This window comes from Budorcas taxicolor, chromosome 12 (assembly GCF_023091745.1).
Source record: "Budorcas taxicolor isolate Tak-1 chromosome 12, Takin1.1, whole genome shotgun sequence".
In the NCBI taxonomy this organism is placed as follows: domain Eukaryota; kingdom Metazoa; phylum Chordata; class Mammalia; order Artiodactyla; family Bovidae; genus Budorcas; species Budorcas taxicolor.
In genome coordinates this window covers 83837062-83909150 of record NC_068921.1, presented here as the reverse complement: position 1 = coordinate 83909150, position 72089 = coordinate 83837062, and the positions used below count along the sequence as shown (strand labels likewise).

At 44.0% G+C, this 72089-nt stretch overlaps 1 protein-coding gene across 1 annotated transcript; it reads right to left on the bottom strand.

The window, feature by feature from the left end:
- Window positions 1–32120: 32120 nt before the first annotated feature.
- Window positions 32121–61540, bottom strand: TNFSF13B (TNF superfamily member 13b). Its single transcript, XM_052650322.1, has 6 exons — window positions 61223–61540; window positions 61041–61131; window positions 43718–43774; window positions 35645–35757; window positions 35408–35558; window positions 32121–32233 (listed from the first exon to the last, which is right to left on the bottom strand). The coding sequence occupies exons 1-6, from the start codon at window positions 61538–61540 to the stop codon at window positions 32121–32123; spliced, it is 843 nt and encodes a 280-aa protein (XP_052506282.1).
- Window positions 61541–72089: the final 10549 nt, after the last annotated feature.

Here is a 72089-nt window from a genome sequence, read left to right as displayed (position 1 = left end):
CCTGACCCAGGGATCAAACCTGTGTCTTTTGAGTCTCCTGCATTGGCAGGCGGATTCTTAGCACGGAGCCACCCGAGAAACCCCCGTACTACACTTGACCTTCGCCAGAAGGTATAAAGGTCACTCAGTGGTGCTACTAGCTAGAGGTGGAGAGGAGGCAGAGTCAGGTGCTAGTAATGTTCCAGGTCAGCGCTGGCCAGAATAAACAGACTGAGCTACGTGTGACTGAAAATACTTGGTAGCCACATTTCCAAAAAGTGAAAAGAAGCTGAGAACTACTTGTGTTTTATTTCATACAAAGGGAAAATGGTATAAAAATTACTTGTTTACTTCATATCTTAAAAATTAATATTAAAAAATTACTTGTTTACTTTTGTATCAAGCCTTTGCAATCAGTCTTTTTTACATGTGGAGCCCTCAATTCAAACACTAATTTTTCAACAGAAATTCTTGATCTGTACTTAGCTTCTGTAAATTTTACAGAGAGAAAAGTAGATTCTCACACTCACGCTGCTCCAAATATACTTAAAGATTGTCCAACTGTCGAATCAGTAACCGGTTTTCATAAGTACGTCATGGAATAGGGAACGGCAACCTGCTCCAGTATTCCTGCCTGGAAAATTCCACGGCCATGGACAGAGGAGCCCGGTGGGCTACAGTCCGTGGGGCCACAGAGAGTCGGGCACAACTGAGCAACTGAGCATGCATGCATGCAGGTAAGTGCGTCATGAGTACCTTTGGCTACGGCACTGGACCGGGCAGCTGGACAGGTGACCTAGGTGACGGGTACAGCGTGCGTTCAGTGTAAAAATTCACCATGTACTTAGATTATTCGTGCCTTTTCCTGTACATGTGTTATTATTCAAATTGTAAAAGAATTTACCGCTTTGGAAATAAGCCTAAGAGTGAGAAGCATGGGATCAGGAGTTAATTTCTGTTTTTGTTTTTTAAGTAAATCAAGTTTTATTTATTCTTGTCTTTATTTTTAACATTTCTGATCCATTTTATTTATTTGGGTTGAAGTATAATTGCTTTACAATATTGTGTTAGTTTCTGCTGTGAAAGTGTTAGTCATGTCTAACTTTTTGCAACCCCAAGGACCGTAGCCCACCAGGGACACCACCTCTGCCCATGAAATTCTCCAAAGAAGAAGCTGGGGCTTCCCTGGTGGCTCAGATGGTAAAGAATCTGCCTGCAATGCAGGAGACCCAGGTTCAGTCCCTGAGTCAGGAAGATGCCCTGGAGAAGGGCATGGCAACCCACTCCAGTCTTCTTACCTGGAGAATTCCATGGACAGAGGAGCCTGGTGGGCTACAGTCCATGGGGTCACAAAGAGTCCAGACATGACTGAACGTATCTGCACGTTACAGCTCATAAACCTGCATTGTCTGTCTTGTGGGACTTGCATACACCATCAATCTCAGGCACTCAGCATCTGCTCCCATGATTACCCTGCTGGTCACTCTCCCCAGAAGCAATATTCAAAGATTACTGATAGGCCCTCCCCCACCAGATTCATACCCTAAAACTGACCTCTCTCTGTGATCACACTCATGCTGTATATGTGCTTCTCATGAATGGTGTTGCTATAACTGATGAACCCTGACGGGGGGCAAATCAAAGTCCACTTTGAAATTGCTTTTCCTCATGGTTCAGATTGACTGTGAAATAGTCTTGTTAAAACCCCTGTCTTGTAAAATGGGGCTGCTAAGCGTTAATTGTTCCATTGATGAATAGGTAGCTGCTGACTGATCCCACAAAGATAAATTGGTCTCTTTCAAGTACACTTTTTAAAACCTTGTGCAATTGCGTGGACTCTCAAGGATTGAATGAATAAACAATTTTTCCCCAGGAAAGAAAATTTCAAAATTTCTAATGCCATAAAGACAGCCTGCAGGTCATCCAAGAATAATCTACTTATCTTAGTAAAAGCACAATGGTAATAAGTTTACCGTCACGTGATTCTAAATTCTAGACTTAAGTCATAACTATCTTCATTCCTTAAATTTGTGATTATCTTTTAAAAACATCTTTTGTGTGTGGTGATGTTAACTAGACTTATTTTTTATCATCATTTCATTATATATAAATATAGAATCATTATGTTCTACACCTGAAACTAATACAATCCTTTATGTCAAAATTATAGCTCAATTAAAAATGTTTAAATAAAATAAAAATCAAAACTTGAAGTGCACATACAAATTGAATAAACAGCTATTTCTATCGTGGATTGGAAACATTTCATTATTCAGATGACTTGTATTTTGTACTGGCTCTTGGGGGAAAAAACTGCAATGTGTTTGTCTGCAAAATGTCAGGCTGGAGGGGAGGGAGGGTGAGATGTACGGAAAGAGTAACATGGAAACTTACATTACCAACTGTAAAACAGATAGCCAACGGGAAGTCGCTGTATGGCTCAGGAAACTCAAACAGGGGCTCTGTATCAACCTAGAGGGGTGGGATGGGGCGGGAGATGGGAGGGAGGTTCAAGAGGGAGGGGATATATGTGTACCTATGTCTGACTCATGTTGAGGTTTGAAAGAAAACAACACAATTCTGTAAAGCAATTATCCTTCAAGAAATAAATAAATAAATAAATAACAGAGGGACGACAAAACTTCATTTTACCTGAAAAAAACAAAAGTGTCAGGCTGCAAGTTCTTTGAATGTCATCTGGTTAGGTCTCAAGTTTCTAGTTGGTCCCTTTTTTCCTTTAGATCTGTGCCAGTCTCCGAGAAGCAGAGCTACAGCCTTGGGTAGTAGTGATGAGCCCCGACCGTGGTCATCTGGGCTCAGCAGTCAGTCATCCCTGACTGCGGGGGCATCACGGGAGGAGAAAGAAGCTCCAGGGCGTGAGGGGTGCTCTCACTTCCCCCAACCCTGGGGTCCTCAGGACTGCACAGGACTCCCCTGGGCTGCTTCCAGGAAGTATCTGTGCATGAACACCTGGGTCCCATGTTCTGATTGACTCCGTCAGCAGAGAGACTGGGCTCCCGAGATGTTAAAGTTCCCCTCCCTGCAGGTGACGGGGACCCTGGCTTATCTCCACGCCCCACTACTCAAAGATCAGAGTTCTGTCCCCTCACACTTGCTCTATCTAAGACAAACCACATCACCTTCTTTTTAGTGGGAAACCTAGTTGTACAGGTTTGGGGCTGTGCAGCTGATTGGCACGAAGCAGAAACTGGAGGTCCAGTCTCAGGACTCAAGGTCACCTTGTCCCACCAAGTCACACTTGTTCCCGAATGTGAGGGATGCCAGCGAGGGAGGTGTCTACCCAGCCTTAATCATAGGCCAACCTTCTATGGATTGGAGACGGAAATGGCAAGCCACTCCAGTATTCTTGCGGAGAGAATCCTGTGGACAGGGGAGCCTGGTGGGCTGCTGTCCATGGGGTCGCACAGAGTCAGACACGACCGAAGCGACTTAGCAGCAGCAGTTCTTTAGATCAAGGATGAGCTTCATTTTTCACTGTAGCACGCACTCATCTTCGTGATTCCCGGTCTTAGTTTTTTTCACTTCTGTCATCACTAACACTAATTCTATCAAAGCTAGGGCCCACGCAAAAGACGCAAAGGAAGGATCATTTGGTGAAAATCCTTGCCATCACGTTAGTCTACATCACCCCTCTGCCTTGGCTGAACACATTAACATTTCAGCAAAATAGCATTAGCAAGAATTAATTCAGGGCAAATATATAAACACAGTGCAAACAGCGCTATTATTCTGAATGGGTTGCTGCTGTTAAAAGGCCTCTAAGTATATACATCAGAGTTATAGAAACAGGTGCCTAATCCTGTGCAACAGGGGGTGTCATTGTCATTTAGAGGCAAAAATAGTAGTGCTTCCAGTCTGTTGTGATTCTGAAATCAGAGACTCTTCACTTTCTAGGGCTGTCCCTCTGGTATGTAGGTGACGTTTCTGACCAACCACTGGGAGGATATGCCATTTGAGGTGTGAGTGGATGTGTGGGCTGTGTGCATGCTAAGTGGCTTCAGTTGTGGCTGCCTCTTTGTGACCCTGTGGACTGTAGTCCGCCAGGCTCCTCTGTCCATGGGATTCCCCAGGCAAGAATACCGGAGTGGGTTGCTGCGCCCTCCTCCAGGGGATCTTCCCAACCCAGGGATCGAGCCCGAGTCTCTTACGTCTCCCGTGTTGGCAGGCAGGTTCTTTACCACTAGAGTCACCCGGGAAACCCGGATTTGTGGGTTACTGCGTGTAAATTTCCTTCACTTCTTTGGCCCTTAGCTTGCACTTCTTGTAATTAAACTCTTAAACTGTAAGTTGCATATTGTCACCCTATAGGGACTAATGGGTTATTTGGGCAAGCGCATTACCCTGTATGAGGACATATCCCCAAACCTGTAAAATGTGGAAACTGACACACATCACAAAGATCGTCACAAGGATTGACTGAGATGATGGATGTCACTTGGACCACAACAGACGCTCGACAAATAGTATCATTTGAAAGCATTCAGGAGACCCTGGATCAGTTCAGCAAGGCTGAGTTAAGATGTGTTGACACGTGGATTTCACTTTCTTGTAAAAAAAAAAATGAAATCTCTCAGTCTACGTCAGCTTTTTGCCCTGTCTTGGAGAGTCTGTATATACTGCTAGGAGCTCATGCAGCCGTGCTGCGTGCCCTTGGCTTTCCACTGTCAAATCTTCTGGCAGCCCTCTATTCAGACACATCTTTCATACACACATTATGGTGTCATTCGGCGAGGGTTTTTTAAAGTATTCCATGCTGCTTGAAAGGTCTGATTCTGTGGCTTTCATTTCTGTTTTTCTTAAGGAACAGGAAAACCTTTGCCATGATAGAAATTAACAGCTACTACTCCGGATGGCATCCATCAAAAGTTCACCCCAGAGCAGCTGTAGATTTTGGAATCTGACACCCAGCTGTCCCAGATACTATTTTTAGCATTACGCTCTCTAAATACAGGAGGTGGTGTCAAAATACATTCAAAGGATAATATTATTATGGAGATTCTTGCAATGGAATTGGATTTCCTCTCTTCCCTTTTCTAAAATATATGTCCTCTGCAAATAAGTAAACCCTATCACAGTTGACAAGTCTCTCCTCATGGGAGGGTCAATCAGGAATCACCAAGATACACTTCTGAAAATTGAAATTGTGAATATGCCATCAAAAGTCTTCTCATTTCTATTATACTTGAGTCCTATAACAATAGTTTAAAATTAGGGTTATTATTATGGTCCTAAAATTTTTTAATGATGATAACATTATATACATTTTAAATAAGGATAAAATTATATAAATTTTAAATGATCATAAAATTATAAAAGGAGAAGAGGGCAGCAGAGGATGAGATGGTTGGATAACATCACTGATTCAGTGGACATGAACTTGGGCAAACTCTAGGAGATGGTAAGGAACAGGGAGGCCTTTTGTGCTGCAGTCCATTGGGTTGCAAAGAGTTGGACAAGACTGAGCGACTGAACAGCAACAAATAAATTATTATCTCTAAACAAGAAAGTACTCGCTGAATGCTTCCTTCTTGTTGCTGTTGCTTAGTCATTGTCAAGCCCAGTGCTTACTAGGTGTCTAAAGTCACCGTGAATTGTGCAAAAAAGATCCTTTCTTTGTAAAAACAACACAAGACACTTTACTGCCTAGTTGGCAAACTCGTTGTACATAAGTAAAATAAAATGCTGAATTGTGGGGAAAATATTTAATACATGAATATATTTGCATTTGTGATATAATATTTGCATCTGCAGAATTACTAACGACTGAACAGTTCTGAAGACTCAGATCCACTGTTATGTAATGGTCAGAGCGAAGGTCAACTGTCAGCCAAGCCAGTGACCTTCTGTGAGGCCTAAACAGAAGCTGCTCCCAAAGGAGGCCTGGAATTCCTCTGACATTCCAGCCACCAGCACAGGCCTGCCCTGAACATCCCAGGCCTGCCCTCAACTCCAGTCTCTGTCTTTCTGTCTGTTCTGAGGCTTTAAAAACAATCGTACTAATTGTCTAGTTGTCATCATCAGGTTTCATAGCTTTAAACACTGCCTATGCGTTGATATGTCCCAAACGGTTATCGACAGTTCAGACTTTCCCCAAATTCCAGAAACCATTTGTCCCTGCATCTGCTGGTCCCCTCACTGAGAATTCCACTAGTTTTAAAAACTTACATCTGAGGACTTCCCTGGTGATCCGGTGGCTAAGACTCCACGCTCCCAAGGCAGGGGTCCCAGGTTCAACCCTTGGTCAGGGAACTAAATCCCCCATGCCACTACTAAAAAGCCACAACTAAGACCCAGGGCAGCCAAGTAAATAAAATACAAATATTTAAAAATAAAATTACATCTACAGAGCAGAAGCAGACTCACAGAAAAGACAGAACAAGCTAGTGGTTATCACTGTGGGAAGAAGGGGAGGGACGAGATGGGGCATGGGAGTAAGAGGTTAAAAACTACTAGACATAAAATGATAACCAACAAGGACTGACTGTGCCGCACCGTGAACTCTGCTCAATATTCTGTAACAAGCTAAATGGGAAAAAAATCTGAGAAAGAACGGATACCTGTATATGTATAACTGAATCACTTTGCTATACACCTGAGGCTAACACAATGTTGTTACTCAACTACGTGTGTGCTAACTCGCTTCAGTCATGTTCAACTCTGCGACCCCATGGACTGTAGCCCACCAGGCTCCCCTGTCCATGGGACTCTCCAGGCAAGAACACTGGGGTGGGTAGCCAAGTCCCCCTCCAGGGGGTCATCCTGACCCAGGGATCAAACTCATACCTCGTTTGTCTCCTGCATTGACAGGTGGGTTCTTTACCCACCTGGGAAGCCTAATCAACCATACTTCTCCAACATAAGGTAAAGATTAAAAAGGAAGCAGAGATAAGCCACAAGTGTATATCGTACAGCACAGCAAAATATAGCCACTGTTTTATAAAAACATTAAGAGGAGTATAATCTATAAAAATATTGAATCACTATGTTGTACACCTGAAACTAATATAAAATTGGAAATCAACTATGCTTCAGTTACTAAAGAAAGAAAGAAAGCAAAAAGAAAAAACAGCTGTATCTAAAAACAAGTTTCTCCATTCCCACCCGTGTGAAGACGTCCCCGTCTCAGGCCGTGGGGACTCTGTGCTATGAACCTTCCCTTTGTCAGCTGTGCAGTCAGTCCTTGTTGGTTATCATTTTATGTCTAGTAGGTTTTAACCTCTTAATCCATGCCCCATCTTGTCCCTCCCCTTGTTCCCTCAGTGGTAACCACTAGTTTGTTCTCTCTTTTCTGTGAGTCTGTTTCTGCTCTGTAGATATAATGTTTTTAAAGAGTGTATTTATGTATTTGGCTGCCCTGGGTCTTAGTTGGGACATGTAGGTTCTTTACTGGTGGCATGAGGGATCTGTGCGCTGAACCTTCCCTCTGGAGTCTGCTCCTTCCAGGAACAAGTCACGTTGTCTTTTCTCAATGTCCTCATGACCGATCCCCTGGTCAAGGGCATCATGAACCCAGGGTTTAATTACAGAACCTAACTTGCCCCTGATTCTGCCACGGCTCCTTTCAGTACATTTTCCATGCGTGCCAGTATAAGCCTATGAAAGCAGAGGCCACACGTGGTCACTCCCCTGACACGGTGCGAGAGACAGTCCCACCCCAGAGTAGACGCAGAGCTCTCACCGTCCTGTATGATGCCCCGACCTCGCCTCCTGCCAATCTGCCCCCTGCCTCCCCCCACCCTGTTCCCGGCCTCCCAGGCACCCGGTTCCCCAACATGCCGGGCACCTGCACCCAGGACTTCGATGCGCTGCTCCTTTCTGCTCCTCTTCTGTCAGCTGTGGCCAGCCCCCTGCCTTTTATTCAGGGTTCCTTCAGAAGTCACCCTCTCCATGAGGCGTTCTGTGTCTACACTCCCCAATGCGCCCCTGTCTTTTCCTGCTCCTTCCCTGGACTCTGACACTCCGTAGCCACCCCTGCCCCCTCAAGCTTGCTTTGAGAGTTTTCTCCTAAGTTCTAATTATTGTTGCCTACACTGTCTGTTTCCTCTTTTGAGTTTGCTTATATTGTCTGCCTGCTGCCCTGAAATATACCTCCCTGCACAGAGGTTTTCCTCTTGTTCCTCACACTTCTCCCAAAACTAAAACAGAGACCGACCTGAAAACGGCCGTCAGCTAAAATCTGTTTCACAATCATCAACAGGGCTTTAAGATGACTCTTCAAGGGCTGTGGTCTAGATAGCATGCAGAGGATTGTGGTTTTATACACGCAACACCAAGACAGCCCATCAAGAGAGGGAATGTGTTAGTCGCTCAGTTGTGTCCATCTTCTTGCAACCCTGTGGACTGTAGCCTTGGCAGTCTCCTCTGTCCATGGGACTCTCCAGGCAAGAATACTGGAGTGGGTTGCCATTTCCTTCTCCTGGGGATCTTCCCGACCCAGAGGTTGAACGCGGGTCTCCTGCATTGCAGGCAGATTCTTTACCGTCTAATCCACCAGGGCATTGAGAGAGTACATTCAGTTAGACAAATGAACAAAGAAATAGGTTGACTCATTTGATTCTACCCATACGATCAGTTAAGGGTGTTCTTACCGCAATAAAAACAAAAGCTTACCCATGCAGAGTATTTCATGGTCCATCTCCTGCAACTTTAGAATCACCTTTTCATCAATGAGCATTTCTTAAAAATTACTTTGTTTGCCAAAGAAGCCAGAACACCACCTTCCATGAGATAGAGACAGAACATACACACACATGGAGACAGCGCTGTGATTTCTGAGATAAATCTGAAATAAAGAGGAGGATGGCGCTCCTCACAGCCCGAGACTTAGGCTCTAACTGCTCCTCAAACGGCTGAGGAAAGTGTCTGGGGACGTTCGTATGAGCAAGGTACTCTGTTGCTCAGGAGATGAGTAAAATCTAATAAAGGGTGTTGATTGCCCACCCTGGGGCTCCTCCCAGCCTCTCAGGATGAGGATTCCCTTCTGATGATTGCTTCCTGTAGCAGAAGAACAAAAATTTAATAGGAACATGTGGGAGTCAAACAGCACCGCAGGAATCACCCCCTAGTTTCTGATCACTCACTAGATGAAAACCGAACAAGTGCAGAAGTTCCATTCTGCAGAATTGGAGAAGAGCATTCCCAAAGAGTGACTGAGCTTCCCTTGAGAAGAGCATCCATGTCTTGAACACTGCGTGTCTGACATCTGTCTCACGTGTACTCAGAAGTGATTGTTGGTGGAAAGAGACATGTGAAGCTCTTAGAATAAACTATTGCATCGCAGCTTCCCACTGAATGTTTTCAGTAAAGCCAATGCGCCCCCAAGGTGAATCCATTAGAACGAAGGAATCGAGCAGAGCTCACCAGTGTCTCTGTCAGCCCTGCTTAACCATTTTCCATCCAGGAGCTACACTGTTAGTTACCTTGTCAATATTACATCGACGAAGAGAAAGGTTGCATTCATCTTCCTGTCTTTCTTTCTGTTCGGGCCTCAAGTCAGGGACGCTTCAATTGTGAAGACCTAATCACAGGGCATTTTAACTCCCCTATTTCCTGAATGTCAAGCAAAGTTAAAAAGATGTCAGATCCTTCCAGCAATGTGTCTTCTTTGACACGAGGTAGTTTTGAATAAGTGTGCACGTCACCTAGGATGTAAGTGCCTTGCTCAGTGGAGAGAGCTCGTGCGGTCACCACGGAGGTTCAAGGCATCCGCGGCTCCTTTCACTTTGAATACAGTGGCTCTCAGGGGGTTATCTAAGAGAAAGGTGAACTTGACAAAGACTTTGAATTCTGTTTTCAACCAATTGCCAAAGCACAATGATATGCTTTCTTCTGTGGCGGTCACAGAATTTCAGAGTCTTTGAAATGTAGCCAAATAAATGCACCTTGGGATCTTTAAATAAAGAGTCACATTCCCAAAGGGCCAGAGGGGGGACTGCAATAGCAGATTTATACATTAGTTTCTGGAAGAGCCGAGCCAAAACCCTCCAGAGGGAGAAACGCACAGTTTCCCTCGCAGACAATCGCAATGCTCTCGAGTCACTTTCAGGAAAACATAGAACCCGAATACTGCGTCCTCTGGGTCTCTTCTCGTTCAGCAGCCTCTGCACAGTGAAGGCGGCCGGTGCCCCCGTCTTCACACTGAAGGTCACCCTTTATTCTCACTCTACCCTTTGCTTCTCTGGCTGAGATAATCCGTGGTGCCTACTGGGTTCATATCAAACCAAATGGATTGAAGAATTACTATTAACACTATGACCTCAAGAGACTAAAATGACAGTATTAAACCCTCGCAATAATAGAAGGATACTCACGACATAAGTGACAGTGTTCCTCTCCATTGTGTATCTCCCGTCCTTAGACCCCTAACCGTTCATTCATTAATTTGAATTATTAAACTGTAAAAAATGCTCTTGTGGTAAGGATGGCATTTAACCAAAAAATGTAGTAGTGGAATTTTATTATTATAGTAAGCAAGGAAGAATAATAAAGTTGTGAGGTCTTCTTATAACATTCTCAAACCTCAGCAAACTGATATCTGCTTCTTTAAAAAGTGCTGTGGCCTACAGACTTTAGTCCAAAAGAATGTATTCAATTGGCTCATCAGCTGTAACAAATGAATCATACTAAGGGGCAGGGTGAGAGGGTACGTCAGACATCTCTGTACTTTCTTTTAAAGTCTATTTTTTAATAAAGTTCTCAAACAATTGAACTTGTTAAAAAAAAAAAAAAAAAAAGCAGTGCTGCGAAAATATAAGCCAGTATCCACTGACAAAGTTAAGCATTGTAAAGAAGGGGAGAAGTGTTTGAACAGGAAGGAATAGGGTGAGCACACATACAGGTTACCACTAACACTTTAGGAATGAAAACATCTAAGAATTGGAAAGGAAATGGAGAAGAAATAAACCGTTATATGAACCCTTTGGATAGCTTCTAATATTGCTAAACACTGGCTAAGAGTCTGCCTGACAAGGCAGGGAACGTGGATGTGGGTTTGATCTGTGGTTGGGGAAGACCCCACAAGATGCGGAGCAATTGAGCCCGGGAGTTGCAACCACTGAGCCCAGGTGCCGCAAGTACCTAAGCCCACACACCCTGGAGGCTCTGCTCCCCAGCGAGAGAAGCCGGCAGTGAGAAGCGTGCGCGCTGCGCTGGAGAGGAGCCCCTGCTCGCCACAGCCAGACGAAGCTCATGCGCACCAGTGAAGACCCAGCTCAACCCTAAATCAGTAAATAAACCCAAAACCAAACAAACAGAAACCTTTATGTAACGTGACGATCTTTATTTCCACTGCGGCTCTCATCTTTGTTCACGTCCTGGGTCTTTACAAAGACTTTCTGCGGTATGCAGTTCGAAGGGACGTCAACCCTCACGTAGACTTTGTTTTCAAAGGGATTTACGCCTCAGCCTTCGTGGGGGGACAGCTGCAGCCGCGCTGCGTCCCAGCTGGGCTTCACCTGCGCCTTCAGACACCCGACAGCTGTTCCGAGCGGCAGGTGGAGCCCCAGCCCCGCCAGCGGGGGCCGCTGCGTGTGGGCACAGGGCGGTGTTTCCACGGCGCCTTCTCCCCCGCTTGGGAGCCCTCCTCCCCGGGGTGGGCTTGGAACCACAAGATCTGAAGTTCCCTCCGAATGAGCTCTTTAGCTGCCATCCAGCTCAGCCTAGAGTCTGGGAGGTCAGGGTGTTGGAAGCCGGTTCCAGGAACTGACGCAGCAAGGGCTATTGCGTGAGAGACTGCCTGCGTGCACGCGCAGTCCCTTCAGTCCGGTCTGACCCTTCTCAGTTCCCTAAAGCCGTTCAGGTGGAAACACTGACAGTGACTTGTTTCTCTGACAACATCCTCCTTGGTGCTGAGACCCTCTCTTAGTTTTCTAGGACTAGCATCACACAGCCCCATGGACTGCAGGCCTGAAGAGCAGACCCTTGCTGTCTCACAGTCTGCATCCTGAAAGTCTGGGATGGAAGTGTCCAAATTTGGTTTCTCCCAAGGCCGTGAGGGATGCTCTTTTTCATTCCTATCTCCCTGGTGTGTAAATGGCCATGTTCTTCCTATGTCTCTTTGCTTTCCATTCTCCTGCGGGTCTATCCACTTCCAGACTTTCCCTTTTTGTAAGGAAACCAACTGCATTGGATTAGGACCAACCCCACTAACCCCATTTTAACTTAATTATCTCACTAAAGACTGTATCTCCAATAAGGTCACATTCAGAGGTACTTGGGGATTAGAACTTCAACATATAAATTTGAGGGAAACGCATAATGAAACCCACAAAAGATTCAAAATATCAGAGACTTATACAAGATAGATGGAGAAGGAAATGGCAACCCACTCCAGGATTCTTGCCTGGAGAATTCCATGGACAGAGGAGCCTGGCAGGCTACAGTCCATGGGGTTGCAAAGAGTCAGACAAGACTGCGTGACTAACAACCAAGACAAAAGCTGATTATTTCTTGTATAATCTAAGGATATTATGCCAACAGCTGGTTTACTGCCCAACAACATTTTAGGTTGGCAAGCTCTTGTTTCTCAACTTGGCGTGGATATTTTCCCTAAATTCACCTCATGGACCAAAACCATTGCTGTAGCACCAGCCATAAAGACTATATTCCAGCCAGCAGGCAGTACTAGACAAAAGAGAGAGTGACAAAGGGCGTAAGCAAGCTATCTGTTAAGAAAGTTTTCCCAAAACTGCCCACAACATTTTTGCTTACATTCTTTCACCCAGCATTAACTCAAACGGCCCCGTCCATCTCTGTGTGAGATTCTGATTAACATGTTCTGAGAAACGATTAACCTGGTGAAAACTCTGTTGCTCTGAAAAAAAAAGGGGAAAGATGAATATTAGAGGTCAACTGGCAAAATTCTCCACAGTGAAGCTATTACAGGATTATAGGCTGTGGTTTCAACTACTTGGTTGAAAAAAATAGTGAAAAAACTTAACACAGGTCAACGGAAATACTGTCTACTGTGTGGGTTATGTCAAGACCCCAGCATTATTTCTAAAAGCCGGATTTCTTCTTTATCAAACATCTTTGGATACAGTGTATGTCTTGTCAAAGGAAAACTCAGAGGCAGACTCACTTTAGAAAGGAAAGTGTTTCTTCACAAAGACTTCTAGGAAAATCAGGCATCTGATTTTCAGAAGGTGTCCATCAGAAGGACTGGCTCAACAAACATAAAATGCAACAAATATTTTTAGCAATGGCAAATGACCAAGCTTAGCACATTTGTATTAGTCTGCTCATGGTGGAAAAATAGCAGTTCTCAAGCATTTACCGTATTCACAAAGTTATATTCAAACAACAATACATGAAAAAAAATCAGGGACAAATTTTTGTGAAGTCCAGATATATACAAAGTAGACAAGATTTTATCATTTGGGGTTATTGTTGTTTAGGTGCTAAGTCACGTTCTGACTCTTTTGTGACCCCCTTTCCTGGGTCCTCTGTCCATGGGATTTCCCAGGCAAGAATACTGAGTGGGTTGCCGTTTCCTTCCCCAAGGGATCTTCCCAACCCAGGGACTGAACTTGTGTCTCCTGAGTCTCCTGCATTGGCAGGTGACTTCTTCACCTGAGCCACCAGGAAGGCCCCATCATTTTGGGAACCAGAACCCATAGGGGGATGTTAGTTGGTTTATCCCAAGCACACAGTATCTTTTATGACCATCCTTAGACATCGTAGCAGCAGAGTGTTCACTTCTGATTTTGCAACATCAACCAAAAACGTAAGTCCCTCCCTGCTTGCCTCCATTTCCATCTCCCCTTTATGTCCTTGGCAACAAGCACAAGGATCAATCCGGACCTTTCCTGTAGAGATTTGGAGGCTCAGATCTCCCTTCTTTGACCTGCAGGTAAAATATTCAGATAACATTATTATAGGCCCTCCTGGTCTCGACTTCCCAAATGGCTAGCACTCAGATGCCACCTGCAACTTGCAATCACTGGTCACCTGGCACTGTGGCCATTTTCTGCTGCTTCTGTGGGGAGGGTGAGGGGTGGCTAGAGGGATGTGGGACCCAGCAAAGCACTATCCAAACACAGAACTGGTAAAACTGGAGGCCGGATTCCATGGCCGTTAAAGGTACAGCCCTCATTTTCAGTCTATCCGTCATGCAAGCATATGAGCTATGAGTGTACAGGTTTTGCCGTTGCTCAGAAGCAAAGCTTTCTATTATTAGCCGCTGAAGAAAAGGAGGAGGCGTTGTTACTGCACTCCATCTAGCGGTCAGCCCTGCAGACAAAAATGCTGCAGCCTTTTGTCTTCAAAGTCAAGGACCAGGACTGGATGCGATTGAAGCCAAATTTTCTCCTGCCTTCAACTCTCTCCTAAGCCACCCGGAAAAGTATATTAATTTTTTAAGGGTGAGATGATCAGCCAGTGAAATTTAAGACTGATACCCCATGAAGAAATTTCTTTGAAGATTTACATTAAATGAGAGGTCATTATAGTTCACTATTAGCCTGAATAAATCATCACTTCCCTGTCACTGTACCTCTTCCCTTTTCTCAGAAGAAGGTATTTTTAATATGATTTTCTAATGCAGGAATTGAGAGTTCTGGTCAGGAACCTTTTACTATTACTAGCGTCTCTGCAAACACTCTATTGTTTGTTTAGGGGCTGCTAAAGACTTATACTTTTCAAACAAGCAACAAAATGCTAGGAGTGTCCTGCAACTTGGAAACTGTTACTCAATACTGATCCTTTTCCTACAGACTCCAAGCAAATGATTGCTTTATCCATTAGGACAATCTCACTAATGAAAAACACCCTTTAGTACCACTCCACTTAATTGGTACAGCAACACAAAACCCTATGTGAAAAAACCGAGTATGATTAGACTGAAAGCAATTTAGCCAAAGCACTTTGGCTCACTCTGATGGGACCGATGGAACCGAAGATGTTCAACTTAAAAGCCCAATTGAAAGTGAATAGCCTTACAATAATGAGTTTGTCTTTTAAGTACGGTGCTTCTCAAAATAATTTCTTAAAATATCTAAGAATTTTGGAGGGAAAGGTTTCTACTTTATTCCCGCCTGACAACTGAAAAAAAAAATGGACAGCCTAAAAGTGGAGAATCATGTTTTATTCGTTAGAGAAATCTGAGGACATAAGCCTAGGATACAGTATCTCAGATAACTGAGAAAATGTTCCAAAGAGGCAAGGCGGGAGGAAGGGCGGGGGCAGCACGTACTCAGGACACACAGGAGATTTTTTTTGCAACAAAAAACAAGGAAGTCAGAGCATCAAAAGGTTACTGTTAATATTAAATATTTAGCAAAAAAAAAAAAAAGATTTCAAAAGGAATTTAGGGCCTTGCTATGTAGGGGAAGATGCGAGCGTCTGGGCTCACTGAAGTCATTCGTTTGCTATGCACCTTAGCTGTTTGGACCAGTCAACTGTTACTTCCCATCCAAATTCCCTGAGGGATCACCTTTGGGGAGACTATAGGCTGATCACTACAAGGGCAGCTCTTTTTCCTCCATCCTGAGTGCCCTTAAGGCTCACCGTCTAGGCACCTGTGATGCAATGGTTTGATGTCCGCAGCATCCTTTGTTTACTGAAATGACAGGCAAGGTTTTAGTTCACATCCCCAGTTTATGTTCTTTTATCACTGCAGGGCAGGTTTTGTAATAGCAGAAAGGTCCAGCGCCCCCACAGACCCTCGTGAAGCCTTCTAGTGACTTGCTCTGGGTCACCAAGGTTGTGATGTGTTCTTTAGAGGGGAAATGCTTTTATTTTTCAACTTCAGTTGAGTTCAGTTGCTCAGTCATGTCCAACTCTTTGTGACCCCATGAACTGCAGCATGCTAGGCTTCCCAGTCCATCACCAACTCCTGGAGTCCACCCAAACCCATGTCCATCGAGTTGGTGATGCGATCCAACCATCACATCCTCTGTCATCCATTTCTCCTCCTGCCCCCAATCCCTCCCAGCTTCAGGGTCTCTTCCAATGAGTCAACTCTTCTCATGAGGTGGCCAAAGTATTAGAGTTTCAGCTTCAACATCTGTCGTTCCAATGAACACCCAGGACTGATCTCCTTTAGGGTGGACTGGTTGGATCTCCTTGCAGTCCAAGGGACTCTCAAGAGTCTTCTCCAACACCACAGTTCAAAAGCATCAATTCTTCGGCGCACAGCTTTCTTTATAGTCCAACTCTCACATCCATACATGACCACTGGAAAAACCATAGCCTTGACTAGACGGACCTTTGTTGGCAAAGTAATGTCTCTGCTTTTGAATATGCTGTCTAGGTTTGTCATAACTTTCCTTCCAAGGAGTAAGCGTCTTTTAATTTCATGGCTGCAATCATCATCTGCAGTGATTTTGGAGCCCAGAAAAATAAAGTCAGCCACTGTTTCCCCATCTATTTGCCGTGAAGTAATGGGACCAGATGCCATCATCTTACTCTTCTGAATGTTGAGCTTTAAGCCAACTTTTTCACTCTCCACTTTCACTTTCATCAAGAGGCTCTTTAGTTCTTCACTTTTTGCCATGAGGTAGTGTCATCTGCATATCTGAGGTTATTGATATTTCTCCTGGCAATCTTAATTCCAGCTTGTGCTTCTTCCAGCTCAGCATTTCACATGATGTACTCTGCATATAAGTTAAACAAGCAGGGTGACAATATACAGCCTTGACGTACTCCTTTTCCTATTTGAAACCAGTCTGTTGTTCCATGTCCAGTTCTAACTGTTGCTTCCTGATCTGCATAGAGGTTTCTCAAGAGACAGGTCAGGTGGTCTGGTATTCCCATCTCTTTCAGAATTTTCCACAGCTTATTGTGATCCACACAGTCAAAGGCTTTGGCATAGTCAATAAAACAGAAATAGATGTTTTTCTGGAACTCTCTTGCTTTTTCAATGATCCAGCGGATGTTGGCAATTTGATCTCTGGTTCCTCTGCCTTTGCTAAAACCAGCTTGAACATCAGGAAGTTCATAGTTCATGTATTGCTGAAGCCTGGCTTGGAGAATTTTGAGCATTACTTTACTAGTGTGTGAGATGAGTGCAATTGTGCGGTAGTTTGAGCATTCTTTGGCATTGCCTTTCTTTGGGATTGGAATGAAAACTGCCCTTTTCCAGTCCAGTGGCCACTGCTGAGTTTTCCAGATTTGCTGGCATATTGAGTGCAGCACTTTCACAGCATCATCTTTCAGGATTTGAAATAACTCAACTGGAATTCCATCACCTCCACTAATGTTGTTCGTAGTGATGCTTCCTGAGGCTCACTTGACTTCACATTCCAGGATGTCTGGCTCTAGGTGAGTGATCACACCATTGTGATTATCTGGATCATGAAGATCTTTTTGGTACAGTTCTTCTGTGTATTCTTGCCACCTCTTCTTAATATCTTCTGCTTCTGTTAGGTCCCTACCATTTCTGCCCTTTATCGAGCCCATCTTTGCAAGAAATGTTCCCTTGGTATCTCTAATTTTCTTGAAGAGATCTCTAGTCTTTCCCATTCTATTGTTTTCCTCTATTTCTTTGCATTGATCGCTGAGGAAGGCTTTCTTATCTCTCCTTGCTATTCTTTGGAACTCTGCATTCAAATGGGTATATCTTTCCTTTTCTCCTTGGCTTTTCACTTCCTTCTTTTCACAGCTATTTGTAAGGCCTCCTCAGACAGCCATTTTGCTTTTTTGCATTTCTTTTTCTTGGGCATGGTCTTGATCCCTGTCTCCTGTACAATGTCACGAACCTCCATCCATAGTTCATCAGGTACTCTATCAGATCTAGGCCCTTAAATCTATTTCTCACTTCCACTGTATAATTGTTAGGGATTTGATGTAGGTCTACCTGAATGGTCTAATGGTTTTCTCCTCTTTCTTCAATTTCAGTCTGAATTTGGCAATAAGGGGTTCATGATCTGAGCCACAGTCAGCTCCTGGTCTTGTTTTTGCTAACAGTATAGAGCTTCTCCATCTTTGGCTGCAAAGAATATAATCAATCTGATTTCCATGTTGGCCATCTGGTGATGTCCATGTGTAGAGGCTTCTCTTGTGTTGTTGGAAGAGAGTATTTGCTATGACCAGTGCATTCTCTTGGCCAAACTCTATTAGTCTTTGCCCTGCTTCATTCCATATTCCAAGGTCAAATTTGCCTGTTACTCCAGGTGTTTCTTGACTTCCTTTTTCAACTTCAGTCTATTACAGATAGAACTAAATCAATTAGAAAAATTATGAAAATAGAAATTGAAGCGATTGATAAAGGTCTGAAAATCTGATAAAAATATTCAAAGATGGAAAGGGGTGCAAAGCTCCAGTGAGGGACCAAAAATATCCCTATTCAAAGAACGTGCATGCACGCTAAGTCCCTTCAGTCGTGTCTGACTCTTTGCAACCCCGTGGACTGTAGCCCACCAGGCTCCTCTGTCCATGGGGTTCTCCAGGCAAGGTTACTGGAGTGGGCTGCCATGCCCTCCTCCAGGGCATCTTCTCCACCCAGGGGTCACACCCGGGTCTCTTACGTCTCCTGCATTGGCAGGCAGGCTCTTACTACTAACACCACCTGGGAAGCCCTATTCAAAGAACACTGGGTTTTAATCCTTAACATTATAATTTGACTAAATTATCCTGGGGACCAGTTTACACTTGGCTAACAATATCGAACCAACCACCTATGGGTACAGGGGAATGGACTGGGAGACCTCGGGCTCAGGCAGAGGCAATGAGATTGATCAGAGACGTCGGCAGATCAGGACAGGGCACCTATATGACAGTACCCTCACCTGCTAGGAAACGCATCATATGTCTATGAGCAAAGAGAAGATGTTTGAGGCCCACATCTCAGTATCATTATCGTCCTGGAATAAACATTGCAAAGAAATCATGAAGACTTTCCCCAAGCATCACCATTTAGTGCAAAAATATAGTTTGAAACAAAATCTTCTTCCAACCTGGAGATCCTCTCCATAAAGTCAGTAGAGAAAGAACATAGTTTTATTGTTGAAGAGACACTAAACCAGAATGAGACGCACGGAGCAGGAGGTCTGCTACAAGATTGCGGGAACAGGAAGAGATCTCACCCTCCTTTGTCACCAAGTGGAAGCGACCCATTAGCTACACATTCTCAGGATGAACAGTAGAGTAGTCCTCAAGTAACAGGACGTGACAGCAACATCTGTCCCAAGTAACTCACCCTGCATCTACCTGGTAATTGGGGTGACCATCCGTGTCTGTTAATTGACTTTATACAAAGGAAAAACAAATGCCTATCTCTCTTACAGCAGGGAACCTTCCTGGAAGTTACATCTCAAGAGATGGCTCCCAGGTCCTTGAGAAAGATTTCCTGAGCTGAGAAACCTAAGTTTAGCTTTCAGAAAGATTGACATACACTTTGAAGAGATGGGGAAAGAACTTGCCAGCTTTCTAAAGAAGATGGTCTAAGAAAAAGGAGGGGAGACAGCTCTTCCCTGATTCCTAATGGGCAGCAGGAGGCCTCTTCTTTCTTTTTTTTATTTGCCCCACACCTTCCATCTTCCCTGGTGGCTCAGAGAGTAAAGAATCTGCCTGCAATGCAGAAGACCAGGGTTCAATCCCTGGGTTGGGAAGGTCCCCTGGAGAAGGAAATGGCAGCCCACTCCAGTCTTCTTGCCTGGAGAATCCCATGGACAGAGGAGCCTGGCAGGCTATGGTCCATGGGGTCACAAAGAGTCAGACACGACTGAGCAACTAACACTTTCACTTTCTTTTCTATCTCTGCTTTTCCTGCAGCAGCACCATGGCCTCTGCCATCCTGTACCTTCAGAGCTAGCTGGCCAGGTCCTGAGGAGCAGCTTCCTCTGGGAGGCTGCTGTCCAAGTGGCCCCAAACTCCCAGTTCGCCCCCCTCCCCCACCACTCAGGAACCACAGGTCTATTCTGTCCTTCATGCCTGTGAGTCGTTTCTGCTTCGTTGATGAGTTCATCTGTGGCCTAGTTTAGATTCCACACATAAGTGGTCATCATATGATGCTTGTCTTTCTCTTTCTGACTTACTTCAGTTAGTTTGATAATCTTCAAGCCCAACCAAGTTGCTCCAATTGGCATCGTTTCTTTTTTCTGGCTGAGTAATATTCCATTGTAGATAAACAGCACACTGATTTTATCCACTCATCTGCTGATGGCATTGACGTTGTTTTCATGCCCTGGCTTTTATGAATATCTTCCTCTAAGAATTGATTTCTGCAGTTAAGAAACATAAACTGATATCTTTTGTGAACAAAACGGTGAGCTAAGTGATGGGTGTGGAAAAGTGGGTAAGACAGAGCCAGCCTTAGCCCCGACCAGCATCAGCCTGGAGCCAAAGGCACAGCTGCACTTGCGCTCATGGCCACACCGGCCGCAGGCGGGGACTGAGCTGCTGAGCGAGCTTATAAGTTTATCAACTTATCTCTGGTTCTCACATCCACTCTGTACAGATTCCTATCCCTGTTTTACAGATCAAAAACAGAGACTCAGAAAAATGAAGGACTTACTCGGGAACATGTATCTAAAATTAACACAGTTAGAATTCAAGTCAGTTCATTGGACGCCAGGCCCCCATGCTCCTGCCACAACATTACATTGCTTTGCCAGGTAATTTTAGGTAGCTTCTAGGTAATCTAGCAAGCCCAGCCACTAAGACATATCCAACTCCTTGCTATGCCCTGGACTGTAGTCCGCCAGGCTCCTCTCCCCGCAGGATTTCCCAGGCAAGAGTACTGGAGCGTGTTGCCACTTCCTTCTCCAGGAGCTCTTCCAGAGCCGGGGATTGAACCCGCATCTCCTGCATTGCAGGCAGATCCTCTACCACTGAGCCACCTGTGAAGGTAGGTAATTTAGTAAGATACATCAAAGAGGCAAAAATGAAGTTCTGTGTCCTATCGGCAAAAGGCTTACGCAAATCCCAAATGGAGAGAGTTACAAAGCCTTCGTGGTAAAGAAAGTAAATTCCTAGACAAACACACACTGGTATTCAATTTTTAATTAATCAAAGCAAAATAGAAGGGATTCCACCCCAACTGCCACTTTAGAGACATGCACACTGCTCCAAATTATTAATTCAAAGCTTGTACGTTCAGAGAAATGTGTGTGGGTGAAGATTTACCGAAGACGTTTCTCAGGTAAAGAGCAAAATACGTATGGTCTTTGGAATATCAAACATGCCCTGTATTCTCACACTGTTTTGGTCTGGTGCACTAATTTAAAAGCAAACTGATGGACTGGAAACTCCAAGATAAAGACGAATGACACAGTCCCTAAGACTATGATACTTCCAGATATGGATAATGAAATCACAAAAATCGTCTTATTTTAGAGTATGTTATTGATACGAGTCACAATACAGATAAACCCCTTTACTCCTAGTGACGCATGGCTGATCCAGTTCAAACCAAGGTAAGTGAACGTCAATGAGGCTGCCTCTAGGCTCAGGGTCTGCGAAACCTAATTTTTTATTAAATTCACAAGCTAATTAGAAATGAGAAGAAGGCAGGACGAAGCTGCACACCTGGCCGTGAATGCAAGCAGTTTGGTTCAGCAACCACGTGAAGGTTATGGTCATTTCAGCTTGAATGGAGCGGCACCGCAGGAACTTGAATGGGACTGGAGGTATTCTGTTTAAAGATAATATTTGTTTGTCACCGAGGCTGTGAGCTGGTGTGGGTGGCTCACAGACGGAAGAGATGGGGAGTTTGAGGGGCCGGGCAGTGTGGGCCATCCCACCGTTTCTGCATCACATGGTGGACAGTGTGGAAAGAAAAGATTATTAAACCGGTTATGAAAAGCGATCTGACTGCGGCCTCAATAAACTGCTTGAAACTAGGATCACCAAGTCCTCTAGCAAAGAAGGTCACTGGAACTTTGGGTGTTCATATGGACTGGATGGGAGAAGATGAGTGGGGAGAAAGCAAAGGAATCCGAAAGGTCTCCCTCACCCCTGCGGCTGCAGGGAGATGGGAGGAGAGAAGGGGGAATAAGAGCGGGACCAGGGGCCCACGCCCGCGTGGAGGACCGGGGGCATTTCCCACAGCCCAGCGGAGATGCCGGCAGAGGGGCTGCGAGGAGCGGCCTTGGAGGGAGTGGGCCCGCGGAGTCAGGAAGTCCAGCTCTTCAGTCACAAAGAAAACAGGGTCTCTAGGCGTCATGCTCCTTTTCCTTCTCTAGACTGGCCCTGCGCGTCCTCTGCGCCTGGATTATCCCTCCGGTGCCGCGGTGCCTAGACCGAGCTCCCCGCTTTCCCGCCGGGTCCCAGGCCTCTCGCGCCGGGATGCTCAAGGACCTCCTGTCCTGCGTCCTCCGCCAGCTCTTCCCCGGATCGGGGCCTGGCGCCCGCGCGCGGCCCGGGATGCCCCGTCCAGCTCCTGCGCTCACTCCCTTCCCACCATCCGATGCCTGAGAAACTCCTCTCTTTCGTCATCAAATGCCTTGAATTGGAACGCTCTGTACTGCGTTCCCCAAGCCCTTTCCTTGAGTGCGCTCCCTGTGAAGTGACTTCTAACTACGCTCACGAGCATCCCCTGCTCCAGGCGCGGGTCTCCGCCGCCTCCTCCAGGCCCCCGCCCTTTGGGGAGCTGCGGCATGCCCTCCTGGAACCCCTCCCGGTTTCTCCTCCCGGTGGCGCTGATGCTGAGAAAGTGGATGGTTCCAGCTCCACGGCCTGTGAGCGTGAAAAGGCTGATGACACAGTTCAGGTCAGTTGCTCAGTCGTGTCCGACTCTTTGCGACCCCATGAACCCAGCACGCCAGGCCTCCCTATCCATCACCAACTCCCGGAGCTCACTCAAACTCATGTCCATTGAGTTGGTGATGCCATCCAACCATCTCATCCTCTGTCATCCCCTTCTCCTCCCGCCTTCAATCTTTCCCAGCATCAGGGTCTTTTCCAATGACTCAGTTCTTCACATCAGGTGGCCAAAGTATTGGAGTTTCAGCTCCAGCATCAGTCCTTCCAATGAACACCCAGGACTGATCTCCTTTAGGATTGACTGGGTGGATCTCCTTGCAGTCTAAGGAACTCCCAAGAGTCTTCTCCAACACCACAGTTCAGAAGCATCAATTCTTTGGCACTCAGCTTTCTTTATAGTCCAACTCTCACAGCCATACATGACCACTGGAAAAAACATACTTTTGATTAGACAGACCTTTGTTGGCAAAGTAATGTCTCTGAAACAGGACACTTAGACTAAAATGAAATAGCAGATTCCACATCAGGGTGGCTGTACTGCCCAGAAAACATTTCCTTGTGTTGAAAAAGAAAAAAGTACTTAAGCTCCTTTGGAGCCTCCTGTGGCTCTCTGGAGATGCGCAGGACTGAAAGACAAGCCGCTCCTTAAAGAAGGCCTGTCAGATGCTGAAGGTATCACTCAGCAACCCCCCCAGTGCCCTCTCCCCGTCATTTCCCAAGTCTCCCCCTTTAATAAACATTGCCTGTTATACAGAGTGAAGTCAGAAAGAGAAGAACAAACATCGTAAGTTAACCCACAGATAAGAAATCTAGAAAAATGGTCCTAACGACCCTATCTCAGGGCAGGGGTAGAGACTGAGACATAGGGAACGGGCGTGTGACCCCCGCCGGGGGGAGGGGCTGGGACAGACGGACACAGCAGCCCTGACCGTGGACACCTCCAGTGAGCGGGCAGGCGCTGCGGGCCAGGGAGGCCAGCCCCCCGCTCAGCAAGGGCCCAGGCAGAAGGCAGCGGGGGAGCTCAGGAGGGAGGGAGACGACTGTGACCAGTCCCCACTGCTGTCGGGCAGACACCAACACCACACTGTAGAGCAATTATTCTCCAATTAGGAAATTTAACAAATAAGTCATAACCTTAAAATAAAGAAAAAGTTGGTAGAGGTGGCAATACACACACAGGGTTGGTCACCCACCTTTTCTCCTGGGCGTCTGTTTGGATGAAATGAATATTCTAGCCCTCGGCCTGGGACATCTCCAGGCCAAAGTGATTAAAAGTAAGGAGAACTGACCCCGTGGCCTGACTCCTGACACTTCATTTTCACTTCTGCTGAGGACGAAATGAAATCCCCTGGGTTAAGTTATTGTGGGTTTTCCCTGCTCTTTCAAGAAACCATGCTATTGTTCTCTGACTATGAAAAAAAAAAACAAAAAACCCTGCTGTTGGTCTGAATGTAACTGTTTGGAAGCAGGGTTTGATTTTACGGTATTTAAAAGTCTATTCTCAAACGTTGACTCAGGCTAGCTCACTGCGTTTCCAAGCAGGCGCCGGTATCTAGGGTAACATGAACGGAAAATGGACCAACAGGAGGGTCTCAGCAGAGCACAGATGGCCTGTGGTGCACAGCTAATACCCACGAACACGAAAGTGAAGAAGCGTTTGGCTCTGCAGACCCAGCGCCTCCAGGGACCCCAGTCCAGAAGCGGGCGCTCTGGCTTCTGAGATCTCGTGTGAGAAATGGTCCCAGTTCCTCATCTACAAGACAGAGTTAATACTAACACCTCCAATCACAAGGTGGTTGCACAAATTAGATGAAAGGGAACAAAATGAAAAAATCACAGACTGAAAGGAAATCTTTACAATACACACATCGGATAAAGGAGCTATATAAAAAATAGACAAAGAACTCTTAAAACTCAGCAATAAGGAAAATATGTTGAAAAATGGGCAAAAGAATACACACTCAGCAAAGAAGATCTACAGATGGCAAATAAGTCTGAAAACATGCTCACCACCCATGTCAGGAGGGAGCTTCGAGTTAAAAGCACAAGGAGGGAGGGCTTCCCTGGTGATCCAGTGGTTAGACCCGCCCCCCCCCCCTCCCCCAACTTCCACTGCAAGGGTCGCATCACTGCTGAGGAAACTAAGATCCCACATACCTTGAGGCACAGCCAAAACAAAAACAAAGAAACAAACAAAAAACAAGATTCTGCATGCCGTGGCAAAAAAAAAAAAAAGTTAATGTGTATAAATCAGCTTTGTGCAGTTACATATATATATATATAAACCATTATATAGCATTAATATAATGATTTTTAAAATTAAACAGATGTAATCACTTCATGGGAAGTAGATGGGGAAACAGTGGAAACAGTGTCAGACTTTATTTTTGGGGGCTCCAAAATCACTGCAGATGGTGATTGCAGGCATGAAATTAAAAGACGCTTATTCCTTGGAAGGAAAGTTATGACCAACCTAGACAGCATATTCAAAAGCAGAGACATTACTTTGCCGACTAAGGTCCGTCTAGTCAAGGCTATGGTTTTTCCTGTGGTCATGTATGGATGTGAGAGTTGGATTGTGAAGAAGGCTGAGCGCCGAAGAATTGATGCTTTTGAACTGTGGTGTTGGAGAAGACTCTTGAGAGTCCCTTCAACTGGAAGGAGATCCAACCAGTTATTCCTAAAGGAAATCAAGCCTGGATATTCACTGGAAGGACTGATGCTGAAGCTCTAATACTTTGGCCACCTGATGCAAAGAGTTGACTCACTGGAAAAGACTCTGATGCTGAGAAAGATTGAAGGCAGGAGCAGAAGGAGATAACAGAGGACGAGATGGTTGGATGGCATCACTGACTCAACAGACATGAGTCTGAGCAAGCTCAGGGAGATGGTGAAGGACAGGAAAGCCTGGCGTGCTGCATTCCATGGGGTCCCAGAGTCAGACACAACTGAGCTGCTGAACAACAATTAGTTGTTCTAGCGTTCCCTCTGGTGGTTGTGCACGGGTATGACATCTCTATGAAGCAAAGGTAAGGCTGTGTTTCCAAAGGAATGAGAAATATGAATTTCAAATTAATTCCTTGAGAGTTTGGCAATTACAACCTGGCCAGGTGACTACGTATCTCTGATCTGATGTGATGAGAAGGATGCTTCACTTCGATGTTCCTCCGCCAAAATCATAACTCCATCCAAAGCATGAGACAAGTATCAGACAAATCCAAACAGAGGGTCATCCTAAGAACACCTGCCTAGAACTCCTCGGAACAGTAGGACCAGGAAAACAAGGGCAGTCCGAGATACGGGCACAGCCCAGAGGAGGCGAAAGAGACGTGGCAACTGCATGCAATGAGGTGCCCTGGCTGGTGTCCAGGAAGGAAAAGAACAGCCCTGGAAAGATCAATAAAACTGCAATAAAGTGTTCAGTTCAGTTCAGTCACTCAGTCATGTCCGACTCTTTGCGACCCCATGGACTGCAGCACGCAGGCTCCTCTGTCCATGGGATTCTCTAGGCAAGAATACTGGAGTGGGTTGCCGTTTCCTTCTCCAGGGCATCTGCTTGTTCCAAGGATCGAACCTGGGTTCCCTGCGTTATAGGCAGATTCTCACCGTCTGAGCCACAGAGAAAGCCCTAAGGAAGACAAGCTGCCCTCTCTGGGGTATGTTTCACCTCTTCAAAAATTGGAAAGGTTTCTTTCTTCCCCCCTGCCTCCCTCCACTCCCCCCTCTCCCTCTTTGTCCTGTTTTTCATGTTTTTCCCTCTTGTACAGAAATGTTTAGTTTCTTGACCTTTCCTTACTTGGCCGTTTCCACATTTCTGTCAGGTGACCTTGGGAGACACAGGGGCTCTTCCACCTGTTGTGCAAAAGACTCAGTCAGAGGGGCAATGGGGAAGGTCAGGAGGAAGCCAGAGACAGCCTCAGACAGAGGCTTTTTAAGACAATGACATCCTCCTCCTGGCGGCCTGGGCACGGCAGAGTGGGGCCGTCCCTGTGCTTGGGGTCATGCATGGCCCAGGCCAGCCCGTGGAGCCCTCCCCTCCCCACAGAAGAGAACCCAGAAAGGAGAAGGTGATCTCATAGAAGCCGGGAGATCTTGGACCCCCTCTAACCCTGATGGACCTGTGAAAGTGAGTCAGATTCGCACATATTTACAAATCGATTTGGAAAAGTGATTGAGCCCATGGATCATCTGGAGTAGGCTCTATACATAATCCTAGCACTGGCCAGGGAGATAACACCGGGCCAAAGAGAGCCCCAGGGTCTGCAGCAAAGCGGATGGCACCTGCCTGGCTGACATCGGCCAAAAAATTACACTAGCCTCGGAAACTGTGGTCTTGGATAGCCTGATTCTATGTGATTTTCTGGAAATTGTTTATGATTCAGGAACTGTTTTGGAAGTACTAACTGAAGCAGGGCACACAATCTATGTCATAACAATGCGTTCCCATAACACTGACATATATACTCTGGGCTTCCCTGGTGGCTCAGACGGTAAAGAATCTGCCTGCAATGCAGGAGACCCTGGTTCAGTCCTGGGTCAGGAAGATCTGCTGGAGAAAGCAATGGTTACCCACTCCAGTGTTCTTGCCTGGAGTATTCCATGGACAGGGGACCCTGGCGAGCTCCAGTCCATGGGGTCGCAAAGAGTTGAGCAGGACTGAGTGGCTAACACTTTGGGGCTTCCCTGGTGGCTCAGGAGGTAAAGAATCTGCTGCAATGACGTATATACGGTGCTGCATGTGAAACCGAGCTGTGGGGACCTGCTGTATAGCACAGGCAGCTCAGCTTGTTGATGACCTAGACGGCTGGAAAGAAGGCTAAAGAGGGGGGCGCTACATGCACGTATGTAGCTGATTCACGTTTTTGTACAGCAGAAACTATACTCCAGCAATTATACTCCAACTTAAAAAACAAAAAAGACAACAAAACACAATTGCAGTCCTATGTGCAGATCCAGCAGGAATAGGTACATAGGGGTCCTCAAAATGTTTTCAGAGACCATTCACAGTTCAGAGGATATTCACAGAAACATAACTCATGATAGCCCCAGATGGGAAATAGCCCGAAGCTCTTTCGATAGTAAAACAGACAAATATGTTGTGATATAATTGCAAAATGAAATTCTACTCAGCCAAGAAGGAGAATGATCTGTCTCTGTAGGAAACAGCATGGAAAGGTTTCACAAAGTGGTGAACAGATGTTCAAAAGCTTCCACGCTGTAAGGTGCCATCTCTATAAAGTCCAAATGGCAAAACTCTACCTCAAGGACAGAAGTCCGAATGGTGATCTCTGAAGGCCGGAGAGGAGGTGACAGACTTTGGGGTGCTGGCGAGATTGGGGTGCTGAGATTGGGGAGGTGATGTCAGGAGGGGCTCCCCTTTGTGAAAACATATCACAAGGCTGTGCCCTTACGATTCTTTATTATAATCCCTCTCCGAGGCTGCAAAAGAAAACAGCTGTATCTCTGAAAGCAGTGTAAATGTCCTGTTTCATGTCTTGAGTCTAGAAGTTTATATTAGAAAACAACTCAAAAATGAGGAAGCAACATGGCAGCCAAACCAAACATGCCCAGGCTCTCTGGTGGTCTCCTAGAGAAGGAGCGTCTTCAGAGTAATGTCTCCTGTCCTGGTTCGGGATTCAAAGGGCAACAGGATTCTTTAAGTTCGTCTCTCGACAGGTTGTGCCCTTAACAAAGCACCCTGGGAGGACCTTCTTTGCAGAACCTGGAGGATGGAGGGGTTCCTCCAGGTGTCAGTTAGGGCTGCACCATGATTTCCTCAGGATGTTCTGCTCAGCCATTCAGGGCCCACACTTTCCTTGGGCTCCAAAATCATTGTGGACGGTGAATGCGGCCATAAATGCTGCATTCATGAATGCAAACATTAAAAGATGCTTGCTCCTTGGAAGAAAAGCTATGACAAACCTAAACAGCGTATTTAAAAGCAGAGACATCACTTTGCCAATAAAGGTCTGTCTAGTCAAAGCTATGGTTTTCCCAGTAGTCATGTATGGATGTGAGTGTTGGACCGTAAAGAAGGCTGAGCGCTAAAGAACTGATGCTTTTGAACTGTGGTGTTGCAGAAGACTCTTGAGAGTCCCTTGGACTGCAAGGAGATCCAACCAGTCCATCCTAAAGAAAATCAGTCCTGAATATTCATTGGAAGGTATGATGCTGAAGGTGAAGCTCCAATACTTTGGTCACCTGATACAAAGAGCCAACTCATTGGAAAAGATCTTTCCCTGATTTTAGGAAAGATTGAAGGCAGGAGAAGGGGATGACAGAAGATGAGATGGTTAGATAGCATCACCAACTCAATGGACATGAGTTTGAGCAAACTCCAGGAGATAGGGAAGGACAGGGAAGCCTGGTGTGCTGCCGTCCATGGGGTCGCAAAGAGTCGGACACAACTGAGCGACTGAACAAAAACTGGGTGGTTATTTAGCATCACAAATCTTGATTTTGGATTTAAGACAGAAGAGTATCTGGCCTGGGCCCATATACTTAAGTCTTAGAAATTTTCCTGGTAGGAAATCCCAGGATAACATCTTTTTCTGCTAAAATTAATTGCAGGAAAAAGAGACAAGGGTGAACTTGGGCAGGAGCACTGACTGTTGCGGTGAATTTCCCACACAGACCTCTGTATCTACCTAACCTTTTTTTGAATTTAGTTTTTACTGAAGTATAGTTGATTTACACATGTTGGGTTAATTTCCACTGTAGAGCAAAGTGTCTCAGTTATACATCTATGTATTCTTTTTCATACTCTTTTCCATGATGGTTCATCACAGGATATTGAACACAGTTCCCTGTGCTGCCCGGAAGGACCCTGTGGCTCACCCATCCTGTATATCCTAGTTTGCATCTGCTAATCCCAGTTTCCACCCCATCACTCTCCCTTCACCCTCCCCCTTGGCAACCGAAAGTCTATTCTGTGCGTCCCTGATTCTGCTTATGTTTCGTAGATCGGCTCATTCGTGTCATAGTTAAGATTCCACATAGGAGTAATGTCATATGGTATTTGTCTTCTTTTTCTGATTTAATTCTGCTTCCTGATGGCTACATAAGCTTTAATTCAACAAATGTCTGATTTGCCTCACAATTTCACTTACAAGGAAGATGAGTCACACTTTAATGGACTTAAAATGTGACTTCAAAAGCGGAAAGTAAAGTAAAATTTAAAAGTATTTTATGTGGCTGAATTCCACATCTGCTGACAAAATATGCTAAGTCATCTAAAAAGCAAAATGCTGCAAGCTGTAGATTGCAAAAGCTTACAGCCCAAGCCTATCATTATAGTATTATCTTTATTTAACCTGTCCGTGCTTCAGTTAAGTTGCTTTAGTTGTGTCTGACTCTGCAACCCTATGAGCTGTAGCCTACCAGGGTCCTCTGTCCATGGGATTCTCCAGGCAAGAATATGGAGTGGGTTGCCATGCCCTCCTCCAGGGGATCTTCCCCACCCAGGGATCAAACCCGCATCTCTCACATCTCCTGCATCAGCAAGAGGGTCCTTTACCATTAGCTCCACCTGGGAAACCCTTATTTAACCCAAGTCCTAAGAAAGATTCAATGTATAACTTCATATATACAGTATTGAAGTAAACAAATTCTTGTTGAAATAAAAAGACATATTTATGACTTCAGATACTTTACGTCACACACTAACACACATACACATACTACTTTAGAATGTTTTATCATTTACACACATTTTTTATCATTTTAGTCTTTTTTAATTGAAGTATAATTGATTTATAATATTGTGCTAATTTCTATACAGCAGAGTGACTCAGTTGTACACATATATACATTTTTTTCCATACTCTTTTCCATTATGGTTTATCACAAGATATTGGATATCATTCACTTTGTGCACCTAATTTTTATGACAACGTTCAGTGTTACAGACAGAAACCAAAAGATGGATGGTGTAAGACTAACAATTCAAACACGAGGCAGAGGCACTGGCGTGTTTTATTTGGTGATCCAGCTAGCAGCAACACTAAGAATATCTCTAACTTCCTTCCAGTATCCAAACTTCTACCCCACCTATCACTTCTTTTTTCATTATAATATTGTAAAACAAATAAATTGCAGACCATGTTTTATTTTAACCCAAAAGCTGAAACTACAGGAATCAGAATGTTGAACAAAGTTTAATTTTAGACACAAAATACAAACAAGTTTGTTTTGGAAAAATACCTTTAAAAATATTTTAATGTAGACTGGGAAACACTCGTGTAGACGAGGGCCTGTTTTTCCATCTGTTTAAACAATGAAGTAAACGGTGTAAACTGATGACATTTAAAAAAGTGAAATAAATGATGTTATAAAAGATAAGTAGTATGATATTCTCAAAAATGGTTCTTTATAAAATGAAAATCAGGACAGTGTCTTTTGGCACGTGATAATGGGGGTCGCAAAGAGCCAGACACAACTTAGTGACTGAACAACAGCAACAACCACAGAAGTCCTTAGAACAAGCACATGGCATATACCCTACTCAGGATGCCAGGAGCTTTAATTAATCCTCAACTTCTGAAAAGCTATTAACATGAGTATTTTTTAAAGGCTGGGATATGTGAACTACAATAGCAGCAGTTTAAAACAGAAGAATAGGAAATAAAGGGAAACGATAGTACATTACTACAAATGTGTTTATTAACTTCTACGGCAGATTTTATTTTTATGGAAAAACAATGATGGTTACTTTTTTCAATGAAGGTTTATATGCATGAGTTGAAATTATATTAAAAGTTTCCGAAGTAACTGAAATTAGCTGCAAAAAATACTCTGAAGGGTAGACTCGTGAGAGAATGGTTTCCCTTCTGTGAAATATGTCACAGAGTATTCCAGCAGGTAATACATAGTATTAGAGCTAAAACTGCACACTTGAAATAAACCTAAAAGACTTAAATAGTACCAGTATCCTATTTTGAGTCCAATTATCTAATACAATATTTAAATTTAAACTTAGTTACTTTTTCATGTATAGAATGCAAGATTTCTCTACCTTTTTTTTTTCTTCCATTTCCTCAGTATTAATAGAAGAAAGCGAAAGGGTATTTAAGATAAAAAGAGGATAAATCCTGAGATTTCCCCCCAAATGTCACAGGCTCTGTTGCACAGTAAACAGTGGAATATCATTCTGGAAGAAACGATTACCACCCCTTTGAATCTTGTGCTTCTTCCAAGGCGGGAAGCACTAAGTTGTCCAACGTGGCATTATAGTGTAAGTCTTTCTAATTCCATTTTCCGTAAATAGGCTCTAGTTCTCGTAATTCACATGACACCCTTTGGCTGTGGTTGTCTGTTAAATTTCCTGTTTTGGTCGAGTTGCAGCAAACCAAAACAAATAGCTCCCAGAAAAGGCTATGGTAACTATTTTGTTTTTCCCTTTTGGTTATTTCCAGTTAAGTGCTTTCTCTTTAGAGGCACAGGGAAGGGAAGAAAAGGGCCACACACAAGGTGTGAGCAGGTCACAGAAGCTTCAGGGCTCCGAAAAACGTGCCGTCTCCATCTCGCGATATCTTAGCGTCTTCCCGGGGTATTGCCAGTTGGAGTTCATCTCCTTCCTCCAGCTTCGCGATGCCTGGAAGGGAATGATTGGCGACAACTTGAAGCCGTTGTGCAGGTAAAGAAGAGGGGAGGGCAGAACATTAAAGCAGACGACTTGGTTTCGGGGAAAAAAAAAATTTCACATAGGCATTCATTTTCCACATTATACCAGTGGGTTTCTAGACCAGTTATTATTGTATTTGCCTAACAATTTAAAAAGAAAATAGTAAAAGAAGTGAGCAGAAGGAGTTATAACAGACAAACGAATGTGTGGGGTTGGCCAACGTGTTCACTTGGGTTTTTCTGCAAGATGTTATGGAGAAACCCAAGGGAACTTTATGCCAGCCCAATATCACCTACTGTTGATAAAACAGAGAATCCAAATAACCAAAAGTCTAACTATAAGGAAAAAAGTTTAGTAAATCATAGCACATCCCTAGATGGAATATTATAAAGTTAAAAGTGGCTTTGCTTCACTTGACATGGGAAACTTTAAAAAATAACGTTAGATAAAAATACAAAAATACGCACACACACCCTGCATAGCCCTAAATACACTTCCAAATGGGCATATAATGTGTGAGTTATTAGAAAGTGAAAGGCAAAACACGACTTACTAACAAAACACATCTGCTAACGGAGTCTTTCCCTAGAATCCAGACTATGGAATTAGGAGTCATTCGGAGTGCTTTCTATAGCCCTTTATATTTTGTGTTTCCTTAAATGACCATAACCTGTCTTTATAATCAAAAGTAAGAAGCTAATTAGCTTCTCAGAACTGATTAATCTGCATGTGCCTAATTTACAATAAGGTAGCCTGTGATTCAGGAATACAAAATGCAGCTCAGGAACGACACTCAGTGTATCAGGTCATGCCTGACCCCATTTTAAAGGAAAAATATGAAGAAAAAAATAAAGAGGTGGGCGGGGGGGGGGGGGGGAGAGAAGAAAACCGAGGAACAAAGAAACAACATATTGACACAACTAAATTGTCAGTACCTTCAACTAATAATTTTAAAAGCAGTTGCACTGTTTCCTGAGCAAGTCATGAAAATATATTTACAGAAGGACATCTAGCTTAACCTCAATTCCACTGTCAAGCCCCAAACACCTGGGTTTCCTCCAACTATAGCCAGTGAGTGTTTATTCACTGAACGGTGCAGGTATACCAGACAGCTTCACAGACACGTTAGGGCAGTGATCAGAATGACCAAGGGGTCTGTCTTCCAGGATCTTGTGTTTTGATAACAGACCAAGACAGACAGTAACAAACAGTAGCAGAAGAACTCAGATATTATTAAGGGTGACGTGCACTCTTTCAGGACTCCTATGGCATTGGATGATTACATTAGGTAGTAAAAAAAAAAACAAAGATTAAAGTGATTTGTTGAATGATCAGTCATTATCATAGATACTCAAGATAATCTAATAATTTGACAAAGGCTATAGTTCACAGATCATTTGGTAACAGTAATTCTCAAAGTCGGTGTGAACTAACTACTTTTCAAAGTAGGTCCTACTTAAAATTTCAACACTGAGTTCCTGGCTATTTCAATTCTTCCAGATGGTAGCAATTGCTAATTTGTTAATGACATGATGAATAAGAATCAGTTTTGTGTACAAGAGAGGTTCCTTGGTGTGATACTGGGCTCTTCAAATGGACCACTTTAATTTTTTTCAGATTATTATGGAAACACTTTATACACCGATGTGTAGCTTTTAATGATTGTAAAACAGATTTTCTCTAGAACAGATAAAAACTGCAAACCTGAAATTTCCTAGAGAACACATTTTGTAATGATGCTAAGCTATCAGCACTGAGATATATCTTTAAGGTCAAGTTATTTATTCTTAAAAAATAAGGCTAGGAAGTAACCTTGAGGAGCTGATGGTCAGAAAAAATTATAAAGGAGTGTGTTGTAAAGCTCTAAGTGCTGATTAATGTAAGTAAACGACAGGCTGAAGTGACCTCACAATTCATAGGTATTTTGCAACAAGAAATACTGGTTACCACAGGCTGCAGGATAACAGTTCTCTGTGAAAATTAGGGAATTCAAATCTAAGCAGGCTTCCTCAGCACCCCGTCAGAGCTCTTTACGGCTGTGGGTCCAGGATGGCAAGCATCTGCATTATGTCCTTTCTGTCTTTATTCCTGGTGCACTTTTCAGTACGTGCCTTTGGAATATACAGCTTCAGAACACACAGCCAACCCCCACTCTGCGTTCCGCACTGTCATTCACACGGTCTGGAAAGGAAGACATTCCTTGGGGTCGTGAGTGGAGTTGTCAAAACCACCAGAGAGAAATAAATGTGTTTAAGGCAACTTTTTTTTTCAAGTACTGGCCTTGATTAGTTTGAAATTACCCCCAAATAAAATGAAGGCTTTGATGGCAATTCGTTTGGCTGAGATGGTTGGATGGCATCACTGACTCAATGGACATGAGTTTGAGTGAACTCTGGGAGATTAGCGAAGGACAGGGGAACCTGGTGCGCTGCAGTCCACGGGTTCTAAAGAGTGAGACACAGCTTAGTGGCTGAACAACAATAACTGAAGGCAATCACAGCCCAGACAGACCTAAAATGAAGGCAGCCTGCACGTCCTCTTTCCTCTCCAGTCCTCTGGCCCTGAGTTGAAAGGCAGGCTGACTCCTACCCTTTCGCATCCCAACCTCATCCATCTGGTGTCCACTGACCCCAGAAGAGAAACGGTGCCCCTGAATCTGACATTCAAAACTGGCCAAAGGGCATTTCTTCCACAGGAGGGAGGTAAAGAAGAGGTGAGATTCCGTGACTCCCACTCAGGGCACACTGCTGATTTAAACCAAGTTCTGGAGTGGATCAGCCGTGCAGCCCCAGACCATGCGTGCTCCGTCTCTGTGTCTCAGTCCCCACCTCCCTTTTTTAAGGAGGATTAAAGCAGGGAGCATGGATGGGTGTGCCTGGCACAGGTCATCACTCTCTTATGATGCAGGCACTCTTACCACAGCTCCAAGAAAACACAGCTTGTTCTAGAGTGGATCACTGTGAAGCTACTGCCCTTTCTAAACGTATATAAAAACGATAAACTTACTAATAACTAGTTAGCTAATAATTAAAATCTAAAGTAATGATCGCATCTGTCTCTATCAAAACAGACTAACTTATCATTTGAGACCATAAAAACCACACAGTATGTCTTTCTGTCTATGTATATAGAACTATTATTTACCAGCTGAGTAACAGGAATTATTGGGTAGTGTTTCAGGCATGTTTTGAATACATCGAAACAAAGTCACCAGACTCAGTTCGTCCCCAAAGACATGGACTTTTTTCCTCTGTATTAGGTGTCCCATGGCAAAGGTGTTATCGGTGTATAAAACCTGAGGAACAAACCAAAGAACTTTGTCAGAAGTCAGCACAAAACGGGGGCGTTGGACAGCGGTGGTGGGTTCAGGGTCAGACCTACCTGACCGTAGATAAAGAAGTAGCCTGTCTCTTTGACCAAAATTTTATTCTCTTTTTCTTCTAGGGCTCTTCCTCTTTTAAAGCTGAGAAGCCAAGGAACAAAGGTGTACGCTCCTACAAGGAAGAGAACGGTTTTTAAGGGTAAAGAAAAACCCCGAGAGACGCAGTTTTTCACCTCCATTTGAAACAGAGCAGGACTCTATGACCCTTGCCCCCGGACCATGTCCCCTGCCTGCCCTTTTTCCGTGGAAAACTTGCGTCAGAGAATAAGTTTAATCAGAGAAGTGAGAAATGCTGCAACAAAGGAGAACAGTCTAAGGAGACTAGATAGTAATAGTCATTAGCCATCGTCAAGGACCCTCAGCTCCTTCTCGAGGGCTACAGATCACATTCTGAGCCGCATCCTGTGAGCTGTCTTATGGATACTGAAACCCCAGGTGGAGGAGTTAACTAATGGTGACCAGACCGTACCCAGGCCACGAGCTGCCCCAGTTCCGAGAATTGACCACAAAGAAATGGAACCAGTGCACCTGGGACTGAAGACTAACTGTACCTAAAATGACCAAGATGACGCTGGTCAGACGGCTGACGACCACCCTGGGGATGACTGTCCTGCTTCTGCACGTGGCCCCCTACCCCTGACTCTGTCTATGAAAGCTCTCACCCGCTGCTGACAAGCAGGGGGTGGGGGGAGGAGTCGGCCTTCGGACAGGTGTCCACCACTCTCGCCCATAAGTTGCCAGCATCTGAAATGAGGCAAACTTTCCTTTCCAGCTGGCCTGGTTTTTGGCTTTTGAGCGATGAGCAGCTGGACCCGACTCACATACCTTTGATAGCATGCTTAGTTACTAACCTAAGTGTGAAACTTAGAGGAGAATTTCATCTTTTAAAAAGTGACCATCTTCGGGCAGTTTCTCAGCGTCATTTACATACTCACCCAGGCCAGCTATCAGATACAGGAAGTTGAAAGCAAGCGCTTCATATGTCATGTCTGGGGTTTTGATCCCTTCTGTATTTCAGCAGCTTTCATAATAATGTCTAGTCTGGATGGGAGCGTTTGAGGCCAAAGAAAGGTCTCTGAATAACACACCGAAAGAGATTTTCAGGTTCTCTTTGAGTCTGTTGGGGAGGAGAAAAATTTTCCTCTACCCTTCTTTGGGGGGTGGGGGTAGAAAGGAGAGAGGAGGCAGCGGGGAGGGGCCTCTGCAGCTCTCCCTTCCTCTCCTCAGTTCCCACACAGGGGGCAGCCCAATCCCCCCAACTTTCTGTTCCCAACGATGGTCTCCGAGAAACCCCTTCCTTGGGTGCAAACCCTCCAGTGCCACCCTGGGTAACGATAGTCCACCAATAAAGATCTCCCTGGTTACACAGAACAGAGGTAACCTCATCATCGCCTGTTTTCATACGACATTATTTCGGGGAAAAGATTATAATGCTGTAGCTTAAAATTCTGTTTAGAGATCACGTGCCCACAGCATTCTTTAAGGTAGAGTTCTGAAAACGCGAGGAAGAATTAATATCGGGGTTGTTATTATTAAAAATTATAAATACAAGCTGATGACTGAAGGCAACTATTTTCACATTTTATTTGACACTCTGAGCACAGAGGGCTTCTTGTCCACCTTCAAAACCATACACATCTTAGAGTCCAACTTCTCTGAGCTTGGGGACGGTTCATGATTGGTTCCCTGCTGTTTCCTCAGGGCCTTAAATGATGCCTGACCCCCAAAACAAATGCAGCAAATGTCTTTAAATACATACTAATCATTGTACTGTGCTATTAGTCACTAGCGTTCCATGTTTTAAAAGCCTATTACTACCTGGTTACTGAATCTCTGGGAAATGAAACACTCTCCATCAGAGAGGTAATATGAACTCGTATTTCTAAGTCTGCACGCTTATATTCTGACTAGACATATTTACTGACTACATTTTTTTTTACAATACTTTACATTGATCCCCTATTTCTCTACACCATATTTATACCTATAAAGTTAGCCAGTTCTTACCAAATTTCACCATTATATTGTCAGAGGAAAAAGAAAAACAAGACCTTATTAGGCTTACATTCTTATTCTCTCTTTTATTTTTGGCACTTCATCTTATCTTGCTGGAAATACTCTTGTTAGAGAGAATCATCTACTTGTTTTTATGTACTGTGTATATTTCTCCCCCAACCCTGCCCACGTACATGAGAGCACGCGTGTGCACACACACACACACACGCACGGATTACACTCCACCCAGGTGGCACGAGCGGTAAAGAATCCACTTGCAGGAGACACGAGCAATGCACGTTTGATCCCTGGGCTGGGAAGATCCCTTGGTGTAGGGAATGGCAGCCCACTCCAGCATTCTTGCTTGTAAGGTTCCACGGACAGAGGAGCCTGGTGGGCTACTGTCCACAGGCCATAAAGAGCCAGACACAGCTGAGCACGCATAGATCCGTGCTGCTGACACTGAGGCCGAGGCGATGACCATCCCATAGTGACAGCCGGACACCCAGCGGCCAAGAGTGGAGCCAGGCACGCAGTGCGCACTCCATCAATTTGTGCTGCTAAGCGAATTTTAAATGTAAGAAAATACACTAAAAGATCAATTAAAAGGTAAAGTGATTATATACTTAAGCATCATGATATGTTTCTATGTATTAAAAATTACTTAGTGTTTTTTGCATGCTAGTTAGACCACGGATAGGTAAAGGCTAACAAGAAAGCATGCACTAAATGCCTGTTCTACAGAAAGCTTCTCTAAGCTGGTAGGAATCACTTCTTACAGTAGATATTTAAGGATGTGGAAAGGAAAGATTTCAATGACCCCAGATTCTTGCACCTCCTCTTCGTACATAGAAAAGCACTAAAATCATTGAACTGAGATGTCTGTTCTTTGTTTCATTGTGATTAGCAGTAATCTTTTGTTATCCCAGGAAAAAAAAAAAATTACATAAATCCAGGCTTCTGCCTTACTTTGAAATAGTTTCTCAGAGCTGCCTGAGAGGCTGTTTCCTGGGGCTGGGCTATAGTGCTCAGTAAGAAACTGAATAAACTCAACTCACAGTTCTTATATGGTGGGGTTTTATTTCAGTCAGTGAAGGTAAATACCAGGAGCATTAATGCTTAATTTTGTTTTCAACAGCTAAAATACTAAAATATTTTGGTATATAAAGTGAACTTCCCAGCTCCACTCAGCATTAAATATTTGATGTATTTAAATGTCTTTGAAAACAAATTACTGTGTACATTAACATGTGAATTAAATTAAAATGACAGTATTCAAATATAAAAATAATTCACATGTATTTCTGAAAATGCCTGCTTTTAAGAGAGTAGATCTTTCCTGTTCTAATATATGTGAAAGACTTGTAGATAAATTTTAGAACAATACATTTTTATAGGAAAATCAGATCTACTTTGCTAATATTTGTTTTTTATTCTATTTTATGAATAGGAAACATCCTCCCAATTATTTATACTTCCAGTGTTACTTCCTTAAATAATTGACCATAAATGTTCCAGAGAGCAGCTGTCAATCACAGCTATCACACTTGGCTACTTCTCTTGATTTTCTATTATATTATCTTAAAATTCCTGGAAATAGTGTTAAAGGAGAAGATACTGATAATATTTTTGAAGACAGATTAAGTGAGCCAAGTCAAGGAACAGGGATTTAGTTTTTACTTGGACACACATGTCTGGCATTGAAATCCTCAGGCATTTGGCTTTGCAGCTGAGGCAGGACTAGGAAAATCCACAGAAACAAACCAGACCGGCAGAGCCAGGCAGGCTGAGCCACCAGAAAGGCGATGGGAGGCCCGGCAGGGCTGTGCGCAGTGGAGAAGAATGACGCCGTCTGGGTTTTAGCAACACCGCTGAGGAGCTCCCCGGTGAGCAAAGAGCAAAGGGAACCAGCCCAGGTGAGAGATGACGGGGGTCTGTTCTAGGAAGGTGAAATGGAAATGAAGAGAAACAGATCAGTTCAAATTACGTATATGAGGAATCATCAATAAAGTTTTGAGATGAACGCAGTGACTTCAAGGAAGCAGTCAAGAATGACACCCAGGATTCTGGGTTGAACAACTAAAGAACCAGCATCCCTACTGGAATAGGGAATACAGGAGGAAGACCCGATGCAGGGGAAAGGCCGCGGGCTCACGCTGAGATGTCACCAAGACACTCAGGAAGACAGGGGCATGAGTAAGCTTGGATCTCAGCAAAGTCTGCTGGACTAGAGATCTACACTGAGGCCATCACACATGGCTGTTAAGTGACAACACAGGAGGATTTAAGACCGCAAAGAAACAAGAACGAAGATAAGGGGACTGTGTCAGAGGTCTGAAGAACATCCACCTTGAAGGAATTTTTTTAAAAGTTTAAAAAAGCAGTGTGTAAAAAAAGCAAGGAACACAGTTGGAGAAACAAACCAAGAAAAAGCACATGTTTTGGAAAGAGGGGAGGATTTCCCTGACGGCCCAGTGGTTAAGAATCCGCCTGTCAGTGCAGGGGACACGGATTCGATCCCTGGTCCAGGAAGATCCCACATGCTGCGGGGCAACCAGGCCCGTGTGCCACGACGACCGAGCCTGCACTCTGGACCCGGCGCTCTGAAACAGGAGAAGCCGCCACAGTGAAAAGGCTGCATGCTGCAACGGGAGGGCAGACCCCCCTCGCCACAGCTAGAGAAAGCCTGCACGCGGCAGTGAAGACCCAGCACAGCCGAAACCGAAATCAACAATAACATCTTTTCAGTAAAATGAGACTTATCAACTGTCGAATTCTACTATGAGATTAAACCTCATCACTGCCTCTATGAAATAATTATGATGAAAAACCGAAAGAGACTGCTGCTATCAACCTGACCGTGGGAATCGCCTCTCTCCTTTGTCACCTCCTGTAAGCCCTGTGCAAGAAACAGACAGATGTCTGTTGCCTGATGTAGCGTGATGTCTATATCCTCCAAAATAACTCCAAGGCAGGCTGGAAGCGACTGAGGTCACACCGAAGCTGAGCGCCAAAGTCAAGAGAAGAAGCCGAGAAAATGGTCAAGGGCTGGGAGGCAGCAAAGTTCACAAAGAGTCAGCAAAAAATCAACTCACAGAAGGTGATGAGTCTCTCATATACACGCAGGAATCTACAGGCAATACAGTGTCAGCTGTCAGCTAAGAGGATTCGGGAAATTAGGAGGGAAAAAAGCTCACTTAGATGAACATAAAAGCTTTGGAAGGGAAACACAGACTCTGCACAAAGCAAAATGACAGGGAAATAAAGTATTAAGAATTTGATAAAAGTTGTAGAACAATAGGAAATAATTAAAAAAAAAAAAAAGGTCAAGAATTAACAGCACAGGAACCGCTCTCTGGTCCACTGGCTAAGACCCTGCCCCCGAGGCAGGGGGCCCAGGTTCAATCCCCGGTCAGGGAACTGGATCCCGCATGCCACAGCTGAGCCCGCAGGCTGCAACGAAGACAGAAGGCCCCACATGCCACAGTTAAGACCCGGCACAGCCAAAAAATAATTACCAGTGTATACATAATTAGAACCCCGAGAGACATAACTAAAGCAAGAAAAATTCAAGCAGAGCAACCACTTGGCGCGACTGCAGTCTTCAAAGGCCCATTATGTGTCAGGGAAAGTTGATTCAGAGGGGTGTCATTAATTTCTTCTTACAGCTGTATCAAATTACCACACACAGTGGCTTAAAACAGCACACATTTATCATCTCCCGTTTCAAACAGCAGAAGTCTCACTGGGCAAAAGTCAAACTGCTGGCAGGTCTGCGTTCCTTCTGACTGCTGGCATGTCTGGCCCCAGCTCCCCCAGCTTCTACAGTCGGCCCGCTCTCCGGGGCTCGTGGCCCCCGTCCTCACAGGCGGCCGCCTCGTCACTCTGGGTTCTGCTCTCATTGCCACTTCCCCTCCTCTGACCCTGAACCCCGAGCCCCCTCGAGAAGGGCCTCTGTGATTACCCTGGGGCCGCCGGAGTCTAGAGCACAGGGTTGGCGCAGGTCTGGGAGATTAGACGGGGATGTCTGTGTGCTGTCCTCGGTCGTGTCTGACTCTTTGTGAGCCCAGGGACTGTAGCCCGCCAGGCTTCTCTGTCGTGAGTTTTCCCAGGCAAGAATATTGGAGTGGGTGGCCATTCCTTTCTCCAGGGCGTCTTCCTGACCCAGGGATTGAATCTGGGTCTCCTGCATTGGCAGGCGGATTCTCTACCACTAGTGCCACCTGGAAACACCCAAGTCATCCAGGATAATATGCCCAAATTCCTTATTTTGATCATATTTTCAAAGTCCCTTTGCCAGATAAAGTAATAAACTTACAGGTTTCGGGGATTATGGTGTGGACACATTTGAGGAAATATGTTTCTACCTACCATAATACTTGACGTTGAATATAAAACAAAATAAGTATTGCATTTTTAAGGCAAATAAGTCTTTGTGTAACCCAGCAACGTGTGTGCTAAGTGGCTTTGCTTCAGTCATGTCCAACTCTTTGCAACCCTACGGATTGTAACCCACCAGGCTCCTCTGTCCATGGGATTCTCCATGCTAGAATACTGGAGTGGGTTGCCATGCCCTCCTCCAGGGGATCTTCCCCACCCAGGGATCCAACCACCGTTTCTTGCGTCTCCCGCATTGGCAGGCGGGTTCTTTACTACTAGAATCACCTGGGAAGCCCCAGTGAAGCAATATCTTGAGACAAATGACAAAGGAAAAACACAGCATACCATGATTTCCAGGGTGCAGTCAAGCAGTACTGCGGAAATCTCCACACACACTAACATTTATTTACACATTCCAGATTCACTGGAGTCACATCTCATCACATGGCAAAGGGTCCAGATAAGCCCCGGGACCCTCCAGGGAGGGTCAGTGTGGAGTGGCCGCCGCACCAGGAAGACCACGGCTCTGTGAAGTGCAAGCTCACAGGGGAGGAGCAGCCGCATCCTTTACGGTGATGAACAGCATTTTTGGTTCTGGCCAAATGTGTAAAACAAGACTTTCCCAAGTTATAATTTTTCAGTGGTCTTTCGAATCTTCTTCTGGCTCTATCTGAATTCTTAGGAGACAATTTGCTACCCCCAAAAAAGTTGCAAACATTGGACTTTGGAAAATGTCAAACAATAGGCAATAACAGAACTTCAAGTATTTTAGCATTGCGGTTGCACTTAAGATAAAGTCACAGTGAAAAATACAGATGCAAGATAGATTTTCCTTGTTCATTTGCTTGTTTTCTGTTTTCCCCTCATAGAAGGTAAATTCTGTGAAAATGAGGACTCAAATATGCATTATTTGCTGCTAAGCCCCGGTGCCCACACTGTAACTGGAAATTGTATGTTTTTAACCAGCACATGTAAAATATAAAGTAATAATTTCACACTGAAGGTTTATCACAAAAATGTTATTTATTTGTACATATTATATACTTATCGATAAATAATATAAATGTCTATATGTTGCTTTATCTTCATCCTATTAAAATATTCTATGACTTAATATAACAGGGAAATGAATATTTCTGAAGATGATCTTGAGGCAAAGAAGCCAAAATCATTTCTAAATAAAAACCTGACTTTGATTTAGTATTAATTTTGCTTTAGTGCATAGTGAAGTCATTCAGTCGTGTCCGACTCTTTGAGACCCTGTGGACTATAGCCCACCAGGCTCCTCCATCGATGGGATTCTCCAGGCAAGAATACTGGAGTAGGTTGCCATTTCCTTCTCCAGGGGATCTTCCTGACCCAGGGATCAAACCCAGGTCTCCCGCAATGCAGGCAGATGCTTTAACCTCTGAGCCACCTGGGAAGCCCCAGTTTTGCTTTATCACATGCTAATTGTTTAGAATTTCTCAGTATTAGTGTCCCAAAGGTAATTCTCTTTGTTAGGTTATTATAGGAGCCTAAATATTTATTCCCCAATTATTTTAAATGAATCTATTATCTTAAATCTGATTATGAGAAGTTTTGAGGCAGACCATTGATTTGAGGTGGAGTGCAAATCCAAGTTTTGGGCATGACATGTGCAGGTAACTGGACTGAACTGGGTTCTCAGTGGAAAAGTCCCTGCGAATGCTTATTACCTTTCCGTATAGTAGGCGTGTCACTGTCTGCAATCAACTGCAAGCAGTCTTGAGTGACTGAAAAGCAAAAATATATCATTTTAGTTACATGAATAGAAATAGTGAGGGAACAAAGACGACCAAGAGTACAAAGCTACAAGCCCACTCTTCCAATGGCCCCTAATCAATCCTATCAATACTTTCTCACTGCCTACATGCTGTTCTTAAAATCCCTTTAGGAAATATGCCCACAGATTTCAATATAACTGGTACTTTAAATGCAATATGTATATACTTGAAATTCAAGTTTTAGAAAAACTCTCTGCTATTGAAATATAGTACTTTTTTTTTATATTATTTTGCCAACACGTGAAGTCATGTCCGACTCTTTGTGACCCCATAGACTGTAGCCCACCAGGCTCCTCCATCCATGGAATTTTCTAGGCAAGAGTACTGGAGTGGGTGGCCATTTCCTTCTCCAGGGGATCTTCCCAACCCAGGGATCAAACCTGGGTCTCCCGCATTGCAGGCAGATGCTTTACCCTCTGAGTCACCAGGGAATACCATCTAAACAGTTTAGCTGAACTTCTTCTAAAACATATGCCTGGATAGAAAGAAAGTTTAGCTACTGTCATTTGTTCTCCAATTCCCTTAAATATACGAGCCAAATGATCAGATTACTCTAAAATGATTTTTTTTAATCTAACATCAAATCATAACTGACTAGTACTGAAAATACCACTATTAACATTACTGAAAATAAAAATAATTGCTAACATTTATTGAGCTAGTATAAATCCAGGCAACTTCACAAAAATCCTAAGAATTACATACTGGAAATTACATCTTGGAAAGTGTAAACAACTTGTCCAGTCCCCAGGGATAGACAGTGACGGGGCCTGAATTTAATCATGCCTGTTTCACTCTGGAGCCAAAGTCAGGCTTTTGGTAAAATGTTTGGGACTAGAAAGAGAAGGAGAGCTGCGACATCTTTTTAAGGTAAAATAGAAGACTTCTCTAGGCAGCTGCATTACCAGTAAAGCATCTGGAACACCTCCACTCACATCTGTTCACATTGCACACTGCATACAGAGTATTCCAGAGTGCATCAAAGAATGTGCAGTATGAAAGGCACGCAGTCATATTCGACTCTTTGTGACTCCATGGACTGTACAGCCCATGGAATTCTGCGGGCCAGAATACTGGAGTGCGTAGCCTTTCCCTTCTCCAGGGGATCTTCCCAACCCAGGGATCGAACCCAGGTCTCTCACATTGCAGGTGGATTCCTTACCAGCTGAGCCACCAGGGAAGCTCAAGAATACGGGAGTGGGGAGCCTATCCCTGCTCCAGTGAATCTTCCTAACGCAGGAATCAAACTGGGGTCTCCTGCATTGCAGGAGATGCTTTACCAACTGAGCTATCAGGAAAGCCCAAAATAATATATAGCTATTCTATTAAATGAAGACAGTGCCTTCAGGTTAAAAGCAAAATAGGTGCTCTGTCTGTGGAAAAAGGAAGCACAGCAGTATCTACGAAAAACATGGAATATGGAGCTGCTGCTGCTAAGTCACTTCAGTCATGTCCGACTCTGTGCGACCCCAAAGACGGCAGCCCACCAGGCTCCCCCGTCCCTGGGATTTTCCAGGCAAGAACACTGGAGTGGGTTGCCATTTCCTTCTTTAATGCATGAAAGTGAAAAGTGAAAATGAAGTTGCTCAGTTGTGTCCAACTCCTAGCGACCCCATGGACTGCAGCCTACCAGCCTCCTCCATCCATGGAATTTTCCAGGCAAGAGTACTGCTAAGTGTGCCTATTTTAAATTAAGAAAATATTAGTTTAGATTATTTTATACCACCCATCTTACTCAGAGTTGAAGTAATGCTTTAAAAACATGCTTCACAATGTATACATTTTAAGAGCCTAACACAGCGGAGAGCTCCCACTACAGATCATTAGCGGAAACCATGGAATAACAGATGTGATAATCATGTGATATTCTGAAGCTACGCAAATGCACAGGCCTAAAAAGAATGCTGTTAAAGGCAGTGATCACATAAGAAAATCCGCCGGAAAATGTTCTTTGGTATTTAAAAGCAGAACTGTAATGTTAAAAACTGCAATCCTTTTTAACCACGAGATGTTTCTAACACATTTTTATATTAATCTGATGGTTTGGATAGGAGCAGAACACTTTGGCTACCTTGTGGCTCTTTTTTTTTAAATTTCTTTTTATTGGAGTATAGTTGATTTACAATGTTCTGTTAGTTTCGGGTGTACAGCAAAGTGAGTCATTATACACATGCTTCTCTGGTGGCTCAGATGGTCAAGAATCTGAGAGTCGATTCCTAGGCAGGTTAATAAGAAGTCGGGGGTCCCTGAGGAGGAGATAAGGATCTGAAATTCTCAAGGAGGAGGAAATGACAGACTGTTGTTTTGGTTTTTGTTTTTTTTTTTTTCCTCTACATTTCTTAGTCTTAGTCACATAAAACATTGTTTTTTTCTTTAAGCCCGGAATTGATGATTACACAACTCAGTTTAAACTCTGTACTAGGGATTATATAACAACAGTGTATCCTGGTTGAGGACAGTTTCTGCTTCCTGAAAACGTTCTGACTAATTCTGATATTTTAGAATGTATATTATGGGAGAGGTCTGGTAGGATCTTTCTGTTGTTAAGTTCTAACCCTGTTATCTTAAAATGTAAATTGTGAGAGTGGGTCTGCTAAAATTTTTACAACCTTGAGACATTTTTTGATTTATTGTAATAACTAATTAAAAAAGTATACAGCTCCCTTGCTAACACTAGTGAGGGGGGCGCTCTCCATCCCCCTTCGGATGTCTATGTCAGAAGCTTTCCCTCTCCCTTTTTATACTTTAATAAAATTCTGCTACACAAAAGCTCTTGAGTGATCAAGCCTGGTCCCTGGTCCCAAAGCCAAATCTTCTTCGGAGATCACGAATCCAACATTGTTCACCGTAAGCTATCAAATCCGCCTGCAATGCTGGAGACCTGGGTTCAATCCTTGGGTCAGGAAGATCCTCTGGAGGAGGGCATGGCAACCCACTCCAGGATTCTTGCCTGGAAAATCCCATGGACAGAGAAGCCTGGCAGGCTGCAGTCCATGGGGTCGCACAGAGTCAGACACGACTGAGCAACTAACACTTTCACTTTTCACTCTTTTCTAGATTCTCTTCCCATATAGGCCAGTACAGAGCATTGAACAGAGTTCGCTGTGCTATACAGTGGTCCTTATTAGCTACATGTTTACACATGGAAGTGTTAGCGCTCAGCTGTGTCCCAACTCTTGTGACCCCATGGACTGTAGCTCGCAAGGCTCCTCTGTCCTTGAAATCCTCCAGGCAAGAATACTGGAGTTGTAGCCATTCCCTTCTCCCAGGGGATCTTTGTGACCCAGAGATTGAACCCAGATCTCCTGCAGTGCAGGAGATTGCTTACCCTCTGAGCCACCAGAAAGAGAAAAGTGAAAGTGAAGTCGCTCAGTCCTGTCCAACTCTTTGCGACCCCATGGACTGTAGCCCACCAGGCTCCTCCGCCCATGGAATTTTCCAGACAAGAGTACTGGAGTGGGTTGCCATTTCCTTCTCCAGGGGATCTTCCCAAGCCGCCAGGAAGCCCCTTATTTATATACAGTAGTGTGTATATGTCAACCGCAATTCCCAGTTTACTCCACCACACCCCCCCTTGAAAACCGTAAGTTTGTTTTCTACATCTGTGGTCCAATTTCTGTTTTGTAAATAGGATCATTTGTGCCATTTTTTTCCTTTTAAAAAGCTGGAAAACCATAGCAGGAGTATCTGTGCAGCAGGGAAATGTGACTCATTACTGCAGTTCCTACAGCAGACCCTCTGCAACAGCAAATATGGAAACGCACCATAGCAGGCAGAATAGCTGGGAATGAGGACAGCGTGAAAGAAAGGAACAACAGAACATCCAAGCATCTCAAGACTGAAGACGTCTTGACGTCTCAGTGTCTAGAGCTGCCATATTGCACCTACTTTCCTAACAAACACCTCTTAAGGCATGACTACACACATGGGACCACGGTAACTTCTGTGAGGATGCAGGCGCCAACTGGAGCATGCAAAACTCTAATTTTTCCTCCACACAGAAAAAGGAGAGGATGTTGACAAAGTCAAAGTCAAATTTCCAAATTCTCCATCTCTCCTTTGCCATGGACATGCATACTGTTAAGACTGAGTGAGATGATGCTCCTGAAACACTTAGTAGTGTACCTGGGACAAAATGATTGCAAAGTCAGTCTTGGCTATTAGTAGCAGTACCATGAGCATTATTGTGTTTAATGGTATTGAACAAAATAATCTGGGAGCACGATGGAAGGATACTATGAGAGAAAGAAGGCCAAGGGAACAGATAAAGAGACCTAGGAAATACTAGAAATACGATTTCCGGGCTTCACTGGTGGCTCAGTGGTAGAGAGTCCACTGCTGATGCAGGAGTCACAGGTTGGATCACTGAGCTGGGAGGCTCCTACATGCCCTGGAGCAACTAACCCCTGCACCACGGCTACTGAGCCCGTGCTCCAGAGCCCGGGAATTGCAACTACTGAGCCCACGCGCCACAACCACTGAATCCCAAGCACCCTGGCGCGCACAGTCCACAGCAAGAGACGCCACTGCCGCGAGAAGCCCACGCAGTGCAATGGGTAGTGGCCCCCACTCGCGGCAACCAGAGAAAAGCCCGTTCAGCAATGGAGACCCAGCAAGGCCACGAGTAAATGAAGATCTTTACAAAACAGGAACACCATTTCAAGTAGCCCCCTCCTTGGCCTTTCCCATAAAATGCCTGCAGTAGACTTGCCCCGCCTCAGACCGAAAGGGGTTTACCTAATGAGGGATGTCTGGAAACTACCAAACTAATATGAAATACCTGGACTTTAATCTCCAGAGCCCAACTAGAACTTGGCCACAGCCTACACATCAAAAAACAAAGGTCTAGGGGACTTCCCTGGAGAAGGCAATGGCACCCTACTCCAGTGCTCTTGCCTGGAAAATCCCGTGGACCGAGGAGCCTGGTAGGCTGCAGTTCGTGGGGTCGGGGAGAGTCAGACGCGACTGAGTGACTTCACTTTCACTTTTCACTTTCATGCATTGGAGAAGGAAACGGCAACCCACTCCAGTACTCTTGCCTGGAGAATCCCAGGGACAGAGGAGCCTGGTGGGCTGCAATCCATGGGGTCAAGAATAGTTGGACTGAGCGACTTCACTTTCACTTTTCACTTTCATGCATTGGAGAAGGAAACGGCAACCCACTCGAGTGTTCTTGCCTGGAGAATCCCAGGGACAAAGGAGCCTGGTGGGCTGCTGTCTATGGGGTCACACAGAGTTGGACACAACTGATGTGACTTTGCAGCAGCAGCAGCAGGGGACTTCCCCGGTTGTCCAGTGGTTAAGACTCTGCCTTCCAGTGCAGAGGGTGCAGAGGTTCAATTCTGGTCGGGGAACTAAGATCCTATATGCCTTGTGACCAAAAAACCCAAAACATTAAACAGAAGCAGCATTGTAGCAAATCCAGTAAAGACTTTTAAAATGGTCCATATATTTTAAAAAAATCTTTGTTTAAAAACCCAATGGTCTATTATATTGCATGGTAGCAGAAATATAACTTTTAGAAGAAAATACACAATGAAGAGAAATTTTTATTTCAAAAAACCTTCAGAAAAGAAAAGGGGACATTAAAATGACAGTTTAATAGCAGGGTTTGAATTATACTCACTGAAGCTAGTGCTCTTCATTAGTTTTCCTTATTCTGGAGAAAGTTACAGGGCTTTTCAAGGACACACATTCTTGGAAATAAGAACAGGACCTTCCATCCTGTCCTTGTTAGATGCCACTCAGGTTTCATGAACCCCATCAGTTCTCTTAACCTCTTCACCTTTTAACTCTTCCCATTCCCTTCTCCAGGGGATCTTCCCAATCCAAGCATCAAACCTGGGTCTTCTTCTTTTTAGGCAGATTCATTACTGTCTGAGCCACCAGGGAAATCCCTTTTTAGGACATATGGTATCTATTAACAACTTATCTCCAGTTAAGTCTTTCAGGACTTTCTTTCCAATTCAACATAGAGCTGATCTTAGACTGATCTATAGATTACTGCTCACGAAAAGTAGGTCAAAAAAGGGCAGCATTGTTGTTTTTTTTTTTAATCTCCCAATAGCTTAGATATTCAACCACAAGAGTTTTGAGGATGCATAGTCTAAAATAAGAAACATAATATTAATAACAATTGTAGTATTAATTGATGGCATTTGGTTTTCAAATGTCTTTTATACATCTTCCCTCTGCTACAATTGAGGGGAATTATAAAGAGTTTGAGCAAAGTTTGTCTTTCAAACTTCTTTTTAACTAAGCAAGGCAGCAGCATACTTTAAAAACTTTTTCTGTCAATGGGGAGACACATATTTCTAAATATATATATATGTACATGTGTATCTATGTATATATATTACATATCATAATGATCTGAGAAACACAAATGATTGATCTTAAGTACAGTTTTACAGCATAGGAAAATTCACTCATAATATTAAACCATGTGAAAAATATTTCTAAAACAAGACATTATATTGACAACAAAACTAGTTTACAAAAGAGAATTCCTAAAATAAGAACTTTCAGGGCAGAAATCATTTAGTATTGCTCAATATTTAATATAATAAAATCCAACCAACTTTATAATTGGAATAGTGGTTGGACTGATTGAGGTTGAAAGCCACCTTTTAAAGTATGACATTCAAATTTCATTTAATCAGGAAAAGAGCCTTGACAGTTCATGGAATTGCTGATATCTGATGACTCAGTGGTAAAGACTCCACTTGTCAGTGCAGGAGATGCAAGTTCAATCCCTGAGTCAGGAAGATCCCCTGCAATAGGAGATGGCAACCCACTGCCGTATTCTTGGGAATACTGGGAAATCCCATGGACAGAGGAGCCTGCTGGGCTACAGTCCATGAGGTTACAAAGAGTCGGACATGACTTAACAATTAAAGAACAAACAAATCTCTGTTGTACTGCATTCTGTGTTGGAATCAAGCCCTTTCAAACCGGAGTCAGCTTCTTATACCTTATTTCCACAAAGCTGAACTGGATAGAAACTACCACAAGGCACGCAGGTATTGCATACTGTGTGTGGTCCCATGAGAAGCAGCCCACCCTGAACTTTCCCCGCTGCACACGTTCTGTCCATGACTGTCCGTGTTCTGTCCATATCCTGCTCCCACAGTTCTCACTCATCTCACTCCAGAAACTTCTTCCAAGCTCTTCAGTCTGAATGAGATGTCCATCCTTCGTTTTCTTTTCTCTTTCTTCTCTCCTCTGTCTTCTTACACATTACACTGTGCATGTTTTAAAAATGAGGACTCTGAAAGTGATGCCTAACGTTCAGTATACGGAAGTCAGGGCAAATGTAGGGATTCGATTTATTTATTTTTTTGAGCTGCTTTCATACTAAGTCACTTCAGTCGTGTCCAACTCTGTGGCCCTATGGACGGTAGCCCTCCAGGAGTCCACCAGGCTCCCCTGTCCATGGGATTCTCCAGACAAGAATACTGGGTTGCCATTTCCTTGTCCAGGGAATCTCCCCAACCCACATCTCTTAGTCTCCTGCACTGATAGGAGGGAGGGCTCTTAAACACTAGTGCCACAGAGGAAACCTTTTGCTTGAGTTAGTTTTGAATAAATAATCAGTGGCTGTAAAAATTTAATTAGGAGAAACCCCTTAAAGATGCACACGTTGACCTAATGCTGGACATAGATTATGAAGAAATCGAAGAAGTCATGGTTTGGGGATAAACATTTCTCTCAGAGTGGGAGTACAAAATTTGAAGAGTGGGAATGGGATTATAAAGTTTGATTATCACAGACAAGCAGTTTGCCTTACCAGCAAATTTTGTTAAGTTACTTATTTGTAGCTTAGGAAACAATATGAGTTGAAAGAGTTTTAAAAGAATTTCTGGAGAGCTAAATTGAGAAGTTTGTTTTTGACCTGGTATAAAACAGAAAAAAAAAATTTAGGAATTTTTAATCTTGAGAGGGGCTTGCCTAACACATTTTGTGCTTGAGAAAGATCATCCATGTGTCTATGTGTAGAATCAGTTACCACAAACGGAGAACGAGAGTCAAGATTCAGCTGTTGACTGGTAATAAACATAGTAACGTGGGCGATTTGGTCTAAAAAGCAATTACGTAACTGGAGCAACCAAAACAAACTGTCAAGAAAAATTTAAAAGTTTCTGACTAATGGGTATATGTGTTTGAAGGAGAATTAAAAAATAATAATAGAAGCAGCCTCTCAATTCTGGTGAATTCAGAAAGATGGCAGCACCATAATGGCCCTGGGGAGGGAAGAAAGTGGTGCTGACTTTTAGGAGGGCTTGGAATGAAGCTGATAAAATGCAGTAGAAATAAATATAAGTGATAGAAGTAAAGAAATATATCTGCACGTGGCCTACATGTATATGTGCAGAAAAAGAGTCTTGGATTAGCCGTACATTGTCATGCACCACTCTTGGTCTATGCCTGAGGCAACACAGGGCATGTCAGATGGTAGCCCTCTGCACAGCCTCTTAAGCACTAAGAATAAAACTGCTGTTGTTTAGTCGCCAAGTCGTGTTTGACTCTTTTGTGACCCCATGGTCTGTAGCCCTCCAGACTCTACTGTCCATGGGATTTCCCAGGCAAGAACACTGGAGTGAGTTGCCATTGCCTTCTCCAGGGGATCTTCCCGACTCAGGGATTGAAATCGCATCGCCTGCACTGACAGGTGAACTCTTCGCCACTGAGCCACCAGGGAAGCCCCAAGAATAAAATAGCAAAAACAAAAAACGCTATGTTCATGTTTAATTTTGCAAATGGTCAGTATTTTAACTTAAAGTTACCAGTTCTTTCATTGAGTCATCATCTCCACAGGATATGCTTTTTCTCTCGTCATGACTTCTTTGTATTATTTTAGGATATTTCTCTTTATTAAAGAGGAATACTCAGGAGGCACTGGGCAACCTAACTTAACAGTGAAGAACATTAGCTTCATGACACAACGTGCCAACAGGTCTGAAGTCAAGGAAGGTAAAACTGAAAGTAGAAACACAGCTGACTATCTGGAGAAAGGTAGCAATAAATCGCGTAGTTGGCTGTTGCATGGTCCAGTCCCTGGGGGACATTTCCGCCTGGACGCTGCAGTGATCCCCAAGGTTCACACGCCCCGAACCTGTTTCTTTACCCTCGCCACACACACTCACCTCTCACACCTCGGTTGTCGTCTTAGTGAATCCTGAGTTGCTCAAGCAACACTAGCTTAGTCTCCAACTCAATAGTGGGTTGCTGGTAGGAGGGACTGACTACGTCTGGGCTTCAGTTCACTCATCTAAAGTGCAGACAGTGATGCCAATCTCCTGGGTTTATTAATAGGGCAAATGATAATCCTGCGTCCACAGGGCCAAACCCAGAGCTTTCACATGGAACTCATCTCTCCCCTTTTCTGGATGTGCCGGAATGCCTAGCTCAGAGCTTTACACAGTAAGCATTTCCTCTATTTTGAGAAAAGTCTGTTTCTCTAACTAACTCCTCAGAAATGCGGATACGTTTTAAAAAGGAAATCCCACCACAACAAAAGAGCAGCTGACCAACACAGATGGTGTAAGTAGGACTTGACCCATAAAAAGTGCAATTAACCATTAAAAGGAATATCATCCATTTTTACAGAACTATTAATGAGAAAGCATCCCTCAACATTATGACTTTATTTCTAAAATACCTATGTGTTCATGTGTGCTGAGTGACGCTATGGACTGTAGCCCACCAGGCTCCTCTGTCCATGGGATTTCCCAGGCAAGAATACCGGAGTGGGTTGCTATTTCCTCCTCCAGAGAATCTTCCCAACCCAGGAGTTGAACCTGAGTCTCCTGTGTCCCCTGCACTGGATTCTTTACCACTGTGCCACATGGGAAACCTACGCATGTCTGAAGTTTTTTAATGTTGAAAAGTATAAAGAACAATTGAGCTTTCGGGAATTAGATAGAAAGACTTACCCTGGCCTCTCTTATTTGAAATAGAGACACATCCCCTTGCCCTTCCTCACCCTTAACTCTGCTGGTTCTCTTAAGCTCGCCCTAAAATGTTCACTTTTGCAATGTATTTGCTATTTTCAAGTATTATAATTTACTCATCAATTATGTTTATTGACTGTTTTCTGTGGCTTCCCACCTCACTGCAATGTGATATCCCATGGGCAGGAAACTTTCATCTGTTTGTTCTCTGATCAATACCCAACAACCAGCACAGTGTTAGGAACCTCTGAGTTTAGGGAAGGTTGGAAGAGACACAATATCACTTCTGGCTACCCTGGTTGATCTGCTTCCTGGCTCTTCAGTTTCCCAAAACTTTAAACTTGATAAGAACAGGGTTCAGAGATGTGGTTATCAGGTCACTATTTGCATTTTAAATACTTTTGTGGAAATTGAACAGAAGCCAGCTCTTGCAACACTGAAAAGAAGTCTCTCCTTATTGAAGCAGGGGACAAGAAAAATAACACACAGGGAAGGCTCTGGTCAAAGATCACCATGACAGCAACCATCTGTTTCTGTTCTAGGAAAGCACACGCCCTTGCTGGGTAAGAGGCTGCAGGCCCATTTGGGGACAGAATGGATGGTTGAGTTACACACTGCATACTTGCAACACGCCTTTTACAGCCTTGGAAGTTACAGCTGAGACCAAAATGTCGATTAAGCAAAGACTGGATGCTACAGACCCCTCAGACATCCTGTCTTTTCTTGCAAGGGAAATGGACGATGGATTTCAAGACTCAGAAAACAACAACAACCCAGTATTGATATATTTCTGTTTCCCCAGGTGGCACTAATGGTAAAGAAACCGCCTGCCAGCGCAGGAGACCAAGAGATGTGGGCTCGGTCAGGAGGACCCCCTGGAGGAGGAAATGGCAACCCACACCAGCATTCTTGCTGGAGAATCCCATGGACAGAGGAGCCCGGTGGGCTACAGTCCAGGGGGGTCACAAAGAGTTGGACATGACTGAAGTGACTTAGCGTGCACACTTATGTTTAACAATAGAAATGTTTACCCCAGGGAAATATTTAAGTTACCATATTAGGCATTAATTTATGTCTATTAAGGAGGTGGAGGTGGCTCAGTGGTAAAGAATTCACGTGCCAGTGTTGGAGATGCAGACTTGATTCCTGGGTCAAGAAGATCCCCTAGAGGAGGAAATGGCAACCCACTGCAGTGTGCTTCCCTGGAAAACCCTATGGACAGGGGAGCCTGGTGTGCTACATTTCACTGGGTTGCAAAGAGTCAGACATGACTGGGCATGCACGCACTCATATTTATTATATTCAAAACTCTGATTTAAAAAAAAAAATCAAATGCATTGTGGTGTCCTGGATGGCTCCTGGAACATACATAGACATTTAGGGGAAAAGCTGGTGAAATTCAAAGTCAGGGCTTCTCTGCTGGCTCAGACAGTAAAGAATCTGCTTACAGTGCAGGAGACCCAGATGCAATCCCTGAATTGGAAAGATCCCCTGGAGGAGGGCAGAGCAACCCACTCCAGTTTTCTTGCCTGGAGAATCCCATGGACAGAGGAGCCTGGTAAGCTACAGTTCACGGGATTGCAAAAGAGTCAGCCATGAGTGAGCAACTAACACTTTCAGGAGTTTAGTTAAATCCCAGTGTTGGTCTCTATGCTGTGACAAAGGCACCAAGGTAACAAGATGCTAACTTTGGAGGGAACTGGATGTGGTCATAAGGGAACTCACTGCACTGTTACTGTGACTTTTCTGTAATTCTAAAATAATTTCAAAAAGTTTATTTTAAAAATGGAGAAATACAAAGTAGAATGGTCTGAATCTTACAGGAAATATTTGCAAGATAAAATATGAGCAATTCTTTTTCTGCTCTTGTTTTTACTTTCTTTAAAATCCTCATGCTTTCACCACTATTTTTGTTATTAAAATTGAGACAAGTATAATAAATATTAATGAAAATATTTTTGTCTTTCCATAATCTGAAACACATGAGTTTCCGATAACTTTTAAATTCCCTACTGAACAAGGGAGAAAGCAAAAGGTCATCTCATTTTATTAGTGAACTGTTAGAGTTGAGTAGAAACGCATTTGGAAGAATTCACTTTCTTGATGGACTCTCAAGCTGATTATCTTTAGGTTCTTATGAAGAGAATCACAGTTAAGTTCAGGTTCAATGCATGGATCACTGTGACTCCATCAGTGAAGAAACATTCATGCATGATATCTTCAAAGCTGTGTCACTTTAGGGCTTTTTTTTTAAATGGGACTATCTCCAAATACACTTATGGGCTGAAAAGTGAATTTCTGGCTATTATAAGCCATTTGGCAGTTTTACTCCTGGATTTCCCCACATTTCTGTTTGTTAGACTACAGTCAGAAATTCTTATGAAACATAGGAAACTTGCTAAGACGTTCATTTGAAACACAACATAGTTAAGAAAAGCAAAACTGGAGCCCTAGCACCAAATTCTAGACTTAAGTGAAAGCAGTGCTTTTGCTCCTGGGTGGGGTGGGGGTGTCTGCAAGGAGTGCTAACTGGGGTGCAGGCTGATGGGGGTGCTGCCCTTCATGTACTGACGTGCAGTTTGTGAATTTCACTGACTTGAAGATACGTGCCCTTTTCTGAGTATGTAAAGAATACATCAATTAAAATTAAAAAAAAATTTAACCATCCATGAAATTATAGTTAAAGAAGTCGCTGAATAGGGGAGCTTCTCTGGCTTTTCAATGAGCCCAAATACTGCCTCTGCCTGGGGTAGCGAGAGAGTCTGAGGCAAGGGGTTTCCAGATCACACCCCTGGGACTTGAGTCTTCTGATCAAGCTCTTCTTTGGTTAAGCAGTTCTTTAAAAGGTCAAGTTTTAAAAATTTCATAAGAGAGTCTTTGATCAAAACTTGACAAATGAAGAAATATGGGAAAATCCCTACCCCCCCCCAACCCCGCCCCACCCCCCCGCCAAATGATGTCACTTGGTGCTGGGCGCTCAGTCGCTCAGCTGTGTCCAATTCTTTTGTGACCCTGTGGACTGTAGCCTGCCAGGTTCCTCTGTCCATGGGATTTTTCAGGCAAGAATACTGGAGTGGGTTGCCATTTCCTCTTCCAGGGGATCGTCTCAGCCCAGGGATTGAACCTGCATCTCCTGTACCCACTACGTTGCAGGTAGATTCCTTATGGCTGAGCCATGGGGGAAGCAAAGTGATCCCAAATCATTCCTGAATCATTCCATCTTATTTCATATTGAGCCCTAAACTGATCCATGCATGTTCATGGAATACCTACAGGGTGCAAGTATCATGATGACTGTACAATCGGAGAAATGGGACCAGACCACAGAAGTCTCTACTATTTAGTTGTACAGATAGCCTACACACAAATGAAAAGAACCTTCCTAGGTGATCTGTGATGAGTATCAGATCCTGAAAGAACTAGGCTTGCTGTGTTCTGGAGAGGTCAGACTTTCTAGCCCACAACATACTGGAATTTACTTACAAATTGAATATATACCCAATAAAATTGAGATGCCTGCTGAAATCTGGGTTGGATTTATAGGAAAATAAGAATGGGTAACATTCTGGTATATTACTTAACCATATTTAGCTGTGAAACTTTTGAGCATGGTTATAAAATGATGACAAAACTGACGTGAGAAAGCAGAATATTCTAGGAATAATCTAGAAGAATATTATAATTCTGTTAGTTATAAATCCACTAAGTGCCCTGGTGTGGCTTAAAAATAAGTGTGAGGTCAAATACTATACATCATTTACTTGAAAATTGTATTTTTTTAAACAGTTTAACAAGCAATTTGAAAATGCCAAGGCTCCAAAGTAACAGTAACATTTTTAAATTAATCATGAAAGAATAGTGAAACCTATATAAGGAAAACTGCCTTATTGTGGAATTTAAACTTCTATATTTAACATAGATATTAAAAATTCTTGAATAGATAAATTCAAAATGTGAAAATTCATTTTTCCTCAGTTATAGGCTTTATAAAATTCCAATAAAATGTATCTAAACATATATAGATAACTAATAAATGAAATGAAAACTAACATTTTAAAACTAAAAGGGATAACCTAAGGCTTTTGAGCTTTACTTAAAATAAGTCACAACTAGAATGGAATCAAGAACCAAAGAAAGTTCCATAGATTCAAACTGCATAGAACCTCCTCAATTCCCAAAGAAGGACCTTACCAAACGGAAAACAAAGGAAAATCATGTAGCTTCATACAAGCTTCTTGGTATATACATAAACAAATTTTAAAGTAGTGCTAAGCAAAATGGACATTTTCCCTGCTTGAAAGGATGAAACATTCAAGTCAATTTTACTGTCAAGACTTGCTGATAATAACTGTCATTGAGTTTCTCATCTTTAAATTTTTCCTCTGGGATCCATGAATGCTATAAGTATATGTAGAGAGAGACATGGAGATACATATGTAACTAAGTACTGCATATATAACTAAATATGCAATGTGTATACTGTACATATCTATGCAGTTTGTACTGTATATATACACAATATACATACATAAATATAATACACATATATACCATATATACGCTCCATTAACGTTCTATAAAAATCTGAGATAAACCAGGATATTGATAATAGTGATTACATCTGTGCTATGGAAACTGGGTGGATTCTTATTCATTGGTTAGAATTTTCTGCTATTCTCCAAATTTTCTAAACATTGAAAGTTATTTGGGGAAAAATTTTTGTGAGTATATCATTTTTGGACGCCTTAGAAACACAAATGTGGAAAAACATTCACACGGGATGAAATTTTAAAATATTAATAGATTAATAGAACATATTTTGGGGAAGTGGGACTTAGGGAGTTATTCATTTCTTATTCAGTTTTTTCCTTCTTAAATCTGCTGTAATGGGTCTACATCCTCTTGGAATGGGCGAGCTAGGGTTTATTTTTAATAATAAATTTATGGGCAAGAGTACTAGCAGACAAGGTTGAAGGAGAACGAGGCATTCTCACCCTACTAGATGCTGAAGCTCACTTTTTACAAAATTCCTTAAAATGTTTAATGCCGATAAATCGGATAATAAATCAATGAAAAAAGCAGTCTCAAAATAGACTCAACTGTATATGAGGAACTCAATATAATATAGTAAGTGTTTCAATGCAAATGAATTAAAAAGAATCGTCTAATTAACTTGGTTTAGATATTTAGCAACACTTTGGAAGGAAAAAGTAAGAGAAGAAAGGAGAAGTTAAGGCGAGTATAACATGATTCTCCAAAATAAACTCCAGGACTAACGGATTTAATACCAAACTACAACACTAAATTACTAGAAAAAAGTCAAAATAGCATAAAAAATAGCAAACTACTTTAAGAGATTATGGATAAATATGTATTTTAACTTTGATATCTTACAGAAAATTTTTTAAAAGCTATCACATTAAAATATACAGATGCAAGATGTCTGTACAAGTTCTAAAAAGCAGCAAAATATTGTGAAAACATTTACATCAAAATTTTGATAAACAAGATGCCTAACACAGAGCTTATTCAAAATTATTTTAAAAATAGGACAGATGAGTGAGGGAAGTTATAAAAATTAGTAGAGGATAAAATTAGAAGCTACCAAAATATGCAAAAAGAAGATAATTCTTATTTGTAAGCAAGCCACAAATTAAATTTGAGGCACTATTTTTCACCTCCTGAGCTAGCCAAAATATGTCTTTAAAGGTAAAGCGTGTAAGAATGTGAAGAACTTGCACACTGCATCTCTGTTGCATTCATTTGTAATTCATTTGGATGTTGCAACAGGTAGCAAGGGTGATAAAGATGTCCATCCTCTTTGGCTCAGACATTCTATCTACGGAATTTATATTGAGTATATGCATAAAATTCCTCAGAAACAAAGAGATTTGCACAAAAATTTTGACATGTTCCATTCTACCAAAAAAAAATGGAAATGATCATAATTATAAGACAAATAAAATTAGTATATGTGAGAATTACTTAGAAATAAGGAAAAAGCTTATTGTGCAATAAGTCAACACAAAAATATGCCACAGTATATGTGCCGTATTTTTTCAATTATGCAGAAAATATGCATGACAAAATGCAAAATATGAAAATAAGGATGTTAGAGTATAGTAAAAATAGGAGCATTTTCCAGTTTTAAAATGTATAAACCCAGTTGTTTCTGACAACTGGCATGGGGGTATGATAAGCAGATACAAAATGTATTGCCGTATAAAACTAAGGAGGAATTTTTTCCATGAATAATGCGTTTAGTGAAAAATACGTTTACAGAAGGAGCATCGTGTGTGTGTGTGTGTGTGTGTGTGTGTGTGTGTCAGAGAGAGAGAGAGAGAGAGGCAGAACACCTAATCTGTCGCTCAAGCACTCTCCTTCAAAGTGCAAATACAGGTAAATAATGACACCTGATCAGTTGGCCTCATAGTCAGCACTAAGGTTAAAGGAAACGGGAGACGCGACACCACCTCTCCCCCATACCAGCCTGCCTGGCACATTCTAGGGCTTCAAAAACTGCTCCTGTAATATAAAAGGGAAACAGCACGAAGGGTTTCTTAAATTGCAATATTAGTGATGCAATGCAAATTCTCTTTTCCATCCTTGACATGAAGGAACTGAGGCTGAAAGTTTGGGGTGTCTCCCCTCCCAAATCTGAGATGTCTCTGGAGCAGGTAGAAATCACTAAAAAGAACTATTACAGATTATAAACCTGCGGGGCTCCTGGAAGAGCATTATAATAAGGAAAAGCTTTAAAATCTCTGTGCCCCAGTGTGTAAAATAGGCTTCTTTTTGCAAAGGGAAGAAATCGCATAGAGCACCAACGTGCACCTGCCTGGTCTCCACGTGGGTTCGCAGCAGCTACGCCCCTCGGAGATGCAGTCTGCCCCTCGTCTGGACCAAACCTCACTCCAGACTAGCTCCTGGCGCTTCCCCCCCGCCCCCGCCCGGGGACTGCCAGACGGTGCTCCTGACGTGGGCGCGAGCTCTCTCTTTGAGCGCAGAGGTGAGCCCCTCTCCCCTCTTCTGTGCTCTAAGCGCCGCCGCACAGACGGATGCCCCCAAAAGGTGCTCCCACACGCGGTCAGCCCAGGACACCGGCCAGGGCTTGGCTCCGCCCTGGGGGGCACACGGGCTTGGGATGCCTTTTCCAGCCTCCGGCTTCTGTTCGGCGTCCCTCTCCCAGACAGGATGCTCTCCTCCTCACCTGAGCCCTGGAGCCCGGACCCCTGGGCGCTTCTGTTCCCCCGCAAACGTACCTGTTTCTTCTGCCTCCTGCAGGGCACGCTTGCTCCTGCCGCTCTGGCTGGAATTGCTTTCTCCCGGAGCTGGGGGTGCAAAGATCCGCTGCTAAGAGAAAAGCCCCACCACGTTACTGCTGGGCGTCGGGGTCTGGGGCGGGGGCGGCGGCGGGGGGCTGCGGCTACTGCGGCACACTCACTTTCAGGGCGGGGGTGACGCCGGGAGCCTCCCGCGGGGCCGCGGCTCCGGCCTGGGGGGCGCCCGGCCGCCCCCGCAGCTCCGCCCGGAGGCTGCCCAGCTCCGCTTGCAGGGACGCCACCCAGCAGAAAGCCAGCACCGTGAGGCAGCTGGACGAGGCGGCGAGCAGCAGGGTCACGGCCAGCAGCTTTCCATCTTTGGAGCACCGGCCGGAGGGGCTTTCCTCCTGGGGCAGGACGGAGCCTCCCTCCTTCAGTTTCATTTCTTCTCTGGTCTGAGGGCAAGAAAGGCGGGACTGCTCCCCGGTGGAGTCATCCATTTCCCTCCTTGAACTTTGCAGGTTGGGGCCCCTAGCCTGAGTGACCACAGAGAATGGATCATTTCCTGTTATCTGGGTTTGTAGATGTCCCACTTTGACTACACGGCCCAGCCCGGCGGCGCTCGCCCTGGGGCGAGTTCTCCTGAATTTTCTGCTCTCTGTCGCGGCTGCATCTCTTGCCCCAACTGTAGGCTAGGTCTTCCTGGCATTCACCCTTCTATCCGATTGCTCAATCGGTCTTCCTCATTTCACTTTCAGTTTTTGTAAGAATTTTAATGGCATCTCAGAACACTCATGCACAGACCCGGGGTGGGGCGGGGGCGGCCTGAAGATCTACTGATGGGGAGGGAACTGGCAGTTCGGACCAGCACTCTCTGGGGAGCTTTTAAGACAGGAAAGTGTTTGAAGAGCTTGCCCCTCAGGCATTAGGAGAGGACTGGGTCCACTTGGGGCCACGTGACTTTGTAGAGAAGCGGGAAAGAACAGGAATAAACTCCTGCTAAATGTGATAAAGATAATCCATGTGAAGGTCAGATAAGCTAAGTGCTTCAGCAGTGAACCGGGCACCCCTGGAGAGTGATTTGCGCAGTCTTTAAGTAGGAAATGAAATGAAGTGTCCTCAAAGGAGGCGCAGAGGTCTGCTGGAAGGCACTCTGCTCCGTTATCGTCTTGGTGATGTGATAAAAAGAATGTTCTTGCATTCTGGAGAACTGTTTAGATCAGCTTCGCTGGGGGTGGGTGGGAGGGTCGGTAGTCTTTCTACGTGGGTAGGTGCAATTTCCAACAGAAATCTGAGGTCTTCCTCCAGGGACTCGGGGGTCCTGGGAGGCTGGGAGTCAGCCATTCACGGGCGGGCCAGGCTCCAGGACCCTCCCACCTCTACGGTCCCCACTTCTGGAGCTGCAAGTCCCCAGCACACTGGTTGGGAAAGAAGGCGACCTTCTCTGGCTCTTGTTTCCCCGGGAACCCTCATTAACTGCTCTCTTCCTAGAGCAGCTTATCTGCTCGTCCCCATTAGGCCCACTCGAGCCAGTCGAACATATGACCCAACCTGGGTGGATGCGGCTCCACCCAGAGGGGCTTGGCCTTCAAGTCTCCCTTGTTGGACATGGTGTGGCCTGTGAGTCAGTGTCCTCTCTGGGTGGGTGATAACTGTCTCTGAGAATCCTGAGAAGACTCCCGGGAATGTGGAGCAAGCTACCTTGAAGATGCTTCCATTTCCATTCATTCCATTCATTCATTATGTGCAATCTATTCATTCATTTTATGAACAGAATGTTTCACTTATTCAATTGTAATATGTTCATTATTGCTGCAATGGACGTCTTTGCAAGGGCTTTGCGGGCACCCACCTGCTAGAGAAAAGGCCTGTGCTCACCTTGACCAGGAGTCTCCGAGTTACCTGCCAGCTTGCCTGCTTCCTCCGTGTCTCACTAAGTGTCATGTCATCAGCCTTATTCATTTTTATCTATTGGGATTGTTTTTTTTTTTCCCCCTTTGCACCTGTAAGCTCCAAGACCTTTTAAAATGACTTTAAAAAATATTTTTCTGTTTCAAAAAATGAAAAAGTGTTTCAGTGATTCCCTGGGTCCCATTTCGCTGGTGGGAGTCGTCATCTGTCAGTGGGTGTGCAGAATCTTTTGTGGAACACAAGCTTCCTGACAGTTCTTGTTTCCAGTCAATCAGGATAAAACACACCAGGTAACAGTTCAGTTTTTCAGTTCAGTTCAGTTCAGCTCAGTCGCTCAGTCGTGTCCGACTCTTTGCGACCCTATGGACTGCAGCACGCCAGGCCTCCCTGTCCATTACCATCTCCCGGAGTCCACCCAGACCCACATGTATCGAGTCGGTGATGCCATCCAGTCATCTCATCCTCTGTCGTCCCCTTCTCCTCCTGCCCCCAACCCCTCCCAGCATCAGTCTTTTCCAATGAGTCAACTCTTCGCATGAGGTGGCAAAATACTGGAGTTTCAGCTTCAGCATCAGTCCTTCCAATGAACACCCAGGGCTGATCTCCCTTAGGATGGACTGGTTGGATCTCCTTGCAGTCCAAGGGACTCTCAAGAGTCTTCTCCAACACCACAGTTCAAAAGCATCAATTCTTTGGCGCTCATCTTTCTTCACAGTCCAACTCTCACATCCATACATGACCACTGGAAAAACCATAGCCTTGACTAGATGGACCTTTGTTCAGTTTTTCAAAAGAGGATTAGTTTGGGGATTACTTTCTGACTGAAAGTAATTGGAACTCACACAGATTATATGGGTGTGTATTCCCAGGTGGTGCTAGTGGTCAAGAACTCGCCTGGGTTGGGAGGATCCCCTGGAGAAGGACATGGACAGAGGAGCCTAGCAGGCTACTGTCTATAGGGTCTCAAAGAGTCGGACATGACTGAAGCAACTTACCACACATTCATAATACCCAAGCACATAGAAAAACAAAAGAATTGAAGGCAGTGCTGGGAGCCGAGTTCTCTCTTTTTCATCCTGGACACCTGCAGTGTCTTTCTGTGGGTGGACATCCTTCCCCTTCTGACAGGCCACTTCTCTCTGTGTTCTGCAGTAAAAGTTCAGAAAAGAAAGGGAAGACTTTCCTATGAGAAGTTAGCTTTGCCTTCAGCTGCTCTTCGGAAAGAGAACCATGAGCGGTCTGCCTGCATCCCAGGTGGTCCTGGACCACCAGTGGGCGGCCCCAGCGAGAGCTCCTCCCTCCAAAGGCAGAAGGGGGAGGGCCCTGCCCGGGACATGGGCAGGTGAGGTTCCCCACGCCCATGACACGATTCGGTTTCTCAGAAAACAGGTAGAAAAGGAAGCTGGCATTCATGTGCTCTCGAATTTCTTACTAGAGGAGCAAAAGGAAGTTATTACTCCATCAGTCGAGGACCTGTTTCCTGCAGAGGAAAGGGTGCGGCAGTAAATTAACCGAAAATCTGCCCAACAGATTGTAGTCATTGACTCGCTGGTCACAGTCACGTTGGTTCAGGGCTGGGGCTGAGCCAAGACTTCTCTGCCGTGATTCAATTCCTTTTCACCCACTTCTTTTCCTCTTGCCTGGAAAGTCCCATGGATGGAGGAGCCTGGTGGGCTGCAGTCCATGGGGTCGCGAAGAGTCGGACACGACTGAGCGACTTCACTTTGACTTTTCACTTTCATGCATTGGAGAAGGAAATGGCAACCCACTCCAGTGTTCTTGCCTAGAGAATCCCAGGGACAGGGGAGCCTGGTGGGCTGCCGTCTATGGGGTCGCAAGAGTCAGACACGACTGAAGTGACTTAGCAGCAGCAGCGGCAGCTTTTCCTCAACTGGAGTGTCCAGCATTCTCGTGCAACAGAGCTAAGACACACTGAATAAACAAAATGAGTCCTCTGTCCCGTGACCCATCCACTCAGCAGAGGGCAGAGAGGATATTTGAACAGAACTAAAGTCAGGAGTTTATCTCACTGATGAATCACAGCGTAAAACAGACATCCGCTCTATGACCACTTGCTTCTTATATTGATAACCTCAAAGATATTCAGAAAGCTTAACTTCTGGCTTAACAGTCCTATGAGGAATTAGCTGGTCTGGAAACTCTCTTCCATATCCATTTCTTTGAGGAAAAAAAGTATCTTTCATAAAGATTTGGATGGTCCAAGAATGGAAACAACAGTCGTTCCAGAAAGGCAGCTGTACCTAAAAATAGATCCAGGTAAGACCGGCTTCCTCAAGTACTTAAAATATGACAAATAGTTGGATGCAAACAATTACTACAGAAAAAAATCATTTTGCTTTCTGGTGGAAATATATACATTCAGTCAGTTGCTATTGTCATTACATTGAAACTTGATTTGGAAGGCCAAGCGCTAATCGCTCTAATTGAACCAGGAAGTAATGGTATGTTTTTAAACATAGACAACTTTGGTTACTTCTTATACAAAAAATGATGCCAGTGACTGGCAAGGTTGATTTCTATTTCTTAATGGCTATATTCAAAAGAGGAGTGTGTGTGTATTTATTGGAACTTAATTTTTGTAGTGTTAAGTCACTTCAGTCGTGTCCAACTCTGTGTGACCCTATGGACTGTAGCCCACCAGGCTCCTCTGTCCATGGGATTCTCCACGCAAGAATACCGGAGTGGATTGCCATGCCCTCCTCTAGGGGATCTTCCCAAACCAGGGATCGAACCCGCGTCTCACGTCTGCTACATTGGCAGGTGGGTGCTTAACCTCTAGCACCAAAAGTAATTTTTGTAACTTTTGGGGAAAAAAATCTTCTTTTGTAAGACTTCAGTTTCATTTGTGAATTGTCCTCAATTTGTCGTGTAACTGCTTTCAGGTTTAATTCTCTTGAGTACATGTTTATTTAAGTGCGTGTTTTTAAGAAATTTCTGTTTAATACTATTTTCAATCAGCATACAATTTAGTTTGATATCCTTTACTTCTATACTACTGCCAAGGATAATATTTTCATTTGTATCACAATGAATAGGTATCAGTCCATGTGATCATCTATTTCATATATATCGACTGATTTTTCTATTTTACACACACAACACAGAGAATACACATTGACACACGCGTGTGCTAAGTCGCTTCAGTCGTGTCCGACTCTTTGCGACCCCATGGACTGCAGCCCCCCAGCCTCCTCTGTCCGTGGGGTTCTCCAGGCAAGAATCCTGGAGCGGTTGTCATGTCCTCTTCCAGGGGATCTTCCTGACCCAGGGATCCAACCCATGCCTCTTACGTCTCCTGAATTGGCAGGCAGGTTCTTTACCACTGAGCCTCACACTGGGAAGCCCTATGCTGACAGGCAGGCACACTCAAACAATACCTGGTCAGATTTGATCACTTCAAAAATGTTGATAAATAAAGGATTACACCCATGTAGGAAACATTACCTATGAAATTCTGTCTTTAAAGATGAATAAAGCAGAGTTTTCAAATGTTTTTAAAGATTTACTTGAAATTTTGCTTATTAAATAAATGATGGGTGTTAAGTGCACAGCCTCAGAAGTCAGACACATCTGGATGCTGGATTTTGTTTTGCCATCTTAACACTTTCCTGACCCAAATCTAGAAACTGATCTTGTCCAGCCATCTTGGTAGGATAATAACTGCACACTGTCATCCTCATCATTGTGACACAGTCCTGGGGATTCCATCCACACCAGCACTGACTGCTGAGACTGTACTGATAGGAGACGTCCTAACAATCAGATGGGGGCAGGGGGGGGCTCATGAGAAAGAGCCTTTAGAGAGAAACCAAAGAAAAAGACAGCCTTCCCGCTCTGTCGCAGGTCTACATATGACAACGTAGAGCCAGGCTGGCCATTCACCAACTGCCGTACTGCCCAGGTGACAGGTGCAGGGTAGGAAGAAAGCCTGGGTCTCTGGCTGCCCTGCCGTGCTGCAGAATTAACCGACTCTACGTGTTCCCTACTGAGGACTTCTTACACCAAGTAATTGCTGCTGTCGTTTAGTTGCTAAGTTGTGTCCGACTCTCGCGACCCAGTGGATTGTAGCCCACCAGGCTCCTCTGTCCATGGAGTTTTCCAGGCAAGAATACCGGAGTGGGTTGCCATTTCCTTCTCCAGGGGATCTTCCCAACCCAGGGATCAAACCCAGGTCTCCTACATTGGCAGGCAGATTCTTTACCACTGAGCAATCAGGGAAGCCCATATCGAGTTTTTCCTTACTCTTTAAGCCAGTTCGGGACAAGAGTAGATGTTAATGCATCCCAAAGCATCCTAACCAATTCTGCTGGCTTGAGGTTATTCATATTCCTACAACCAAAGAACTTTTTACAGAACAGTTTCAAATGTTCTTTTGAAAAGTTTCCAAAAGTCTACATTGAAAAAACTACAGTGTCAAGAGGAAAGGTCAGTATCTATCACTAGAAAAACTAGGTCATTCATGAAGAAGAGTCTTATTTCCATTTCAAATACAGTTACTTTTTGACAACTTCAGTTATTTAGCAGAGTCAGTTGGTAAAAAATCTGCCTGCCGTGCAGTGGACCCTGGTTCAATTCCTGGGTTGGGAAGATCCGCTGGAGAAGAGATAGGCTACCACTCCAGTATTCTTTGGCTTGCCTCGTGGCTTAGCTGGTAAGGAATTCACCTGCAATGTGGGAGACCTGGGTTGGGAAGCTTCCTGGAGAAGGGAAAGGCCACACACTCCAGTATTCTGGCCTGGAGAATTCCTTGGAATTCACCCCATTCACCATGGGCTCACACAGAGTTGGGCATGCCTGAGCAACTTTCACTTCCAGGGAACTTCACATCTTTAAAGGTCCTGCTACGTGCAGATGTACTGAATGCAGCTGTGTTCTCCATGTGGTTCGGGAATAAACTCAGTCACCTCTTTCAGAAATGAATATAGAAAATCAGAATTGTGGGTCACCATGTAAGGAGGGGGGCTTCCCTGGTGGCTCAGATGGTAAAGAATATGCCTGCAGCGTGGGAGACTGGGGTTTGATTCCTAAGTCGGGAAGATCCCCTGGAGGAGGGCATGGCAACCCACTCCAGTATTCTTGCCTAGAAAAATCCCCGTGGACAGAGGAGCCTGGTGGGTTACAGTCCACGGGGTCGCAAGAGTCTGACACGACTGAGCATCTAAGCACAGCACAGCATGTAAGGAGGGAATCACTTCAAATGAAAGAAAGAAAAATCAAGGGATGCCCAGGGAATTCTGAGAAGAATGCAGCATGAACTCATCTTTCTTACATTCCTACAGGCTCTGATTTATCTGTCTCTTGAGACAAAGCAGAGGAGGCTAGAGGCCACTGGATGTCAGTGAGACCCTCGGCTCTGACAGGTCTTAGATGGAGAAAAAGATGTGACCTTCTCCCAAAGCCAGCTTTGGCAGTACTGAATCTGGGGCCGAGGTCTCAGTGGGTTTTGGAATAAATGGCAGAGCAGAAATCTGTGGGCCCAGGCACTGGGGGCACAAATCCCCCATGAGTATGCCAGGCGTCCCCAACCTGGACAGGGCCCAGAAGAACCAGGTAGTGTGGAGCTAGTCCTCCCGTCCCTGGGGCTGGGAGGAGGTAAGTGGGGAGAGGAAGCGAGTGTCTCCCCGAAGGCCAATCCCTTGTGGGGAAGACTGCAAGCTTCCCTGTGGGCACCAGGCTGGCTTATCCGGATGGAGAGGACTTGGTTTCCCACCAGCGGAACCAGTAGAGGGAAGGGACGAGATGCTTAGGAGAGGTGAGAAGGTGCGAAAGAAAGAACACAGCGACCCTCCTGCACACACAGAAAACAGAGGCGGCGGGGACAGCTGGAGTTTTAAAAGTTAATGGAAAATTCAACTGTAGGAGATTCTCTTATAAACTATAAAAGATTTCCATAATTTCCCAGTGAAACAGTTGGGTAGACGAATTACAAAGGAAAGGATGGTCACTTATGAGCTCTGAATTACTGGCCAGCTGGCTTAAGTGTAAGTAAAACCTCAAAACACAGAAAGACGTCACGTTAACACAACAACACAGGCTGGGGGGTGGGGGTGGGGGATAGTTAAAAGACATCGATCTACAAGCTTGTAGAAAGAAAACACCTTTTTTAATCTATGAAGGACCTCAAAGCACATTTTGAAAGTGCTCGCCGAACAGAAACTCAGAAAAATAGACCCAAGCAAGACCTAATGAAATTCTTGAATGTAGCAAAACGTGTAGGCTATCAGAATTTGTGAGATGCTTCTAAATCTATTTTTATGAGGAAAATGACAGCTTCAATTGCAAGTTTTAGAAAAGAATGGTAAACCGTTCACACAGTCTGAAAAAAATTAAAGAAGTAAAAGCAAATAAGCTTAAAGATAAAGAAATGCAAAAAGAATAAAAGAAATTAATAAAATAGATAGCAAATAACCACACAATAGAGAGCATAAAGAAAAGTGGCTGTTTGAAAAAGCAAATAGAACTAATAATTTGAGGGGAGACAAATTGAAGAGAAAAAGAAAGTAGAAAGCTGCATTAACAAATGAAAAAGGGAATGTTTCTGGAGCTATTACAGATGCTAAAAAGATAAAAAATGAACAAATTTTGCAGCAATAAGGGGAAATAGGAGTTGACGTACATTTACATTGTGTTCAAGGAAAACAAATTAAGAAAGAAGGGAAGGAGGTCTCCAAATGAGGGGCAGTCCCCGTTTAGTTCTTCATTCATGTTCTCGGTGCTGGAAGGAAACAAAAATTGAAAACGCCCGCTTCACAGAGCTCACATTCTACTGTATAAGATCATCCATTTTGAACAATTTCAAATTTGATTGGATAGGTTTATGCAAAATAGTTTCTTACCTGGTTCTCAATTTCAGTTTTAATATATGGCTGTCTCTCTCTCTTTTTCCTAGCTGTCCAAAAAAGTTGTCTACTTTGGGAGGATAGCCAAAACTTGTTTTGTTATTGTTGTCAAAGTAATCAGCAGATGGTTTTACTTATTATCTTTATGATTTGCCTCATTCTACTTACTTCTATTGTTCTTAGCTCTGACTTCAGTTGAATGCTGAAGCATTCATTTCCTATCTTACTTGATCTCAATATATAGGTTATTAAATTTCTTATAGGTATTGCTTAGTGAATTCAATCCTATTTGATAAGCAATGCATTATCATTAATATTTTAAAGAAAATATGACAATTTGATTTGAACTTCTACTTTGACTCAAAAGTCATTTTATGACGTATTTATTCTTTTTAAGTTTTCAGGCATTTTTTCCGTTGTATTACTAATTTTTACTCAAAGCATTATAATTTTCTTTTACTATTTCCATTTATAAAATTTAGTTAGTCTGTTTGTGGATTAATAATACTGTCATTTGTCTGAATATAACACAGTTCAGTTCAGTTCAGTTGCTCAGTCACGTCCGACTCTGCGACCCCATGAATCGCAGCACGCCAGCCCTCCCTGTCCATCACTAACTCCTGGAGTCCACCCAAACCCATGTCCATCGAGTCGGTGATGCCATCCAACCATCTCATCCTCTGTCATCCCCTTCTCCTCTCGCCCTCAATCTTTCCCAGCATCAGGGTCTCTTCCAATGAGTCAGCTCTTCGCATCAGGTGGCCAAAGTATTGGAGTTTCAGCTTCAACATCCGTCCTTCCAATGAACACCCAGGACTGATCTCCTTTAGGATGGACTGGCTGGATCTCCTTGCAGTCACAGGTACTTGAAAATAAGGTACAACCTTATTCTTTTTATTATTTAAGTCTTCAATATCCTTATTTTTTAACATGGTCTGTCACAGACTAATGGAGGTCAACTCAAGTCTCTGGCAACTAGTGCTTTTTTCTGTGTATTTCTCTTTGTTTCTCCTTTGGATTTAGTTTTACAATTACTGAAGTTATGTTATTTATTATATGATTTAGTACAAGGATATTCAAAAAAGAGGAAGACCGTTACTCATGTCTAAGCAAAGAGATTCTTTTCCCCCAGATGTACAAGGGACACTTACCAAGTTTAATCAACATGAACAACTCAAAAAAGGAGTGTTTTACAGGCTGCTGTGCTAGGTTGCAAAGGTGTGAGATCAGACCCTCTAGAGGAAGCCTATTTGTAACAAGACTCTGCATCCTATGAAAAGATTCTGTTTTTTTGCCCCTGAATCTGAGCTGACCTTGTGAGTTGCTTTGACCAGTAGGATATGGCAGACATGACCGAGTTCCAGTTTCCACACTCTTGGACTACTCTCCTGAAACCACCATGTGAGAATGTCAGTCTGACCTTACTGCGGGACAGGATGACACACGGAGCGTCACAGCCAAGAGCCAGCACCTGCTGCCAAATGTGTGAGTGAGGCCATCTTGAACCTTCCGGCCCAGCCTGGCTGCAGGGACCTGTGTCCACAAGAGAGAAGAGGATGTGACTGGCAGAAGAATCCCCATGGGAAGCCCACAGAATCACACAAGTAACACGTCGTCACTTCTGTAAGCCACTAAAGTCAGTGTGGGTCATTACTTAGCAACAGATAACTGAAACATCTGAGAAGGCGATGGCACCCCACTCCAGTACTCTTGCCTGGAAAATCCAGGGACAGGGGAGCCTGGTAGGCTGCGGTCCATGGGGTCACTAAGAGTCGGACACGACTGAGCAACTTCACTTTCGCTTTTTACTTTCATGCATTGGAGAAGGAAATGGCAACCCACTCTAGTGTTCTTGCCTGGAGAATCAGGGACGGGGGAGCCTGGTGGGCTGCCGTCTATGGGGTCGCACAGAGTTGGACACGACTGAAGCAACTTAGCAGCAGCAGCAGCGACTGAAACATCACACTCATTGGTTGTAGTTAATATAAACAGAAAGCATTACAAACAGCCAATCAATGTGTTGTTTCCTTGAAAATGTACAGACACATCCACAGATAAACTCTGATGCAAAGAGGTATGCAGAACTGAGGTTAGAAACCACCCGGAAAGTGGAAGGAAAACTATTTAAATACGAAAAGAGCCAAGGTGACAAAAACAAAGCTATGGCCAAAACATACGATATTCAAAGGGATCAAATGCTCATCCAAGAAATTGGGGAAGGAATAAAACCAGGCAAAATAATCCAGGAAATGAAGACTAGTAAGAATAACAACCACTG

Coding starts and splice junctions, on each gene's coding strand:
- TNFSF13B (XM_052650322.1), bottom strand. CDS start 61,540: ATGGATGACTCCACCGGGGAGCAGTCCCGCCTTTCTTGCCCTCAGACC. Junction 43,775..61,040: donor GCAGGAGGCAGAAGAAACAG/GTACGTTTGCGG, acceptor TTTGCTTTTCAG/TCACTCAAGACTGCTTGCAG. Junction 35,559..35,644: donor ACTTCTTTATCTACGGTCAG/GTAGGTCTGACC, acceptor TTTGTTCCTCAG/GTTTTATACACCGATAACAC.